This window comes from Ambystoma mexicanum, chromosome 6q (assembly GCF_040938575.1).
Source record: "Ambystoma mexicanum isolate Mex_15411 chromosome 6q, UKY_AmexF1_1, whole genome shotgun sequence".
Classification (NCBI taxonomy): Eukaryota; Metazoa; Chordata; class Amphibia; order Caudata; family Ambystomatidae; genus Ambystoma; species Ambystoma mexicanum.
In genome coordinates, this window is record NC_090937.1 from 964,645,987 (window position 1) to 964,718,075 (window position 72,089).

The following is a 72,089-nucleotide window of genomic DNA, read 5'->3' on the forward strand; positions in this document are numbered from 1 at the left end:
GTAATCTCATGCCCCAAGAAATTAACACGGGTTCTACACCACTGTGCTTTCTGAAAGGAAAGTTTTGCTCCAGCGGCCCTCAATTGGGTCAGAACATAACGGATCTCCGCTATGTGTTCCTCCACAGATGAACTTTTGATGAGGACATCATCTACATAAGCCAGGTTACCCCTTGCACCCAGGTCGGGCATGGCCTTGTGTAGGAAAATGTTGAATTCATTGCCGGAGTTGAGGTATCTGAAGGGAGTCCGGGTCCATGTGTACTGCTGGCCCCCAAAGGTAAAAGCCGGCTTGTATTGGTCCTCCCTACTGACAGGCACAGTCCAGTATCCATTGGTCAGGTCTATTGCAGTGAATACCTGTGACCCCTGGATCTGGGCCATCCCTTGTTCAATGTAGGGCAGAGGCCATCGGGAAGTATGGACCCGTTTGTTGAGCTCCCTGAGGTCGGCGCAGAGTCTCCACTGGCTGTTTGGCTTCAATATTCCCAGCACCGGGTTATTGAAGGTGCTGTGAACTGGACGGATTATTCCACGGGACTCCAGGTTCTTAATTATTTCAGTAAGGGACTCCATTGATGCGAGAGGCAAGCGATATTGCTTCACAAACACTGGAGTCATGCCAGGGTCCGTGGGGATTGTTGTGGTGTGGATGTCGGTGCGACCACAGTCATATGAGTCTACTGCAAAGAGATCTTGGAAATCCAAGAAAACTTGTTTCAACTTTTGCTTCTGTTCCAGAGTCACACAGGCATCAGCTAGGTTGACTCTCTCTTCCACCATCTGCCTGAAGCCTGGAAAGACTTCTGGTTTGGCTATCTCAGCGGCCTCCTCCAGCTGGGTGGAGAAGTCCCTGGTCAGACTGCTGATTTGGACTGGAGGCTTCAGGTGGGAAAGGCAACCCTCATGGACCTGGAAAATCACCTCATCCCTCCTGAAGTCACAAGTCACATCTTCCTTACCATAAGGGCAAGAAGTGTACCCCAGAAAGTTCCCCCCATGCCGGGTGAAAATCCTGTCTGGTGTTGTATTGTCATCACTGTCACTGTCAAAACAGTCCTTGGGGATTGGTCCTAACAGTTAATTTCCTAAATCGATGGAAAAATGTTGGTCATCAACTGCCATTCCAATAATGGTGCCTGCGGCTATAGTAATACTCTTTAAGTCGCTGTTATCCACCTCTATTGGAATGGTGTCATGTTCTATGTTGACTAATGGTGTTGGGTTTACCCCTAACCCTTGCTGTTGGAGAGAAGCATTTAGATGAATATAAGCATCAGGGTTTTGCAATTTTTGTCCTCTTTTAACTTTCAGTTCCAGGGAGAATTGTCGGGTCCTTTCTGGGATGGTGACTTCCTCTTTGATCTGAATTTCAACTGCATAAGGTAGCAATTGAGCTGACCTAAATGTTTTTTCTGGATCATCAAAACCCATGGGATTATCCGCTAATCGGGACCAAGCTTTGAAGTTTATTAGATCCAAACTAATGGCAAAGCGATTGAGAATGTCACTGCCTAAGTAAAAGGCGGCAGTGACGTCTCGCACGACCCAACAATTGTGGACTATGCTCTTGTTGCCAATGGAGATTTTGAGCATACACCTGCTTGGCAGGAGATGTTTGGAATTGGGTGCTTCCAGGTCCATTTCCCATTTGTCTATCAGTTTGAATGTGGGAATGGCTGGATCTTTTGGGAGTTGGCGGAACATGGCTTCGCTGATGAAGCTCTTACCGTTGTTCAAACACACTCGAGCGGGAACAGAGTCCTTCCCATCATTTAACTGAACAGTGATGAACAACTGCTCTCCAACTTGCTGAATATCAGCCAGGCTCTGAGCTGACTTCACATCTTTCTGGACTATAGGAGTGGGAGTTTCTGATTGTGGATTAGTAAAGAATTTCAGGGTGTTTCCTTCCAGTGTGGCATACCACCTTAAACTGGAAGGAAGGTTGATTTTCAGAAATAGAGAGGACCCCCATCACCAGTCTGTTGTCCTACTGCTATTACTGTCACGTCTGGAATCTGGTTGTTCTGGAAGTGAAATTCTACTTGGTCAGATTTTTGTTCAACCATGTGGCAGGTGCCGTTTAAACTAACATGGTTGACACTCTGTTTTAATTTTATTGGTCGGCTAGTCTGGGTCCAGAGGACATTGTTTACACAATCTATTAGGGGTGACAACCTTCTCAGGAGGTCATTCCCTAGTAAACAAGGGGTGCCCTCTGGAGTCACTACTATGACCGGGTGTTTCACCTTGTGTCGCCCAATTTTAATGTCCAAGTCTGCAGTCCCCTCAACGGGAATTTCCTTCCCGTCAAAGTTCTGCAGTTGTCCAGGAAGAGAGGTGAGAGGAATACGGTAATTCTCCCCCCTTCCGGCATTTAGTTCCTCAAAGGCCCTTTTGGACAGAATGGTAGCTTGGGATCCAGTGTCCACCAGTGCCAAAATTGTACCCTGCCCCTGTACTTGTACCGGGGCATAGTATCTTCCCTCCTTCTCCTCAAGGGGGCACAGATAATGCACATTTTTGGACAACTGGTGGGCTAACTTTCTGGTTTTGGACATTGCGAGAGAAGAGATTTGGGCAGAATTCTGTGGAGAGTCTTGGGAATCTGAAAGAAAAAGTTGGCAACTGGAGATCAGAGCCATTGTGGGTTCCCCTGGTTCCGGTTCTGGGCCGCCCCCCCCTTTTTGGAGGCAGTCACCAGGATGGGTTTGAACCAGGGGATTTTGGTATTGTCGGTTCTGGGATGAGATGATGGGCGGCGGTAGCTCAGTCTCCACATTTCCCCAGTCTGGATTGGAATCCCTTGGGATCCATTTTTCTTTGGGAGGAGTTCCCCCATCTCTGAAGGAGAAGATCCTTTTCCCAGGATCTTCTGAGGATCCCTCTCCCTCAAATTGGAAGACCTGTACCTCCTCCACAAAGTGGGTCTGTTTGGGTACTTTGTTTCTCCTACCTCCTCTCTGCTCCTTGGGTGGCAGACTTTCAGGGGTAGGAGATATTGTTTCCGGTTCCTGGTTTTCCAGGGGCTGTTTACAAGTTGGGAAGGAAGCTTCCTCCAAGGCTTTACACACCCCTTCCCCTTGTGCCTCCTCCCGGGGAACCGGTGTGTTATCGGGGTGCTGCCCCCGTCATTGTTCTGGAGCACCAGGTCCAGAGTTTGGGGCATTTGGCGGTGGCATGCTCATCTGAGGGTTATGTTGAGCCCTCAGTATGTGACCCAGATCTCGTGCCATATTTTGGACCTGGCGCTCAAGTTGTGAAACCCGCTCAGGCTGATACGGGGCTCTATTTTCTCCCCTGGGCTGATCCCGGGAAGGGAAGCTATCCCTTCTCTGGTAGTACCCCTGGTTGGGAAGATTTTGGTACCCCTCCACCCTTGGCCTCCCCTCTCCCGGATTAGGTTGTCTGGGCTCAGGGAATTGGGGAAAGAAGGATGGATGATTTTGGGGCTGGAAATTGGGTGGATACCTGGGGAAAAAGTTCTGCCCAGGATTTGGAGAATTTCTGCCCTCCTGTGGGAAGTTGGGAGGGAAGTTCCCTGGGTTAGGTGCTTGGCCGGATCCCCCCCCTTGGGCTGGAGGAGTCCACACATAACCCAGGATTGGTCGTTTTCCCTTGTAGCGGGGACCTACATAGTCAGGAGAGCGGGGGACCCTATTTGTGGGACTACCTCCTCGACTCCCTGTTGGTGACTGGCTCGAGGGCCTTCTGGGCTGTGAATTATTTGGTGCAGGCAGGTTTTGAGGCCCCCCCATCTCCAAATCTAAAACGGGGGCAACCTTTACCTCTGCCACCTTGGCAGCAGCAGGGGTGCTGTTGGTTTTGGTGTTTTTCGGCGCGTTATTTTTATTTTCGATAGGCTTCTGCACCTCATAGATCCGGGTAGCCTGTTCAATGACCCAGTCTAAAGATCTTTTCTCATGAAAATCTCTCACGAGCTGGGTCATTATATATTTAGGGAGAGCATGGAAAAATGTATTGACAAACTCTTTGCTGTCTGTGCGCACCCTTCTGGTGGTCTGTGCAAAAGCACACTTTAATTCTTGCACAAACTCTTGTGGGGCCTGCTCCTCCCCACATTGCAAATTGTAAGCTGCCTTGCGAGCCTCTTGAGGATTTCTGTGAACAGAAAAATGTTTCAAGATGGCCGCCTTATAGGTGGACCATCTTAAATGATTTTGGTCCTCCAGCCCCGCAAAGAAACTGGAGTATTCTGGGGAGAATGTCCATTTGACGTACTGGATGCAGCTACTGCTGTCCTTCAAATGGAAAGTCTCCATCATTTGCTCATAGAGCTCCAAGTGTTCCCAAACGGAATACTTGGCGTTTGTATGATAAGGCGTGATGACACTCCTTATTGCCTTTATTTGCTTCAATGGGTCCTTAAGCAAGGCCCTTTTTGCCTTATTGGCCTTTTTGGTTCGGGTAACCCTGGTCCATTCATCCTCTGACTCAGAGGCACTGATCCCAGAGGTTTCTGTCTGCTCTTCCAGGTTTTCCCGGATTCTGCGAGCCTGGGAATGGCTGGCAGAATGTGGGGACCTGGTCTCCTGTGTCCTGCGCCGTTCAGAGGAGTCTTCAGATTCCTCCTTGCTGCCAGGATTTGATGGGTACCCCCCCCACTGACCTAACTGGGCAGACATTTTCAGGATGCCCTTAATGGGCCTACTCTCCTGGGGTTCCCCACTAAATTGCACCGTGCTTCGGTGCCCATACCCGGATGCCCGCCCCTCCATTCCTGGGAGGTACTGGCCTATGAGCCCCATACTTCTGGTTGGATAGTAATCTGCTAACCCCGTGGCCCAGGGCTCATGTGCGCGAGGGGACATGGGGGTGGCAGAGTCCAGGGACTGAGAGATATGAAGGCCTCTGGTACTAAGGCTCCTGAGGTTATGCTCATGAGTCTCCCTCTCCCAGCGAACCTGGTCTCTATCCGTCCCTGCTCCCTGTTGCAATGCAAGAGCCTGCGCTTTCAGTTCCTCAGTTAAAGCCTTACTCGACTCTATCAGTCTCTCCTGCATCGCTACCTGTTGCTGGAGCCTATCATTGTGCTGACAGAGAGCCTCATTTTCTCTCTGTGCCTCCTGATTGGTCCTGGAGTACTGGGCCAGTCTCTGCTGCAGGAGGGTTACCTCCTGAGCTGTGTCCCTATTGGCCTGCTCCTTTCTTGCCAGAGCATCCTCCACCCTCCTGGTGTGCTCTAACAAGTTCTGGTGTTCTTTTTGGAGGTCACCCAGTCCCTGGAGGGCCAGGTGATTTTCTTCCATTTTCCTTTTTAAGTGGCAGACTTCCTGGCCTTAGGTGTCCGTTTCCTGACTAAGAGCCTGCATCTGTGCCGCCAGGTCGTCCCTTTGCCTTTGGAAGGCACCAGCTTTCTGGTGCTCCTGATCAAACTCTACCTGGGTATCCAGGTCTTTCAGAATCAATTTATTGCTTTCCTCTTTCCCTCTGTCTAATCGAATTTGCAGGGTGGCTACCTGTTCTGTGCATGCCCTGTTGAAGTCCAGTTGTTGCTCCAGCTTTTTCTGGCTCTGCAGAAGGGAGTCCAACCCTTCTTGGTACTCCTTCTGCAAGGCCAGAAATCTGGTATCCTGATCAGCCTTCTCCTGTTGCAGTCTATCCATGTCCTCTTTTATTTTAATGATATACTGCCTACTATCATTTTCTGACTCCTGGCTCCCCTGCAGCCTCTGCTCAGAAGAGACCAGGTCAGATTGGACCTTCTCTAACGCCATTGTCGCTTATTCGCCAGATCTTGGCTTTCAGTACATTTATCCTGCATGTCTCCCATATATAGGTACAGGTATGCCGCTATCCTGGCAATCTTATTGTGTTCATCTTTGGCTTTAGGAGCCATATATAGTTCACTCAGGGCCACATGTAATGGACCCTGATCTCTCCATATGTCTGACCCTGTTTCAGTGACCTGTTGCGCGATGGCCTGCAACCAGACCGTTTGGTCCTGGTGAGTCCACTCACCTCTCACAAATAGCTTATGTAAGAGGTGCTCCCTCGCTATTTTCATGTCTACCAAGGTCGTCATTCTAGAGATTGATCTCTGTCCTGACTTACAGAAATTAGTATTTTATTTTTGCAAAACAGACCTTTTCCTTAGAGTGTCCCTTTGAAGAGTGCTTTACAGCGTAAAACAGCGTGGTGATCCGACCGGATGTATGTATCCCGTCAGTTAGCACACTGTATTAAGCTGCACAAGTGATAGATCTAACCCAGACGTCCGGCTCGGGACCCCACTTTGTAAGAGGATTCAATTCAACACTACAGCTAAGTCAATGCCTAGTCTGGGATACTGAATGGAAACCCTTATTGATATATCTTTATGTCCAGTTCATGAGTTCTGGATGACTACCCCTATATAACACCCCTCTCTTGGATACCCCCTGACCCCCGTGAGCCAAGAAGTAGTTCTGTTTTGCAAGTTTAAAAGGTTTATTTGAGAATTTAAACAATATATATATATCACACTTTATAATAAATTAATATCTGATAGTACACTTAGACATATGATGTTGATCAACAATGGGTAATCTGGCACTAGCACACTTCTTTACAATCAATGAGGAGTTAGTATAGGATGGATCAAGTAGCAAAAATACTTTTATGATTTCAAATGGATGCAAGGTTGAATGAAAATGCAGTACAGAACTAACTAATATGGTTTCACAAGATATCATATGTTCACTTTTCTTTGACAATTCACCCCCCCCTTTATGCAATGTAAGGAGATGAAGAGAAGAGCACCCAGTTCTTAGAAATGCAATCAAATATAATTCAGTTCAATTCCCCCCCCCCCAGCAACTTAGAGAAATCAGGATGAGTTTTAAAACACAGGCCCAAGTGCTTTGAATGTGGTGGCAGGGAAGTGAAAAATATGCTGAAAATGCTTTTAATTCCCTTTAGGAGGTTCAGGGTTAGTGAGAGATACTTGGGATGAGTTCAGGCTCACTTTAGCAATGATTCAGAGATGGTGATTAAGAGGCAAACGAATTTTAGCAGTTCAGGCAAAAGCAGCTATCTTTTTACAGGTAAAGAAATCGGGCCAAATCGCAAATCGCAAATTCTTACAAAGCTGAGATTCTAAGCTTTCAGAGGAAAATTAAACCAAGTTCGTAGCCCAAACGGTTCCAGAGATACGGACGATTAAATAAAGGTAGTTTTTCGGATTTTAAGTAAACTCAAAATGACAGGTGACAGCTTGCAGTTTCAGAATTGACAAGTGACAACTTCTAGGAGGCAGTTCTGGTTAGATTAAAATAGTTTGGATTAGATTATTTTAATTAAGAGATTGGTTCTGCACTGTTCTGCTAGGTACTCACAATATATTTTTGAAATAGGCCTCGCCACGGATCTGGTCAGGTTTTGGACTGGACTCCGGTTCTGGTCTCGGCACTTCACAGTGATCTGGGTCAGCTCTCTGGTTCTGCTCACAGCGGTCTGGGTCACTCTGGATCTCTGGCCTCTGGTTCTGGATACTGCTCTGCTTTCTCTGGGCACAGCACTGCTTCTGGATCTTTCTGGCGCAGGGTTTCAGGCCAGAATCAACAGCTCAGCCCGGCTGTGAATAGTCTGCAAATGATTTTGAGGCCTGCTGACAAATACTTTTGCTTGCAGTGGGCCTTCTTGGTTCAAAGTTCTGTAGTCTCTGTTTAGCTTGGAAGTCTAAGTGTAGGATCTCTGGATGTGAAGTTGTCGGTCAGCATGCTCCGCAGCAAATGGAATTGAATGTCTCTACCTGTCCCAGCAGTCTCTTTTTATGTGTTTTGAAAATGGGTGTGTGCCTGGGCCTAGCTAAGCCTGCCCCTCTCTACTTGTCATTGGCCCAATCCTCCCCTCTCCCATAATTGGGGGAAGGAAATGTGAGTCAGAGTGATGCTGTAGATTGTCTAGACCGATTAGGTGTATTATGGACCAATGGGAAGGGGGAGGAGGCAGGCCAGGTATAAAAGACCCACACTCACAAGCATGGATGAAGGGTATTCAGGTGAGGTCAAGAGGACAGTTGGTCGGCCAAGAATTCCAGGTGGAGGAGGGAAGATGAAGCGGAGTACTGGGGAATTGCCAGAGATATTGGATGAAAGTGCAGGTAAGGCACTGTGTGTGTGAGAGAGTGGTACCAATCTTGAGAGAGTGATTGCTTGTTGTGAGAGTGGGTGTTCTACTGAGGGGTAGGAGAGAGGGGGTGGGAGATAGGAGAGAGTGAGAGCAGATGATGCAGCCAGATAGTGGAAGGTGAGTTTGGTACAAAGAGAGAGCAATTGTGAATGAAAGAGTGAGGTTTCAGGTGTAGAGTGGGAGGTTGACGAACATGAGGGAGCAGCAGGAGAGAAAGAGAGAACAAGGAGGGAGCAGTAGGAGAGAAAAAGAAAAAAGTGAGGAACATGAGAAAGACCAGAGAGAGAGAGAGGTGGGTTAAGTAGGAGGCAGAATACCGGCGGGGGGGAGAATAGGTGAGGGGGATAGCTCAGGGGCAACACGTTTGTCTTGGAAGCAAGACAACGTAGCGCAACAAAGGTTTGAATCCCGATCACGTGCTTAGAGACCAATCTCTGGTATTAAGCGCGTTATAAAAGAAGAATTATAATTCATTATAATTATAATAGGATGGAGAGAGGGGGAGGAAGGGCAAGAGTAGGTAGAGGAGAGAGAGCGCAGAGACACCATCTTGAACATAATTTGTTATACCATGAGACAGCATTAGAGAAGGCATTCCTTAGAAAACCTCAGAGGTAGAAAGATAGATAGGGCTACGCCTTTAGGCCCTTATCAGAAACCCAGGACAGAACCAGACAATGGGGCATATCCATCGCTAGCCTTGCATTATGACCGGCTGGGAAATAGGGAAGCTTGTGTTAGGGTCGAGGGAGCCCACAGGATGTTCAGGGGTAGACCAGGGAACCCCTAATCCTGGCCGTCCTGCAGTCCATCATTAGCCACATTGCAAAACCTAAAAATAAAATATCTAAACTCCATAACTAAATCCTTGAATTATTGAAGCCATCTGTGACACTAGACCTGGTTGGTGCTCACACAAAATAAGCATGAAGAAGGAGCATGCACAAAACAGACCAAGAAATCAATCTTCACTAGAGGAGCAGAACTGACATGTAAATCATTGCTTAGCAGGGTTCAGGGGTGCATTCAGATCAAGGTCCAAAGTGGAAACGTTAGGTTTGCACAATTTCTATGATCTTTTTTGGAACTGCGCTCATTACGTGGGGGACCCCCGCTCTGTGGTAAGGCACTTTCCACTGTGGGGTTGCAATAAGTGTGTTCACAAGCACTCAGTTTCCCATTACTATCATTGTACGCTGCCTTTTCATTTGACTTGTGCAGTTAAGGTAAGTAATACATTGGGAGAAAGAGTAGTGGCAGTAAATGTTTTGATAATACGGAGGGTGGGAGGTCCAACTCAATCAAGGTAGCCACTTTGTAAAACCCACACTGAAGACTGGCATCTCTAGCTTGGATGGAGGCTAAGAATAAAGGATGTTCGTGATTATTTCGTAGACGAAAATGTCGAATACGAAAATTACGAATTAGAAATGTCTGGCATGCAATAATCACGCCCCTCACCCCGCCCGCTATTCCCCCACTCTCCACTCCCCTATCCCTAAAAATTACCTCAGGCGGCACACTTGTCTTGGGAGGATAGCTCAAGGGCAACGTGCTTGCCTTGGATGCAAGATGACAACACGTGCAACACGGTTCGAACCCCGGGTCCGCCGTTAGAAACCTCTGGTTATTAAGTGCGTTATAAATAACCAATCACATCATACCTGTTGTCCTTCTCCGCTGCTCTTGCCCTGCGTTGTGAGTTCCGCCTCCCCGTTGAGGGGCACCATTTCCGAAGCAGAGTCTGTATTTTTTACAAACCTTTTTTGCCCCACGCTTTCCTTTTTATGGAAGCAGGGACACCCCTGCAGCCCCTGAATCCCCATAATGTCGATCAAGGGCTGCAGGGGACAACCCTGCTCCCATTGATCAACATTATCGGCTTTCTGTTTTTCTTTCATTGTCCAATTCGGCATTTTTGTCTTTTTCTGCATCTGGTTATGGAGGAGCCATTATTACATGTATGGCTTAAACAATGGTAATGCAGTGTAGAAGGCAGAGAGAGCTGCAAGTGAGGTGGGCTCTGTAAGTACCTGCTTTCGTTCCTTGAGTGTAATTGTGAGTGGCAAGAGCAGCAGACAGACAAAGCCAAGAGTGATGTCTAAGCGAGGTGTAATAGACTATTCATTGGAAATTAACATAAAATATTTTGGGGGGAAACTGAGGTTCTGGTAAAGTGTTTGAGACTCTACCAAGACCTGGCATTAGCCAGTAACACGTGTTCACCATTGATACAGAAAATCAAAGGAAAAGCCTGTCACGGAATCCCATAATCAAACCTTTATGATTTGAGGTTTAAGAGTATAGCCCTAGTCTGTACCTCCTTCTGACCCAAAATGCCATTCTTCCTTAGTATTAGCCAGTAAATGTCATGATTGGCAAGGTGCAGAGCTAATTTCTCTACTCTCTTAACCTATCTAATGTTCAAGCAATCAGGATGGCTGACCGGATGCGCCAGTCTGCAGTCAGACTTCTTGTGCACCTGAAACGTGTCCACCTAATCCACTTTGCCATGGATGTCATATCTGCAAATGCCCACTTCATGCCAACAGGCCATTTGAATGTCTCCACCTTATTTCAAGATGCCGGTATCTCTTTGTAACGGCCCATACAAGTATTGTATAATTGCATTTAGATATTCCTTATGCCTATTGTACCACTTTCGAAAAATGCAAAACACTTTCAGAGAAAAAAACCAAAAAGACATGTAAAGCAGGATATTTATCAGCAAGCAATCTTGAACTCATGTACAATTTCCTCTTCATGAACTTGGCAGTGTGGGCATTTGAATGGTTTCACTGGGAGGATAGAGATGAAATGGCCAAACTAGAGGATACTCTGTATGCAGCCTCTCGTACCAGCATCACAGTGTGGATGGTGGTACTGTGTCTTCTGTCACCCTGCTCCCACCTGTTAGTTTCCTGAATGCAATTTTATCACAGTCAATTGAACTTTGAGTGGAGGGTGGGCACAGGATTTCCTAGCCCCTGCCAAAATAAGAGGCGTACTGCTTTCAATTGTTGCAACATACAACATTTCTGTTGGATATTTAGAATAACTGTTGCTAACATGAAGTTATGATGGCCTAATAAAATAAATATTTAGCAGCCTAAGCAAGCACTCATGGATTGGCGTGTCTCGGATATTTCTGAGCAAGGCTTGTCCACTTAGCACCAAGAGACTGCCAAAATGACAGAAGTTGCATTATTCAATAATTATGTAATAATTACAATGGTTTACTTTGACTCCTTCGGAGAGAGTCATCCATGTTGCACGTTTCAGTGAGACGTTGGTACCGTTGTAAGGGTACAACTCTTTCTTTTGATGAAGAAGCCTCTACTATCAGACATATGGAGACCTGGAGCCCCTTTGGTCGCAGCCACCATTCATGCCTTGAACCACACGCTTCAGGAGCCTGTGCTCTGAGCGTTTTTATGTCATTTCATCGCCTGAAATTTCATCCCATGGCATTTTAACGTGTACATTCTAAAGAAAACGCTCATCTTTTTTTTTTTGGAGTGGGTTACCCCCAAACATCCTTCCCCCACTTATTTTAGCTATTCCCTACCCCCCCAACCCTTATCTGCCCTTTCCCACCCCACACAACCTAAAGATGTAATGAGCATATTCGTTGTAACATACAAGTTAAAATGTCTGGAGATGAAATTGCAGGCGATGAAAGGACGTCGTACCCTTGAGGTGAGGTGAACATTTGTTCATGCAAGCCATTATTTTCTGACATGAAATAGGGCCAGAGGTTTTATTTCAGAAGGGAATATTGGAAATCCTTGACCCTCCAGAGTACTAAAAGTTGGATGTGGTGAGCTTGCAGAGTATCATTGAATTTGAGAATGCACGGCAGTGAGGACACTCGCTATTGTGTCTGGAACTCCAAGTTCAAACTCTTTTTCCATCCGTGACTGGTCCATTTTGGAGCTTTTAAATGCTCTAAATGAATTAAAACTTGGCATCCTTTATGCTCTTTCTTGCACCTTAACATGAGGTGGTTCATCCTCCGCACACTTATTCTTCTTCAGAGTAGATAGCTGAACTCGATTTCTTGAATCTTGACTTTAGGCCATGCAGCATCGCCATGCAGCTCCATGAGCCTGCTATTCTGCTGAGACACAACTTTTCCATTCCCGCTTTATGGTTTCTGGCTTACTTAATTCATCATACCAATGTCCAGTTCCTGTACAATGGCGGCTTCACCTGCATTCTATTCACTACTCATAGCTAGCTTCTATGACGACTTAATCTACCTTGCATTTCAGTGTCTGTACATTTATTGAACGTTTGTTTTCTGTAGATCTTCATGCATGTGTAATCTTCTTCTTTTACACTTGAGAGTTCACTCGATCCTTACTTCGTCATTGGTGTTCAGGATCTATACATTATCTTCAGCTACTATATTGAGACATCATGCACACTTTCTTACTGCGTCATTAGCTCCTCTTCTTTGCTCTTTCTCATATTCCTTCAGGGAGTTCCTCCAGCTGGTTATCGTTACTTTGGGGGTACATTCAATAAGGTTCTATTAAAGGAAATCTTCTTCCAAACACTTGCTGCAGTATTTGCATGATGGCTGGTGCCAAACATGGCACAATCTCATGTCTCCAATACAGGGGAGGTAGGGGGGCGGGATCTCCTGCAGATGTATGCAGCTGCTCCTCTTCAGGTCGACTGTCCCCAAGTCCAGCAGGAGTCCAAGAGAGCCCTGGCAGGGTCACCATCCCTCCACGGACGGGAAAGCTGTAATGTGGCATGGCAAGAGCTCCAGGATGGCCTCGGTGCTGCCCCCAGCCTTGGGCGCCTGTCTCAAATGTGGGCCGACCATCCACAAGTCCAGCCACAGTCCCAGGGATCCCTGGTAGGGTCCCCATCCCTCCCTGGATGGAAAAGCTGTAACACAGCCTAGCCAGAGGTCTAGGACAGCCAGGGGTGCTGACCCTGGCCTTGGGCACCTGTCTCCCATGTGGGTTGATCGCCCCCAAGCCAAGCAGTGGGTCCAGGGAGCCTCGGCAAGGACCCCATCCCTCACCGGAGAGAAAAGCTGTAACACAGCAGAGCCAGAGCACTAAGACGGCCGGGATGCTGCCCCCAGACTTGGGCGCCCGTCTCCAATGTGGGTTAACCATCCATAAGTCTAACAGCAGTCCCCGAGAGCACCGGCAGGGACCAAATCCATCCCAGGAGGGAAAAGCTGTAAGGCAGCCCAGCCAGAGCTCCAGGATGACTGGGGGTGCTGTCCCCCACCTTAGGCACCTGTCTCCAATGTGGGTCGACCATCCCCAAGTCCAGCGGCAGTCCCAGGCCAGGCTGTGTTACAGAAAACCTGTAACGCAGCTGGGCCAGAGCTCCAGGATGGTCGGGGTGATGTCCCCGTCGTTGGGCGCCTGTCTCCCATTTGGGTCTATCATCCCCAAGTACAGCAGTGGCCCCAGGGAGCCCTGGCAGGGTCCCCATCCCTCCCTGGATGGAAAAGCTGTAACAAAGCCTAGCCAGAGATCCAGGACTGCCAGGGTGCTGACCCTGGCCTTGGGTGCCTGTCGCCCATGTGGGTTGACTGCCTCCAAGCCCAGCGGTGGTTCCAGGGAGCCAAGGCAAGGTCTCCATCCCTTCCCGGAGGGAAAAGCTGTAACACAGCGAAGCCAGAGCACTAGGACGGCCGGGGTGCTGCCCCGGACCTGGACGCCTGTCTCCAATGAGGGTTGGCCATCAATAAGTCCAGCAGCGGTCCCAGAGAGCACCGTCAGGGTCCCCAACCCTCCCAGGAGGGAAAAGCTGAAAGGCAGCACAGTCAGAGTTCCAGGATGGTCGGGGGGATGTCCCTGGCCTTGGGCGCCTGTCTCCCATGTGAGTTGACCATCCAAATGTCCAGCAGTGGTCCCAGGGAGACCCGGCAGGGTGCCCATACTTGCTAGGAAGGAAAAGCTTTAACGCAGCCCAGCCAGAGCTCCAGGACAGTTGGGGGCGTTGCCTCTGGTCTTGGGTGCCTGTCTCCCATGTGGGTCGATCATCCCCAAGTACAGCAGTGGTCCCAGGGAGCCCTGGTAGGGTCCCCATCCCTCCCTGGATGGAAAAGCTGTAACAGAGCCTAGCCAGAGGTCTAGGACAGCCATGGGTGCTGACCCTGGCATTGGGCACCTGTCTCCCATGTGGGTTGATCACCCCAAGCCGAGTAGTGGGTCCAGGGAGCCTCGGCAAGGACCCCATCCCTCACCGGTGGGAAAATCTGTAACACAGCGGAGCCAGAGCACTAAGACGGCCGGGGATGCTGCCCCCAGACTTGGGCGCCCGTCTCCAATGTGGGTTGAGCATCCATAAATCTAACAGTAGTCCCCGAGAGCACCGGCAGGGACCAAATCCCTCCCAGGAGGGAAAAGCTGTAAGGCAGCCCAGCCAGAGCTCCAGGATGACTGGGGGTGATGTCCCCCACCTTAGGCCCCTCTCTCCAATGTGGGTCGACCATCCTCAAGTCCAGCAGCAGTCCAAGGCCCGGCTGCGTCACAGAAAACCTGTAACACACCCGGGCCAGAGCTCCAGCATGGTCGGGGTTGATGTCCCCGTCCTTGGGCGCCTGTCTCCCATTTGGGTCTATCATCCCCAAGTACAGCAGCAGCCCCAGGGAGCCACGGCAGGGTCCCCATCCCTCCCTGGATGGAAAAGCTGTAATAAAGCCTAGCCAGAGATCCAGGACTGCCAGGGTGCTGACCCTGGCCTTGGGTGCCTGTCTCCCATGTGGGTTGACCGCCTCCAAGCCCAGCGGCGGTTCCAGGGAGCCACGGTAATGTCCCCATCCCTTCCTGGAGGGAAAAGCTGTAACACAGCGGAGCCAGAGCACTAGGACGGCCGGGGTGCTCCCCCGGACTTGGACGCCTGTCTCCAATGTGGGTTGACCGTCAATAAGTCCAGCAGCGGTCCCAGAGAGCACCGTCAGGGTCCCCACCCTCCCAGGAGGGAAAAGCTGCAAGGCAGCGCAGCCAGAGTTCCAGGATGGTCGGGGGATGTCCCTGGCTTGGATGCCTGTCTCCCATGTGAGTTGACCATCCAAATGTCCAGCACTGGTCCCAGGGAGCCCCTGCAGGGTGCCCATCCCTGCTAGGAAGAAAAGCTTTAAGGCAGCCCAGCCAGAGCTCCAGGATGGCCGGGGTGCTGCCCCGGCCTTGAAGGCCTGTCTCCAATGTGGGTTGACTGTCCCCAAGTCCAGCAATGGTCCCAGGGAGCGCCAGCATGGTCCCCATCCCTCGCTGGAGTGAAAACCTGTAGCACAGCTAGGCCAGAGGGCCAGGAAAGGTCAGGGGTGATGTCCCCAGCCTTGGGCGCCTGCCTCGCATGTGGGTAGACCACCCTCCAGCCCAGCGGTGGTCATCAGATGACCCAACAGGTTCCCTGTCCCTCCCTGGAGGGAAAAGCTGTAACGCAGCATGGCCAGAGCTCCAGGATAGCCGAGGGTACTTTCCCTGGCCTTGGGCGTCAGTCTCCCATGTTGCATTGCCTGTCCACAGGCCCAGAGGCAGTCGCAGGGAGCCCCCGCCTGGTCCTCATCCCTCCCGAGTGGGAAAAGCTGTAATGCAGCCCAGCCAGAGCTCTAGGACAACCGGGGGTGCTGCCCCCGGCCTTGAGTGTCTGCCTCAGACATAGGTCGACTGCCTCCTAGCTCAGTGGCAGTTGCAGGGAGCCCCAGCAGGGTCCACATCCCTCCTGTAGGGAAAAGCTGTAATGCAGTCCAGCCAGAGCACTAGGGTGGCTGGGAGTGCTGGCCCCAGACTTGGGCATCTGCCTCACATGTGGATCGACCACCCCCAGCCCAGCAGTGGTCATGGGACATCCCAGCATGTTTACGATCCATTTCCAGAGGGGAAAACTGTAACACAGCATGGCCAGAGCTCCAGGGTGGCCGGGGGTGCTGCCTCCAGACTTGGGCACCGGTCTGCCATTTGGATCATCCATACCAAAGCCCAGCAGCGGTTACAAGGGAGCCACGGCAAGGTCCCCATCCCTTCCCGGAGGGAAAAGCTGTAACACAGAGGAGCCAGAGCACTAGGACGGCCGGGGTGCTGCCCCGGACTTGGACGCCTGTCTACAATGTGGGTTGACCATCAATAAGTCCGGCAGCGGTCCCAGGGAGCACCGTCAGGGTCCCCAACCCTCCCACGAGGGAAAAGCTGCAAGGCAGCGCAGCCAGAGTTCCAGGATGGTCGGGGGGATGTCCCTGGCCTTGGGCGCCTGTCTCCCATGTGAGTTGACCATCCAAATGTCCAGCAGTGGTCCCAGAGAGCCCCGGCAGGGTGCCCATCCCTGCTAGGAAGGAAAAGCTTTAACGCAGCCCAGCCAGAGCTCCAGGACAGTTGGGGGGGTGCCTCCGGTCTTGGGCGCCTGTCTCCCATGTGGGTCGATCATCCCCAAGTAGAGCAGTATTCCCAGGGAGCCCTGGTAGGGTCCCCATCCCTCCCTGGATGGAAAAGCTGTAACACAGCCCAGCCAGAGGTCTAGGACAGCCAGGGGTGCTGACCCTGGCCTTGAGCACCTGTCTCCCATGTGGGTTGATTGCCACCAAGCCGAGAAGTGGGTCCAGGGAGCCTCGGCAAGGACCCCATCCCTCACCGGAGAGAAAAGCTGTAACACAGCAGAGCCAGAGCACTAAGACAGCCGGGGATGCTGCCCCCAGACTTGTGCGCCCGTCTCCAATGTGGGTTGACTATCCATAAGTCTAACAGCAGTCCCCGAGAGCACCGGCAGGAACCAAATCCCTCCCAGGAGGGAAAAGCTGTAAGACAGCCCAGCCAGAGCTCCAGCATGGCTGGGGTTGCTGTCCCCCACCTTAAGCGCCTGTCTCCAATGTGGGTCGACCACCCTCAAGTCCAGTGGCAGTCCCAGGCCCGGCTGCATTACAGAAAAGCTGTAACAAAGCCTAGCCAGAGATCCAGGACTGCCAGGGTGCTGACCCTGGCCTTGGGTGCCTGTCTCCCATGTGGGTTGACCGCCTCCAACCCCAGCGGCGGTTCCAGGGAGCCAGGGCAAGGTCCCCATCCCTTCCTGGAGGGAAAAGCTGTAACACAGCGGAGCCAGAGCACTAGGACGGCCGGGGTGCTGCCCCGGACTTGGACGCCTATCTCCAATGTGGGTTGACCATCAATAAGTCCAGCAGCGGTCCCAGAGAGCACCATCAGGGTCCCCAACCCTCCCAGGAGGGAAAAGCTGCAAGGCAGCGCAGCCAGAGTTCCAGGATGGTCGGTGGATGTCCCTGGCTTGGGCGCCTGTCTCCCATGTGAGTTGACCATCCAAATGACCAGCAGTGGTCCCAGGGAGCCCCGGCAGGGTGCCCATCCCTGCTAGGAAGGAAAAGCTTTAACGCAGCCCAGCCAGAGCAACAGGATGGCCGGGGTGCTGCCCCTGGCCTTGAAGGCCTGTCTCCAATGTGGGTTGACTGTCCCCAAGTCCAGCAACGGTCCCAGGGAGCGCCAGCATGGTCCCCATCCCTCGCTGGAGTGAAAACCTGTAGCACAGCCAGGCCAGAGGGCCAGGAAAGGTCAGGGGTGATGTCCCCGGCCTTGGGCGCCTGCCTCGCATGTGGGTAGACCACCCTCCAGCCCAGCGGTGGTCATCAGATGACCCAACAGGTTCCCTGTCCCTCCCTGGAGGGAAAAGCTGTAACGCAGCATGGCCAGAGCTCCAGGACAGCCGAGGGTACTTTCCCTAGCCTTGGGCGTCAGTCTGCCATGTTGCATTGCCTGTCCACAGGCCCAGGAGCAGTCGCAGGGAGCCCCTGCCTGGTCCTCATCCCTCCCCAGTGGGAAAAGCTGTAATGCAGCCCAGCCAGAGCTCTAGGACAACCGGGGTTGCTGCCCCTGGCCTTTTGTGTCTGCCTCAGACATGGGTCGACCACCCCCAGCTCAGTGGCAGGAAACCCCAGCAGGGTCCACATCCCTCCTGTAGGGAAAAGCTGTAATGCAGTCCAGCCAGAGCACTAGGGTGGCTGGGAGTGCTGGCCCCGGACTTGGGCATCTGCCTCACATGTGGATCGACCACCCCCAGCCCAGCAGCGGTCATGGGACATCCCAGCATGTTTACGATCCATTTCCAGAGGGGAAAACTGTAACACGGCATGGTCAGAACTCCAGGGTGGCCGGGGGTGCTGCCGCCAGACTTGGGCACCTGTCTCCAATGTGGATCATCCATCCCAAAGCCCAGCAGCGGTTACAAGGGAGCCCTGGCAGGGTCCCCATCCCTCCCCACAGGTAAAAGTTGTAACGCAGCCCAGGCCCAGTCAGAGCTCTAGGACGGCCTAAGGGGGCTCTCCCCGATCTTGGGCATCTGCTTCGCACATGGTGCGACCACCCCCCAGGTCAGCAGCAGTCATGGGTCGGCCTGGCAGGGTCCCCGTCCCTCCCTGGAGGGAAACGCTGTAGCGCGGCATGACTAGAGCTCCAGGACGGCTCGGGGAGCTGCCCCCAGCATTGGGTGCCTGTCTCCCATGTGGATCAACCATCCCCAAGCCCAGTGGTGCTCCTAGGGAGCCCCCCGGTAGGGTGCCCACCCCTCCTTGGCGGGAAAAGCTCTAACGAGGCCCGGCCAGAGATCCAGGACAGCCTGGGTTACTGCGATGGGCAACGGGTGAAACAGTCCCCCAACACCAAAATCTTTTACCTGGTGGCTTAGTGCTCCTTACTGCTTCCCAGGGTTGGCAAAATGGGACCAGGCCCTCGATGTTGCCCCCCCTCAGAGAAGTAGAAAGGATCTGCCCCTCCATGGGGGATTCCTGAGGGGGCTGGCCCTACAGGCATGTCTTCTGTTATTTCAGCGTTATGAGACCTATGAGTGTGTAGCGCTATATAAGAAATAAAATATTATTATTATAATCTTAGACGTAAATGTGAACATTTTAATGTACACCTTCCTTTTAGATGTTATAAAAGTGTTCCACCCTACACACCTCACTAGGACTTCCATCCCCTCTAGCATTGAATATACGCCTAACTGATCCACCCTTCAGTAGTTTTACCTTTTTATTTTCAAACTTTTAACTGAATTGCATTTTTTATTGTATGGATGTTTTGTATCTTTGATTTTTATTTGTATGTCTATTAATGTATTCCTCTCCCCATCTCGCCATCTACTGACATATTGCCAGTTGTGCTATATTAGCTAGTTATGCTGTTATGTCATGTTCTGTTGTGTCATTTCTGCAATGGTGTTGAACATTAATCTCATGTTGCTTTTGTACAAAGCCGACAAGTGCTTTGAAGCATCTAGAAGGTGGCATCTAGCATTCACAAAACACACACAAAATTCACAAAAAGCAGCACTGAGATCATTCAAAGGGCAGTATCGCACCAAAATGAATCTGCAAGCATAAACTGGTAGGCACACTCTTCACCCCTGTTAACCCCAATATCCACTGCTGCCCTCTTTTAGCAGGACGAGCTATCTACAGCCCAATGTGAAAACGATGGACAAGACTGGAATATACAGATTAACCCTCAGGATATCCTACCATTATCCCAGGAGGAATCCAGCGTCCAACACCACCATAACCATCTTCAGAAAGCTCATAGCAGGCTTCAAGACTTCCGGCCAGCCATTCCTGGAAGGCATTTCTCTCAGGGGATCCGCAGTTCAAAGCACATGCTCTTTTAAGAGTGCCCATAGTCGCTCCCAGTTTACCTGTTTATAGAACATGGCTGTTCATGGTGTAGGGATGAAGTAGAAGGGCATTGGGTCTCTTGTTCCCGTGAGCATTGTTTCAACAAACCCATGCTAACAGTGACAAACAGGTGTTGTGAAAAGCATTAAAGCATGGCTACCACAAAGCCAAAGAGACAGATTACATCACTAGATCATTTCCCACAAAAGGGTGCCAGACTTTTAGGCTCATCATATCCCACACAGCCTTAATTTTGCCGGGATAACGCCCAATGCAATTTGCGTTACTGCAACTCAGCCTGCCACAATTTGTTCCGGATCCAGAGTTGTGGGGGGTTGTAAGTCCCCATTCGGTAATTGCACTGGCAGCAATAGCGCTGAAAATGGCAAAAAACTGGCAAAAAGTGGAGACTCTTACCTCCAGCAAAACGCTGGAGGGAAAACTCGAAGCTTTCCTCCCAACTCATGATTTGGCCAGCCCTTAAATGCGGCGGTAATGGCGCTACCGCCACATTTAAGGGCTGAGGCCAAACTGGTGATGAGGCCCCTTGTCTGGTCTGTCTCACTTCTTAGCTTTATTAATTTTATTTTTATATTTATTCAATGTGTATGGATATTAAGCCTTTAGCATTTATATCGTCACGATAGATGCAAAACAACAAAATCAACTAAAAAAGATTCCACATATAATCAACACTTCTTACCTGGGATGTCTCCCTCCACATTCACCTCTCAAAAAGTCTATTTTTAACTTGGGCACTATGGGCATCAGAGTTTGGCAGTCCCAGAATTACAATTCTGGAGTGTTTGTGGGAACAGTTAAACGTACTCTTGGGCAATAACAGCCAACATGCTTCAAGGGTCCACTTGAGCACATCTCGAGCCCATCCCCAGCCACACCCTAACTTTAATACTTCCCACTTACCTCTCTGAACTGTCCTATCAGAATCCCCTTCCCCTTCAGATATCTCAGAACTGACCCTCCCAATTTCTGCAAAGGCCATAAACAATATCCTTCTTCCTTTAAACTGCCACCTGCCCCCTCATTTGAACCCCATGTTTGTTTCATCTGTACCCTCTTTGGTCCTCCACCTCACTGTTTCCTTCTTCCTTTCTTTCGCAGACTATGGTCTTGATATTCTGGGCATCGGCACAATGTGCCAACTTCTAGACACGCCTCAGTGCTTTGAAACCACCGCAGCAGCGCATTATAACACATTTCTAATGTGATCTTAGACTTGTGCAAGATGGTGGGATTTCTGTAAAATTACTTCATCTTACATAGTCTGAGTTTCCATATCTGCAAAGAGGCTAAATAACCGCATGATATGCAATGCTGATAACTGGACATGGAACTGGACTGCCTCAGATGAATGTGCTTTAAGCAAAAGATGAATGACTGAGTCACTATTCTACAGATTCTCACTACTCATCCGCTGTCCAGAGATGGGCTCACCAGTCAGATCCTTGGGAATTCACAGTGCCTCGCTACTCACCTTCTCTAAAAGCACAAAATGAAACCCTACAACACCCTTGAATTTTGAAATCAGTGAGACAATTCAAACTTGTGCCCCCGCTCCTAAATATCTTGAAAACAGCGATGCAGGTCCTAGCCCTCACTAGATCAAAAATGACAACTTGATGTTTTTTGTCATAGAAACGCTAGAAAAACACATCTTGCAACTAGTCTAAAATACTCACCTGCTCTGACCGTATCACATATGCAAACTAAAAACATTTATGTTACCTCTGCCAAAGTGGCCCGTTACACCACCAAGTCTACTGGCGATCCCTCAAGACAAGAGTTTCCCATGATACTTCCCCCTTCAGAGAGGCCTTTCCTCAAGTACTGACCTGTGACCCCATGCGCCTGCCAACATCTTCAGACGAATACCTCACCTGACGCTGTTGCGCTGTTGCTCTCCCTTAGGACTGTGCCCACATGTACGTCCCATCCCCGAAGCACACCTGACAAGTGATAGGGTGACCAGATTTCCAAAACGAAAAACTGGGACGATCAACAACATAAAAGAGGGACTACCGCATTGCAGCCCATCAATTACCACCCATCCCCCAACACGCCCCCACAACCACCACCTAATCATATTTTCAGCACTTCCACTTTCAATAAAGTGTATATGATCTAATGTGTGCAGTTTTGTCTGTGAATCTTGACATGTTAATTCAAAACAAGCTCTCATTGATATTACATGGCGTGCTGTACATTCATTTCCAAGCCAGATTCTGTGGCACATTCCGTAAGTGTTGTAACTTGTATTTGAAAGGTTGGGGTTTCGAGCCTATCCTCCAACTTCAAATTCTGAAAGTGTTGTGAAAAATAATTCCAATTTCAATTACCATCTCGGGAAAACCGGGACGTCTGGTCACCCTAACAAGTGACCTAGAACAAGCCAACATACTGTATGCATTTGCATTTAGCACACTGATTGCTCTCAGCTCTTCAGCCATAACCTGGCAGGCCCCAGGGGCAGCCAGTTCTGGATAGCCACCCATCCCCTTGTTCCTGTAACTCTCTCAAAATTCGGATCTGCCGTAATAATAATATTTTTTGCATAAAACCACAAAATGCCATTTTTGTTCAGTAAGGCCTTCAGCCCGCCACCTAACACCTAATGCCACGTGCCGTGACCAACTCCCCACACAGATTCCTAAATGTTAGTGTAACTAGGTCTTTGTACTCACTTTTTTTAAATTCTGTAAAGAAATCAGTCAGAAAGTGATATCTGTGTCCAGCCTGTAAGACGGAGGTGCGGTACTGACTCAGGCCTCCAACCTTCCAAGGTCGATACATGCAGTACCATGACATATTTAGTTATATAGTCACCAAATATTACAGACTTTGATCAGGTTCACTGGGGGCCCCTTGCCCCGCTAACCCTGGGGGGCTATCTAACCAGGAGATCCCCTCTTCCTGGCAGGGTACTGTGGAGCTGACAGATATGCACTCAGTTTTGCGTTCCGTCGACTCAGGATATCTTAATTATGGTATTACGTGTGTTGGATACCCAAGCTGTGCCGCGTCAACACTTTCAGACTAGGATACAGTGCTGGAAAATCATGCCGATGACAGCTGTGCACTATGCAAAACTCCAGATGAAATTCGCAAGCCAACTTTACAGAGCTGAAACAGGTCATGCTTGTGAATAGACTTGTCATTGTTCACATCATTACGCTGCAACAATGCAGGATATTCTGTGATGCTAAAAGGCAATTTCAGTAACCCAGCAACAGAATAAGGGGTAATGTCTCTTTTTGTTATGGAATCGCTGACATCCTTTTGAATATACTTTAGTTTTAAAAACGTGTGCATCATGAAAACAAGACATTTTGGGACATGTGTGTCTATTGTATGACTCCTATTAACAAACATTTTCAAAAATGGGCGCATTGTAAACTCTGATGAAAGGCTCCAGGGGCCAGATTACAGACACTTTGCACTGGTGCAAGTTTGCATTGTATTAGCACTAGGTCACAGATTGTCCTATTTTTAAAAATGATGGGACATATTAGAAAAACTTTGCACCATGGCAAGCAGGGTTGGGCGTGTTATAAGCACCATGGCAAAAATTGCCCTAGCTCAAAAAACATTCGTTTTCAATACATTGTTGCTCCAGGGCAAACTTTACCCTAGTGCTAATACCAATCCACATTAGCACTAGGGCAAACGTTTCCCCGGTGCAAAAAATGCACCTTTTTTGCAATAGGGCTTTTTTGCTCTGGTGCTTATAACATTCCTAACTGCACTTGTCAATATGAAAAGCTTTTCTAATGTGACAGAGTGTTTTTAGAAATAGGGCAAACTTTGCCCTAGTGCTAATACCGTGCAAACGTGCAATGGCACCGGTGCCCAGTTTCTGTAATCTGGCCCCCGAGGCACTACTCAGATGGCTTCCTCGCCATTTTAAAATCCACGCTGGATTAATCAGAAACAATGTCTGTGATCAGCATTGACCATATAGTAGAATGTTTGCAGAACGTCATGGCCTATATTACAGAAAACCTTCAGAGGTGCAAGTGCACTTGTGAAGAGTATTGTCACTAGGGCACAACTGTCCCTAGTGTGTAATCTGTCAATGCATATTTGTACCAGGCCAATGTTTGCCCTATTGCCAATAGCATCCCCCATGGATCATACATTGCCTTAGTGTTAAAATCTGATCAAACAATAGGCGTTTTGCCGTATGCTAATATTGTTCAACCATGCATTCGCACCTTGCACTTGCTTTTTGTAGCAAAACCGTGGGTTTTTCCAGTAAACGGTAAATTGCAAAGAGCCCCAAATGCACCGAACATTCTGAAATGGCAAGCGTTCATTTAAATGTCTATTCAGAAGTTGCAGTTAAAAGGCAATTAACGACCCAGTGTATCAAACGGTAATAACAGCCTACCGCTTTTCCCACAGAGCTTTCAGTCAGAGTGGAATCCTTTGCAGACTTCATTCATTAGTAATATGCTTTAATATTGCTGACAATCGCCTGGCCTTTGTATTGCCGTCCCACACAGCTCAAATCACTTCCTTTTTAAATTGTCTGCACTAAATGCAGCAGCACTCACATACAGCGAAGCAGGCTTGCGTCCAGTGTGTGTTTCCAGACTTAGGGAACTGACATTTGGCAAACATGGCGAGCGTGTTATTAGGTCGACTTCCTATTTTCAATCGTATTGCTTTAACCTTTTAAGAAAGTTTAAACCTAAGCACACACAAAGCTTATTGTTCTTGCTAGCAAACAACAAAAAAACTGAATTCAATAAATGTGTAACTGGGCTAACTAGTGGGAACGATTTTAACCAAAATGCAAAAGCAAGTCAGCGAGTGTATGCATTTTTGGGTCAGAGGTTTCGATACAAGCTTGTCAAATCCTGCTCAGTTTCTTACCCTTCAGCAAACTGCCTCACAGGAAGTAGTTGTTCATTTCACCATGCTGCCATGGAACACCACAAAATAGGTCAACGGAAACCCATCTGAAGGTCACGTTCAATTTCTAACCTCCATGTCTGAAAATGCTAACGAAAAGGCAAGTAGAATACCTGTCGGGCAAGTAGAATGCGAGCCGGGCAGGTAGAATGCGAGCAGGGCAAGTAGAACGCAAGCAGAGCAAGCTCCGCAGACATGATTGACATGCTGAGGGGAAGGAATCATGGCATTTTTTAAACATGTCCCAATCAAGGAAAGGTTGTTGCCTAAAGAGGCCTGGCCTTCGCCATCCCTTGTAGGCGATTTGGTCATTCCTAGCTAAATGGTCAGAACCCAAAATAATAGTAATTCCTCTTTGTGGCTCACATGTCTTGATTTTGCTAAAACCATATATTGCACTGAGTGCTAGACAAGACCCCTTTCCAAAAATATCCCTTCTCCACGTTTCCGGAAGTTGCTCTTTCCTCCAAATATTTTTTAACAGAAAACAGGGGGATGTCTTCAAATTTTGCAGTGCAAAACTATCCCTAACAAAGGGCTGAGGGAGAGTTGTGTGGGTGCAGGTTGCCTTGCAGAATATGTCCAGTATATTGTTGTGGATATTTCCCCCCTGTTATTTGAACGCTATATGACAGAAGTTGACTTGTCCGTCCTCTACCCTGAAAAAAGTGTAGGCCTGGAAATTATTTCCTCAGGAAATGAAGAAAGAGTAAACACCCACTGGTCTTGCAGCATGAGTGCAGTGATGTTCCAGATACTGGAAACATAGAAGAACCCTTTGAAGGATCCTTGTGGTACATCCTTCCACTGCTCTGCACCAGACAGCAACCTGCTGTCCCACTCACTCCAGCAATCTGTCAGCAGTGTCGATGATCGGACCCTCTTCCCCCCTTCCGCCATGCATAAATGTCACACATAACTCTGCTGCCACAGAACACAACCAAGAGTTAGCGAGGGCTTTATGCCCAGCTCCAATTTGGAGTGCCACGTCATAAGCTGCAGCAGTAGCAAATGATGCGGTCGTTTACAAACAAATACACACACCTCAATCAATAACCACAGCAATAACAGCAGCTTAATTGAAAATAATATTTCATATTCAAATTCCGCACTTTGTCTGCTACCGGAACAGCAAGCAGCGTAAGCAGCTGTGTGGCTGTTGCACGGCCCTGTGTTCAGTAAAGGTCAGCCCTATATCTCCTACTGCTTTCACGTAGTAGAATACAAGCCAGTGATGCAGGAAGGTATGACCCTGCTGAAAGGGCGATTTCTAGGATGTGCTTCACCTCTGAGAGCTCACCAAGGCATGCATGGCCAAACCCATTGTCTCACGACAACTGATTGATTAATTGATATTTTATTTCTATCGCGCTCGTACACAAGTGTTTCAGAGCGCGACAAGGCAAGGGAGGGGAACAGGGGAGAACAAAACAGCAATCTTACTAGGCCCAGTGACATTGAGAACGTGCAAGTGCATGGAAGGGGGGAGAGGTGGAAAGTGCGAAGCAGAGGAGAAACAGATAAATAACAATAAATAAATAATAAAGGCAACAAACAGTGGTAATGCAGCCAGCAATTTGCAAGTGCTAGGTTTAAGGCAGCAGACAGGGTAGGTCTGATAAGTGCAGGAAGAAAAAGGGGGGCTGTATGGGTACAGATACAGACCCCAGTGCAAGGGGTGGCCCGGAGGCAGTGCGGGAGGGTGACAGGATGAGCAGGTACCTGGGCCCAAAAGACAGAGGGTGGCCAGGTGCACGGTGCCAAGAGAGAACAGATCAGCAGGGGAGAGCGCTCTTTTCTCAGGGCAGGCAGACAGAAGCACTTAAAGTCTTGACAGTAAATGTATCACTTTAAATGCAGTCTTTCGTTCATGCAAAAGCCACAAATGTATCTATGAAATTCTTTCTTTGCCGCCGGGGATTTTGATAGTCAACCTCGTGCATTAAGTTGCTGTGAACAATTTGGAGTCGACGGGCCTGATTCACTGAAGTGCTTTATAATGGTGCAATCCCATTCAAAAACACTCTGTGAAATAGGCCCTAAGAGGCAACTGAAGTGAGTACGTATTTGGTGTGTGGTAGCCTTTAGCCCGCTGTTAATGACGTGCACAATAGAACTCACACTGGTGCATGGTTTCTATGATGAGGGTACCCTGGTCTCTATGTCGCACGTTTTTGGTGTTATGGGGGGATTTAACTCCATGAAAAGGTGGCAATGCTCTGCCAGAGACGCAAAAGCGGGAATTGTGCATGAAATGCAGCTCTTCATTCTTTAATGGTCGGTACATTGAATATGATTATATTGGCTAATAACAACACCTATTCTTACAGCGCCTAAAGAGCATTCCAGCGTGACGTGTGATATGCAACGTCATATTATTAATATCATTGGTACTATTATCAGTCAATATCCTTAAACATGGCTGCACCTTAGCAGAAGCGCATTGACACCCAATAGTCTACATTGCACTATGCAAATAAAGTCCATGTAGGTGTACGGATGGATAAATGGCCGGTGGATGGATTAATGGCCGGGGATGGTTACCAGAACCATTAATGACTAGAACGATGTGACCGTGTGACAACCTTTTATATTTTTGCCCGAAGATAAAGATGAGCAGTGACATCTCACACTAATTTTCCACGAGAACTAATCAGTTGGCTGCGGTCAGCCTGGGACTGGGCAATAGGCCCATGCCCTAACCAAAAATGGAAAATGCTGGTGAGGGCCAGTTTTTTTGGTCAAAAGTGGGCCCATTTTTGGGCAAATGTGGGCCAGTTTGATGTATTAATTCAGGGCTCAGGGCAACGCGTTGTTCTTGGAAGCAAGACAATGCGGCACAATCCAGGTTTGAATCCCGATCCCGCACTTAGAGACCACTCGCTGATATTAACTGTGTTATAAATGAACAATAAATAAATAAATAAATGAAATAAATATGCGGCTAATAGTTTTAACCAGTGTTGCTGAATGAATATTCTTTAAAATGCACAATTTGCATCACGTTATCGGAAAAATATCCCCCTAGGTTAGTATTCACACAGTGTCACAAAAGGAATGAATAGCCATTTACTAATGCAGGTCACTTTTGTATTGGTGCCCAAGACAATTGTATGGCCCAGTCCGACCCTGACGTCGGTTCAAAATAATGCCATGGTTCACGGGGGTAAATCAATTCTTTAAAATGATGCCAACCCCCGATGAACTCTTGTTTTATGAACTTTTCAGGTTGCTTCCTGGATGCAGAATTTGCCTAATGGAAAGCCATTCTGTGCTGCGATTTCAAGCAACAAGGCAGGGTGTTGCAAAGTACACACTCAGCAGCACAATTACAATTATACCCATTTGGCTGAACGAGACACGGCAACGTTCTCGTCTCCAATTTGTGAGAACACTTGTAAAAACAGTGAGGTACAATTACAGAGGGAAGGGGTCGTTCTTTAAGAGCCCTGGGGAAGCATAACACCGTGAAGACCTACGCGAATGCTCTGTCGCGGAGGAAAACATTCCCACTAGGACAGGGGAGACCCCGAACAGCGGTAGCCAAAAACCTCCGCGAGAAATTTAAGACTGTACGTTACGCACACACAAATCTCGGAAGCCATTAAATTAGCCCCATGAGATTTTGCCCATGGAGAAAATCGGGCAGGTAATTGTTTATAGAACAAACGCAGAGTGCAATTCCCAGGTTCTAGACCGTCGGAGAAAAGGGTGGAAATAGAAACAAGGCTGCCCTCTGTTGTGCTGCGCCGCCATCTGCAATGAAGAGCTCTTTAGCTCCGTCGTGAGCGGCTTCTCGTCTAATTGTATCAAACAGTTGCAAACCACAGCTAGATACTTACCCCAAAGTAAAAAAGTGCCGGTTCAGGGGCCATTTCCTCCGCCGCGAGCCGTGTTTAGGGGTCCCGGTCATAGCGCTGTATCTACAAACAGAGAGACTTCGACAGTGAGTAAAGGCTTTAAAGCCGTGCATGATGACTAAACACATACGTGGCTGTGTCCGGATTAACCTAGCGCACAGTGGGGCATGCTGCGGACCACTTTGAAGTCCTAATCGTGTCTCGGGTCTGGCCTGCATGCAATGCTTGCTTTTAGTTCAGCCTATCGAACTGAAATTTGAATTCTCTCTTGAAGGTCGACGAGGAGAATGTCTTCAAGCTAGCACGCCACAAACTGGCCCACGCGGTGGGCACAACCAGGAACAAAAGGGTGCCCCTACCGACACCCCCAGACCTCACCCCCCGCTCACTCCCCTCCAAACCAGTCAGTTTTGCTGCAGAACCGTTGATAACAGACAGTCTAGAGGTGGTGACATCGATTTGAACATTTTGCTGCAACAAACAGAACATTGTGCAGCTCAAAATTGGCAGCAATTAAAACATTAAGAAGTGACGTTCTGATTGGTTTAATTAAGATAATATACAGTGAATGGCTTCATCTAGATAATGTTTCTTTTTGTTATGTATGGGGATAGTGATGCTGAGGACACTGATATGTAAAATCGGCACAGGCATGACTGCATGCTGATTATTATGCAGTCACAACTATCACGCGGGGCATTTATATTGTAAGCTATGCCACAGCCTTGAAAAACCGTAGGAAGTGCCCCAAACATGTGTGGCAACGTAGCCATCATGGAAAATAGACCTAATGTACTCATTCTATTTTTTTTTATTTGTAAAAGAAGGAAAACAGTTCTAATGAATATCTTGATACATAACCTAATCCGATTGCATGGATTAGGTTATGTTACATTGACTTATACCGCGCATCACTACCACCCAGGGGCAGTCTCCAGGCGCTCAGACTTTCAGACTACCGAGGGTTAACACCACCCTCAAAGAATTTCAACATTGCGAGCGCCAATCAGTTGGGATTGGTTCACTAAACAAAACTGGCATTGTGTTGCCCCCTGGAGTAAATTAAATGGAGTCCTGGTGGGATGCAATTCTAAAGTCTGCCTATTTCTGTGGCATTTCTGAAATTCTGTCGTGCCATTATGCCAGTGCAAAATCACTGTAAGCTGGGGGGTCTGCAACAGTGCATTGCTTTGCTAGTGAAGGGGGTTCATGTGGTGAGCAGACAAGCCAAAGATACTGCAGCAGAACCCACTACAGGATTTCAACCCACATGCATCACTTTCTCAAAGTTCCCAAATGTATGACATATAAAAAGAACACAGCAAAGGTCAGTTGAATCATTTACGTTAACACATGAACGTGTAGAGGTCCCTGGGGCTCATTACGTCGACACCCTAACTGGTCTACAGTGTTTGATGACATTTTTTATCAGAAATACATGAAAAGAACTATATTTACCCTTTATATTTGAGCTAAGAAAATAACGTTCCTTCCTGCAATTAAGAGTCTACTTTTTAATGAAAACAACTTCATTTTATAATTCTTTATAGTAAAAAAAAAATGCAACAATAACTCATGGCACTTACATGAGGTACTGTAGAGACTTCTGCATGTGCACTGTAGAAGCTCCTGTTAAAAGCACGCGCATCGGCACTGTAGAAGCTCCTGTTGAAAGCACACGCATATGCACTGTAGAAGCTCCTGTTAAAAGCACGCGCATCTGCACTGTGGAAGCTCCTGTTAAAAGCACGCGCATCGGCACAGTAGAAGCTCCTGTTAAAAGCACGCACATCTGCACTGTAGAAGCTCCTGTTAAAAGCATGCGCATCGGCACTGTAGAAGCTCCTGTTAAAAACAGGCGTATATGCACTGTGGAAGCTCCTGTTAAAAGCACGTACATCTGCACTGTAGAAGCTCCTGTTAAAAGCACGCACATCTGCACTGTGGAAGCTCCTGTTAAAAGCATGCGCATCAGCGCTGTAGAAGCTCCTGTTAAAAACACGCGCATATGCACTGTAGAAGCTCCTGTTAAAAGCATGCGCATCGGCACTGTAGAAGCTCCAGTTAAAAGCATGCACATCTGCACTGTAGAAGCTCCTGTTAAAAACACGCGCATATACACTGTAGAAGCTCCTGTTAAAAGCACGCGCATCGGCACTGTAAAAGCTCCTGTTAAAAACACGCGCATATGCACTGTAGAAGCTCCTGTTAAAAGCACGCACATCTGCACTGTAGAAGCTCCTGTTAAAAGCACGCGCATATGCACTGTAGAAGCTCCTGTTAAAAGCACGAACATTGGCACTGAAGAATCTCCTGTTAAAAGCACGCGCATATGCACTGTAGAAGCTCCTGTTAAAAGCACGCGCATTGGCACTGTAGAAGCTCCTGTTAAAAGCACGCGCATATGCACTGTAGAAGCTCCTGTTAAAAGCACGTGCATCGGCACTGTAGAAGCTCCTGTTAAAAGCACGAACATCGGCACTGTAGAAGCTCCTGTTAAAAGCACGCTCATATGCACTGTAGAAGCTCCTGTTAAAAGCACGCGCATCAGCACTGTAGAAGCTCCTGTTGAAAGCACACGCATATGCACTGTAGAAGCTCCTGTTAAAAGCACGTGCATCTGCACTGTGGAAGCTCCTGTTAAAAGCACGCGCATCGGCACAGTAGAAGCTCCTGTTAAAAGCACGCACATCTGCACTGTAGAAGCTCCTGTTAAAAGCATGCACATCGGCACTGTAGAAGCTCCTGTTAAAAACAGGCGTATATGCACTGTGGAAGCTCCTGTTAAAAGCACGTACATCTGCACTGTAGAAGCTCCTGTTAAAAGCACGCACATCTGCACTGTGGAAGCTCCTGTTAAAAGCACGCGCATCGGCGCTGTAGAAGCTCCTGTTAAAAACACGCGCATATGCACTGTAGAAGCTCCTGTTAAAAGCACGCGCATCGGCACTGTAGAAGCTCCTGTTAAAAGCACGCGCATATGCACTGTAGAAGCTCCTGTTAAAAGCACGTGCATCGGCACTGTAGAAGCTCCTGTTAAAAGCACGCTCATATGCACTGTAGAAGCTCCTGTTAAAAGCACGCGCATCGGCACTGTAGAAGCTCCTGTTGAAAGCACACGCATATGCACTGTAGAAGCTCCTGTTAAAAGCACGTGCATCTGCACTGTGGAAGCTCCTGTTAAAAGCACGCGCATCGGCACAGTAGAAGTTCCTGTTAAAAGCACGCACATCTGCACTGTAGAAGCTCCTGTTAAAAGCATGCGCATCGGCACTGTAGAAGCTCCTGTTAAAAACAGGCGTATATGCACTGTGGAAGCTCCTGTTAAAAGCACGTACATCTGCACTGTAGAAGCTCCTGTTAAAAGCACGCACATCTGCACTGTGGAAGCTCCTGTTAAAAGCACGCGCATCGGCGCTGTAGAAGCTCCTGTTAAAAACACGCGCATATGCACTGTAGAAGCTCCTGTTAAAAGCACGCGCATCGGCACTGTAGAAGCTCCTGTTAAAAGCACGCGCATCTGCACTGTAGAAGCTCCTGTTAAAAGCACGCGCATCGGCACTGTAGAAGCTCCTGTTAAAAGCACGCGCATCTGCACTGTAGAAGATCCTGTTAAAAGCATGCGCATCGGCACTGTAGAAGCTCCAGTTAAAAGCATGCACATCTGCACTGTAGAAGCTCCTGTTAAAAACACGCGCATATACACTGTAGAAGCTCCTGTTAAAAGCACGCGCATCGGCACTGTAAAAGCTCCTATTAAAAACACGCGCATATGCACTGTAGAAGCTCCTGTTAAAAGCACGCACATCTGCACTGTAGAAGCTCCTGTTAAAAGCACGCGCATATGCACTGTAGAAGCTCCTGTTAAAAGCACGAACATTGGCACTGTAGAATCTCCTGTTAAAAGCACGCGCATATGCACTGTACAAGCTCCTGTTAAAAGCACGCGCATCGGCACTGTAGAAGCTCCTGTTAAAAGCACGCGCATATGCACTGTAGAAGCTCCTGTTAAAAGCATGCGCATCGGCACTGTAGAAGCTCCTGTTAAAAGCACGAACATCGGCACTGTAGAAGCTCCTGTTAAAAGCACGCGCATATGCACTGTAGAAGCTCCTGTTAAAAGCACGCACATCTGCACAGTAGAAGCTCCTATTAAAAGCACGCGCATCTGCACTGTAGAAGCTCCTGTTAAAAGCACGCACATCGGCACTGTAGAAGCTCCTGTTAAAAGCACGCGCATTTGCACTGTAGAAGCTCCTGTTAAAAGCACGCGCATCTGCACTGTAGAAGCTCCTGTTAAAAGCACGCACATTGGCAATGTAGACGCTCCTGTTAAAAGCATGCGCATATGCACTGTAGACGCTCCTCTTAAAAGCACGCACATCTGCACTGTAGAAGCTTCTGTTAAAAGCACGCACATCTGCACTGTAGAAGCTCCTGTTAAAAGCACGCACATCGGCACTGTAGAAGCTTCTGTTAAAAGCATGCACATCGGCACTGTAGAAGCTCCTGTTAAAAGCACCTACATCTGCACTGTAGAAGCTCCTGTTAAAAACACCCACATCTGCACTGTAGAAGCTCCTGTTAAAAGCATGCACATCTGTATGTCATTTGTTTATGCAGCTATTTTAATAACCGCATTTAGCGATGCTTAAGGCGTGGCAAGGCTGTACAGCATGTGTGGTTAAATTATACATATTATAGAATATACAGGGTTGGTGAGACACCTAATGGTGGCGTAATAGGTCAATTTAAGGATTATGGGGAGTTTTGTTTTTAGTGACTTCGACAATAATAGGGCAGGACTATACACAACACAGAAGAGGTGGGAACTCAGGAACATGCTGTGTGTACCTCGGAAAAAGATAACCGGGTGGCTAACAAACACACAGGTCAGTATTGTTTGTGTGTTCGGAAATGGGTCTGCCTATGCTTTTCCAAACTGCTAGACCTGACCACGTCCCAATATAGCCCCCGTGCTGTGTGTGTACATCTCCCCTGCATGTTTAGGGGGGGCTTACATGCTCATTATTATAGATCAACAGGTGAATGATTGCCATGGCAAGGTCATGGGGTGCAGTTGTTAAAGGTGGACATGATCTTTCTTGCAAAGGAAACATTTGCTGTTATGAGAGTCATCGCTCTCTGTCCCATTAACAAGTTTTTGCATTTTTGTATTTGCTTTAATTAAGAATTTCTTTTAGCACAAAGAAAACAGAGACTGTTCTCTGTGTTACATCAATGTAATCAATACAGAGTCCATTCCTAGTTATCCAAAAAGGGAAACATTACAAGAAGAAAGCACATGTCTACGTTCTTTCACATGGAAAATAAGGGTTCCATTAACAACAGTTCGAGCAAGCACTTGTCATCGCTGATACCATTGCATCGCGGGATATGCACACACGTAATACCCACACATGCTGTATCTAGAACACTGGAACATTTACACAGAGAAGTGGAAAGATAAACTTTACAACTGCTCATTGAAAATAAAACCCTCAGTCTTTTCTCCCCTCAACTTACACAATACATATGAACTAGGACACCAAACCCTGTTTTAAAAAATTTCTTTAAACAAAGATACAGATTATCAGGTTTAACGAATGCCTGGCAAGCCTGTGTTTGATTGGAAAAATAATTACGAAACAAAAACGTGACTGAAAGTTCTGAAATCAATTAATATTGCAATTATAAACTTTCTGATTTCCCCGCAGGGGAGAAGTGGACCAAATTGGTACAGATTATTTCCCTTGTGTTTTCTCCTCAATAGGGGAAGTTTATTGTCTTTCAAGACAGATGTTTTTTTCATACCTTCTACTTTTGGATCAATGCAATTTTGTGTTTCATACACAGACATTTTCTGGCACTGTACACTGCTAGTGCATACGAAGCTCTCAGGGTATGCAAAGAGAAGAAGTAAGGATAGGTAAACACCGGTAGAGGGCAGTAATTAGTGGATTTCTAAATTACATGCCCAGTGCTTGTCAGTAAGGTTTTACTGGCACAGAAATATCTGGATTACAAATAGGTTTATAAGTGTGTGTGTGTGTGTACCATTGAAGTTCAGTGGATGTGGGCAGTGATGATCATCTTAACTCACGGTCACCCTGTTGGTGACCCCAAGGATCTAATGATGTGTTACTTATGTAGCGCTTGCGCCTAAGCACTTTACATAGAACACATATACATATAATCTCACCTTACACGAGTTGGTACTCATTTATCGACCCCAGTAGGATGAAAGAGTGAGTTGACCGTGCCATGATTCGAACTTGCGACCTGCAGGTCATGCACAGATCACAGCAACGAGCACTCAACCCACCGGACTATCTTGCTGGGCTCTGCTTTTGTTTGTCATTGGGTAATCCCATCTATTCCGTATGTGCCCATGGGCGTTGCAACGGGGGGACACCGAGTTAAGACGATCCTCACTTCCCACATCTGCTGAATTTCAAGGGTTTTGTTGTGTTACATCTGATCACTGCCACCGTCCCATAACTAAAGATTCTTTCATGGAATTTCAAGGGTTTTGTTATACCATAGTTCATTCATGGGCCACAAGCCATGGTCTTCGGCCGTGGCCACTGTACATGTTCCATCTATAGGTTTCCTTGGTGCCCACTAGCTATGGCCTTTGACCCTGGCCAGTGAGCATGGCCTTTGGCGTGCCATTTTATATTTGAATACTCTAAGTTTCTTTCAAGCCCACTCATCATGTCCTCCGGTCATAGCCAGTGCCCACGGATTTTAGCCACGGTCGCTGCACATGTTGCACCAATAGGTTTCTTTGAGGCCCACTGACCAGGGCTCCTAGCACAAAGTCTCAGTTCTTCCTTCCTAGTTGATGTATTTGTATTGTATTGTATTGATTTATAAAGCGCCTTACGCCAAAGCGCTGTACAAAGAACAACATGATACATAAAACATGAAAGAAGATGATCACAACAGATGTCTCTTAGTTTCCATTGCCCCAATAATCCCCTGATAATGACTGTGGTAATCTAATGCCAATCACCACGATAATGCTCAAAAATGAAAAAGTCCTCTCAGGTGCCCCCCATGTGCACCTTCCTTTTCCATAGGTCCCCCTTCCACCTCAGGTGTTTTTTACCTTGCTGGTCCTCTCCCATTACCCCCTTTCTCTCTTTGCTTTCTTTGTGTGGCGCATTTTCATTTCCGGGTGCATTTTGCCCTGTTACCGTCGTAATCTCACGATTGTTCCCCTGATATTCCCCATATAATGCAAAAACATTTGACCTGTAACTGGCTCACCAGACCACCCCCATCTCCCCAACTTCACATGATGTCCTCTTTCCTCCTCCCCACCTCTAGACTGATGCGATTTCAACCTTTTCCTCTACCAAATAGCGGTGTTTCCACTTTTCGTTTTCCCATTCCCCCGCTTATTACCATGGTAATCGCTCAAATTGAGCCAAGCAAAAGTGTATTTTCATTTTAAAAAAGCCTCGCTGTTGCAAAGCACTATGGGAGACAAAGCTATATTTTTGGGACACGGGTGCACCCCCTTCCCTGTCAAATATTTTAAAAAGAATGAAATGAATAACCCCAAACCTGCCCGTAAATTAATTCAACGCTTTGTGCCCAAGTTGTTTCTTATTTGGTTCAATTCCCTGCACCAGATGTTGCGCTTCGACTTAATTACATTTTGACTTTTTCTCTGTGGGAAAATGAATTGGAGTAACCCAAAAACGTTTTTGTTGCGTTCTGTGACTAACTGGAGGGATTCCTCACTTCTTTTCCCCCAGTATCCTCTTCTCAGGTGGCCAGGCAAAGGCCATCGCTTCTGGATCCCAACCCTGGAGGTGGATATGCAAGGGAGGATCACCTGGGTGAAAGAGACATGGGGAGTGGGGAGAGGACATCCTTAGGTGAGACATGGTATCCCCATTTCCCTTTCACCACAAACCCTCCATCCCTCAAGGCCTTATAGACTTTTGTAAGCCTTTTCTTTACAACTCCCCCAAACATTTCCCCAAATTGCACCAGCATGGTACTGGGACGAAGAAGAAGATGACTAGACAAATACATCCTCATGTTGAACAAACAAACATTTATCAACCCCAGCTAAGTACTGGGAGGAGAGGGAGGACAACAGGAGCAAGGCAGGACTACCTCTTTGCGGGTGAAGGGTTTAGTCCTTTTTGTAATGGAAACAAAGGCAGGAACTTTAAAAGGTGGAAGTTGAAACCAAATGGAGTCAGCTGTGGAAGCACGATCACCTGTGGAGGCAGAGTCAGCCATGTACAGGTGAAACTCTCCAGTGGGGCGGGCTAGCAGGAGAAGCACTCAGGACCCATGAAACAGTGAAGAATGTATGCAACGGGAAGCAAAGGAATATGGAGCTGGAGGCCAGTGACAAGCCGCTAGAAGGAGGCCGGCGGGACTGAAAGGAGTGGTCGGGAGTATCTGGCTTCGCTGAGGAAGCTCTGATGGATATGTGTGAGTCACAAGAAGACCGGCAGAAGAAGACACGAGTGACTGCACAGAGAAACAGGAACCGTGGCGGTGGAAGACCTCGCGAGGATCCTGTAGAGGAAGTCCCAAATAAAGCCTGCACTCCAACCGCCCATTTTGACGTACCAGAAACATTCACACCAAAATACGTGACGTATGATGAACAAATTAACCAGCAGAGAGCTGCAGTAGGGCTCTGCCCAGTACCTATTAGAAGAACAGCAACTATTGACATAGCAGTACCAAGGAAACCATGGACATTAAGATAACCTTTGAGAAAACCATACCAACAATTAAAACGAAATGAAGATCATCTGAGTACAGTCCCTGAAGGAACCAAAAAGGTCTTAATGGAAGACGAATGGTGACATCACAAGAACCCGAACTGACTCACAGATAGAAGGAATGACGACCAGAGAATGATGCAAAGAGACCAAACACCATGAGCAAGGATATCGTGAACCTAAAGTGAAAGGACGATGTCAAATTGTAAGAAGCTTAAACTGTAAGCAAGATAAAGATATATTTTACACCTGTACATATGCTTGGAACCGCAAGAAAGCTAAGAAAACAGTGCGCTTGCTATGCTTAGTAGAAAAATAGTGTGGCAAGCGCAAATATACATAATATACCTCAAATGAAACACATTATTATAAGTGTATTTCCACTTTGCACAAGAAGCATAATCAACCCAGTTTACTAAAGGCCACATGAGAAAAGCTTCATATTTAGCAAAAACAAGAAGAGACGGTTGAACCAAAACTCAGCAGAGGCAACTTGTGCCAGGAGAGCCAAGGTCATACCAATAGAAGAGATGAACAGTAACTACATTTAATTGAAACTAAGAACAGAATATCCTGCCTCTGAAAGGTCGAGATAAGGAAGCAAAGGCAGGTGGTGGGTGAAACGAAAATCAAGTACATAAATTGACGGAAAGGAGATAAATTCACAGTGTCCGAATCATGTGACCAGCTGAGCAAGAAGAAGCGAGAGTTCACACCTACGCATGGCACCAGGCCAGATGAAGATATCAGAACCTTATCCAGACAGAAGATTCAGTCTCGAGGCCAACCACAATGAAATAATTGACACATAGCTACTAAAGTGATGATTGATTATAATAATAATTGGAGGAAGGCTGAATAACTTAGGGGCACCCCGCAGCTGGCCGACCATTCTGCGTGCTGCTAAGCAAAGTGGAAAAGTATGCATGGGGTTGGTGCCAACCCAATCACAGTGGACCAAATAATCTAGGGTCCTATAGTTAGTAGAACCAATGGGACGTCATACTTTTAATGATGTCTGCAGTGGCCATTTTTGAAGGAAGGGCTTAGATGCCCACCTAACAGTGTTTTCCCAATACCCTCACTCCGTTACCATATACAGATATAGTACCTATATTAAAATGACCTTTTCCTACCCAACAGAATTGCATGCTAACTTTTGAGTGTTACACTTCAATGATGACTAGTTTTTAGTATAAATGTTACAAATTTTATAAAGTTCATTGGAGTTGAAGCGAGAAGGAAGATCTCACCATTGCTGATAATCATGAACTCCCTGTTTTTTGTACTTGTCATTAAATGGACTCCCTTTGCCAAACCGTTTGAGTTGTCCTTATTGAATGGTGTTGGAGTATAAAATCTGCACTATCATCCATCTCACGGGTGCTGCTATCTTGTCTTTAATTGCTTCCGAGCAAACCCCGACTCTATGGGCTGGTTGGAGGTCTCGGAGCACACTTGGTAGCAGAGATTGATGGGTATCGATTATCGATTATAATAAGACACCCATTGATCGTCGACATAAAGTAACTCTAGGTCCTTGGCAATATCACAAGTCCTTTGCCATTCAGCTGAGTAGACCGTGAAGCTCCCTGTAGACAGTTGTAGATCAAAGATAAAAAATCTGCAGAATGAGGTCTGAAAGGACCTGTGTTTCACCACGTAACCCCTTCCCACTCCTACGGGCAGCTGAGCGGGAGAAAAGCCAGAGAAGGTGGTGACGAAGGCGGTGATCCCGAGGGTCCAGAGAGGAAACATGCAAACAGTGAGTGAAAAAGACTAATACTTTGGCAAAAGTGCATGCCTTAGAACAAGTGGGGGAAAGGTAACAGAGGGAGGAGGAAAACAAAATATAGTCAGAAGTAGAGAAGAATGTATATATATATATATATGGGGAAGGGAATAATGACTCAAGAATAATTAAGTAGATTGAGAGAAGATACCGGGGAGGACACCCGAGAAGAGAGAGGATTCCCCTAATTCCTATGCTTAATATAAGCGGCTAGAAGAAACCTGCATCCAGAGTCCCAAATAAAGGGGAACGAATAGGCCACCACAGCGTTTAAAGACGCTTTGTGACAGGGATGGGTTTAAACTTCATGTCGCGGTAAAAATATTAGAGGCAGAGATACATGTGACCAGGAAGTTTGTCTAATCTGTTAACGTCTGTCCTATGTGTTAAGTGTTGTGACGTCATAAAACAGAAAGTTTTCCTTTGAGGAATTACCATAAAAACTGTGCGATTAGATATTTGAAAGGTTGTAGAAGGTAACCTGATGTTTATTGAGTAAAATAGAAGAGATAACATTTTGAGGAAAAAACGGGATTGGAGCTTGCAGTGTTTGGTGCTCGCTCATATTGTTGGAAGAGTTTAAGTGACAAAAGCATTAAAAGGTGTTACATTAAAGTGAAATTGAACAAAGTTTAATATGGAAAGCATAACCCCCTTAGCACACTTGTCCGAACAGTTGCCGAAACATGCACATAAGCTGAAAAAATACAGTACAGAATGGGTTAAAGGAGCCGCCCACAAAATGTTTATCCCTTGGCCACAGGGCGCGTCCTTATCTAAAGCTGTTTTGCAACACATGACCATATATTTGCACGCCACATACACAGGCAAAAAGTTAGACAAACGCCTAGCTATTCTAGAGCTTTGGAAAATGTATGAACAGGAAAAGGAAGAGTAGCTGCCATCAGATTGGATAGTTAACGTATGCACAGAGGGAGGTGAGATGCCCACCACGCCACCCGCCCCATCTGAAACTAAGATTGAAGGCAATAAAAACGAAGGGTTATACCCACTGAGAGAACTTAAAGCAGCCACGGGGTATAGTAACCCAACGTATGACTCATCTGTGCAAAGTAGTGATGAAAATCTAGACAAAGATTGAGATAGAGATATCACCTCCAAAGTCCCAAGGGACAAGGTGCGACGCGAGAATGAGGGAAAAGTCCAGGCACAAGCAAGTGCATCTCTCGACACAGAGAGAGAAGGTAAAAGATGGAAAGGAAGCGAGGATAGAACTGATGAGATAGCACTCGCAAAGAACAAATGGATGGGAGGGCAGATTTTATTGATACTCAATGGCAAAGGCATTAATGACGCGAAACAAAAGGAGAGATTAGACGACATACAGAGAAGGGAGAAGGAGAAAGAAAAAGGATTGAGACACGAAAGAATAAGGAAAAAAGACAGACAGACAAGAACAGTTATATCGTGAAGAGCAAGAAAGGCAGCACAATCGCAAACAGAGTAGCCAATGATCAAGACAGACAGGAGCAGCATAAGTTAGAGGAAGAGCAAAGGATATGAGAAAAAAGAATAAAGAGACAAAGAGATGAGGAAGTCCGAAGGGCAAATGAACGTAGAGACACAAAGAGAGAGAGGAAGAAAATAGGATCAGAAAAGAAGCAAGGAAGCGCAGAGAATTCAATGACGATGTAGATTGTAAGCGAAGACAGAGAGCATGTAATCTTGAATATCTGGAAAGAGAGTTTAAAAACCTGAGCCAGTAGTAGATTGGGAAGACATGGAAGAATTATTTCCTGAATACGATTCAGTACCAGGCACGTCTAGGGTGAATATTGAGGATGACTTCGATACTAGAAGCATCAGAGAAACGATCGATAGAATATATGACAAAATGGGACTAGAACAAGTACCCCAAGGAGAGGGGGAAGACGAGAGCCTAGAAAGCGCTCAGCTTTATGACACTGAGGATGTCTCCCGAAGTAGTGGGAATAGGGACCTATCCCTAGACAGATTAGAAATAAGCAGAAACAAAGAAGATGCAAGAAGGTGCATGAGCTGGGGACAGATAATGTCTGACACTGAAAGAGAGGAGCATGAAGAAAAGGAGACAGAGAGGAGATGCGAAAGACGAGGTCCGAGAGACAAAGGAATAAGATGGTCAGACACTAGTGAGTCTGCACCAAGGACATCAGACTCAGTCACACAGGCTGACCGACGCAAAGAAATATCTCACGGTCAGAGGGAGGTGTCACCACCACCCTATGTGAGACGGCTAAGGACATTGCCAGGTAGGCGGCCTTGCAGGAACGTTACCCCTGCAATAGACAGGAGAACAATGAGGGAAGAGAGAGAGGGCTAAGCATCCTAATTTCCCTTGCTCGAGAAAGGGGGAGCAAGACCACAATATATTCCATGGCCACACATGGATCGAGAAAATTTGAAAAACAAGCTTCCAATGTTGACATCGGAAGCCGGAAAATTGATACACGAGCTAGAAAAAATGACAGGAGGGAACACATTAACTATACGGGATATCAAGTGTCTCTTAATTGCCATACTTGGTGAGAGAGTAGATGATGTGTGGACATGGGCAGGTTACCCCGGTGTGACCACAGTCAATATCGCACACGACGAGGCTCCATTTAATAATTGCAAAGCCGCAGTATGGAAAGCACTACGATTGCTATATCCAGATACTTCTGACATGGGAGCTATCATGACACGCAAAATGAAGGAGTTGGAAGATCTGTTACTTTACATACAGAATTTTCAAGACACTGGGTACTCGAGACTCATTAATCTTGGGGGAAATCTATACCAGTGTTCTACCATATATTGTGCCAAGGGCTGCCAGAGCCAGTACAGAAACAGCTCAAGAAATTGGTAGGAATTGAGGCCAAGCCATGGTCAGAAATACAGCTGACCATCGCACATTATTGCAGGCTACTGAAAGAAAAGAATCGCAAAAAAGAAGCTTCACGAAAAGACGAAGAGGCAAAATTAGTACAGAAAAAAGGATCAAAGTATGCTCTCGAAGGAGCAATGATAACTATCACAGACGGTGAGCACAGGGCAGACCGTGAACCCTGAAATGAGGGGTAACACTGGTAATGGGGGGAAGTCTATCAGCACAAGGTGGGGCAAAACTATATATATGGACTACAACAGCTCACTGGGAGTCCTGATGTGTTCTATCCTATCAGTGACACCTGACCCTCATCGGGAACCAAGGGTGGATGTCATTATAGGGGATAAAGAATATTCCTTCCTCTTTGACACGGGTGCAACACATTCGTGTATACACAAAGGCAGGTTTTCCTTGTCTGGCGATGCCATAAATACTCAGAGTTTCACAGGAGCTACAAGTTGTGTTCCCTTTACAAATGCACTTCCAGTTTCTATAGGAGAATGTGAAATGACTGTGCCTCTATTATATTCACGACAAACCCCAGTAAACATCTTTGGTCAAGATCTAATGACGAAGTTAAATATGACAATCTCGTTCACGGAGGAGGGCATAGTATGTTCAACTCCAGGAATGCACTATTCGAATGTATGCAAAATGATTGGAGCATACGCAGGACACACAGCTATGAGAGCTATACCATTAGAGCCCGAAGTATTCGCTAATGGAATACGTGTGCTAATGGCAGGGCTTCCAGGCCTTGCGTAGAAAACCATGAGGACCCCAGATGAATTTCTGTTTAGTTCAAGAATACCTAGGCATGAGGAAAAGGGACAAGTATTTCCCTTAGTGATACACACAGCCCGATATGAGGGAAAATGGCTTTAATCGATGGTTGTGATGATGAAGGCCGACAATGGTGCACAGTAATTGCTATTGAAGAGGGATACCGATTGACTGTCGTCACTGATGACGATGTGTTTGATGAACAAGCAGATATGGGGGAAATAGCAGTTAAGGTGTGCTTCACCTTTTGTTTGAGAATGATCAAAAGAGAAGTGCCTTAGAGAAAGATGTTAGCATGACATCGTTCTGAGTATTTGGATGACGACATGGCCCAGGTGCCTTTCTCAGTATGGACCACAGGCTCCTATGACTTAGGCTTACTGAAAGGGGTCGGAGAAGTGAGAATCAAACTGAAGCCAGGAGCAATTCTTCCAAAAGTACGACAATACCCCATGTCCAGGGAGGCAGATGAAGGAATTTTTAAGACAATTTCGGCTATGATGGAACAGGGCATCTTAGTGACGTCAGAATCGTCATGCAATACTGCAGTTTATCCACTCAAGAAATGAAAGGGAGGTTCTTGGAGGCTAATTCAGGATTTACACCCAATAAATGATATTGTTGAGGCCGAGTTCCCTTTAGTCCCGAACCCGGCTAAAATTCCATGTAATATACCCGTTGATGCAAAATATTTCACGGTGATTGATCTGAAAAATGCATTTTTCTCAATCCTGTTACATCGTGACTCACAAGATCTGACGTCATTCACGTTCAGAAAGATGCATCTGAAAAGCACGAGGCTACACCTTGGGTACTGTGAGTCTCCTATCTATAACAGAATCCTGCAGATGGACCTAAGCAATATTGCATTAGAAAGTGTTGTCTTGCAATATGTGGATGACATTTTAATTTGCAGCACGACAGAGGAGCAATGCACACACAATTCTGTTCAGCTATTGACTATACTGGCTGAGAAAGGATATAAGCTTGACAAGGAAAAGTTACAATATTGTCAACAAGAAGTGCTGTACATAGGCCAGCTGATCTCGCATGAGAGGAAAAGAGTTACCCCAGAAAGAGCTGAAGCCATACTAAACACAGCCAAGCCACACACAGTAAAACAGATGCAGAGCTTCTTAGGCCTGTGCAACTATGTCAGGGCATGGGTCTTCGACTACAGCTCTTACACCAAGCCTTTGCTTCAGGCCTTAAAGTACCCCGAAGTGACGAAAGAAAAGATTGAATGATCTAAGGCCATGGAGGAAGGGTTTAATGAACTCAAAGAAGCTATTTGCACAGCACAAGTTTTAGGAATCCCCAATTATGCAGAGGAATTTTTCCTGTTCTCACACACGAATGGCAGCGTTATGATGGCAGTGCTCACGCAGAGAACCACATTGGGGTACAATCCCCTGGCATATTATAGTGGAAATATGGACCCAGTGATGAGAGGTCATTTCCTCTGCAAACAAAGTTTAGCTGCTGCAGCCCTCGCCATTGAAAAAGCCACTACCATTGTAATGGGATGCTCCATGACGTTGTACGTCAAGCACTCGCTATTTGCTATCCTAGAGAAAACAAAGGGCACTCTAACATCTCAAAGAGCTTCTGCTTATGAAGTTATCATATTGAACCCATCGATCAAAATAGTCCGATGCAAGATAGTGAACCCAGCTATGTTTATAGCCAAGCCAGTCACTGAAGGAGAGCCAATACATGAGTGTGCAAATTATGGAGAATTCTATGATGAGATTCCCAGAGTGAAGGAAAATGCATTAGCAGGAGGAAAAAGTGTTTTCATTGATGCTTCTTCGAGAATCGATCAAAACGATGGGCAGAGATATACAGGTGTCGCTGCAATGAAACATACAGCAAATGGAGAATTTACTCCTTAGTGCACGAATACCACCTCACTATTCAGCACAGGCTGCAGAATTATTGGAGTTGATACTCGCCATTGAGAATCACGCAGACCAGGAAGTAACAGTGTACAGTGACTCCTCCTATGTGACGTCAACAGTGCATGCAGGCCTAGCACGTTGGAAAAGGAGGGGCTACCTCAGAGCAGATGGCACGGCAGTGCAGCACGCCACCTTGTTGGACAGGCTGATCAAGGCACTACAGCTCCCAGTGGACATAGCGGTCATGAAATGCGCCACCCACACAAAAGGGACAGATTTGATCTCACATGGAGACACAGAAGCCAAGCGTATGGCATCCAAGAGTGCGACAATCATGGAAGTGGAAGTCAGCCACACAAATGAGAAAATTATGGTTGCACGGATTGGACCTCAACGTTATAATAATCTGGGACAAAAACAGTTTATGGAACTCCAAGGCGAGGCGCCACATGAAGAAAAAACCCTGTGGAAGCAGCAAGGGTGTTCTTTAAACCCCCCTGACAGTTTGTGGCAACAGGACAGCACTGGTAAACCAGTAATGCCTCTAGCCCTGTTAAAGCTAGCGCTGGAACAGCTACACTACCCAGCACACATGACAAAAGTGAATCTAGCGGCAACACTCGCAGAAGACTGGTTTATACTGAACTTAACCGAGCACGTTGCATTTTTTATGCCAACAATTAACAGCTGGGCACACATTAAAAGTAATGCAAGGAGTCATCCAAAGGCCAAATGGGCCTTTTCAGCACTTCCATGTCGACATGATTCAAGTATGTAACGGGTACAGATACGTAATTGTTGAGGTGTGTCCATTCTCTCGATGGATGGAGGCAGGTCCACGTACACACCCAGACGCTACCTGTGCGGCCACATTTTTAGTAAGGGAGGTATTTCCCAGGTGCGGGGTATGTGAAGTCATGAGATCAGATAATGGGACCCATTTTGAAATGAGGTTTTTGAGCAGATCAGCTTTCTGCTTGGTATAAAGCACAAGTTCTCATCGGCGTATCACCCACAAGGTAACGGAATATGTGAGAAGCTCAAGGCTTATTAATATTAAAGGAAAGGATAGCCAAATTGAAGCTTACTCTAAGAAAGGGATGGTTGCACTGCCTTCCTTTGGCACTGTATGCACTCAGGAACCAATCCGGTTCCGACCATCATCTTACGCTGCATGAAATAGCCACAGGAAGAAGAATGCGCGCTCCCCTGACACCCGAGATAGAGCTAGATGTGATGCCCAGTCAACAGGAGAAATCGTAGGGTCTGAAATGGAAAATTACTTGAATTGCATGACATCTTGCCTTACTGTAATTTCAGACCAGCTTCAGTGACGACGAAAAGGGTGCAGGGCAGCACAGAACACAGAAGGAGATACTATTAAAGACACAGCTCAAGGACTTTGTGTTCCATCCATTTTTCCTGGAGACTCTGTCTTGGTGAAGAACTATACGAGAAGAAGGTGGGACGAACCAAGATTTAACGGCCCCTTTACATTGGAGGACGGCACTCCCTCTGCAGTGAAGCTGCAAGGAAGGAGAGCTTGGATCTTCCTGGGTGACATCAAACCATATATCGGAGAAGGCCCCCTGCCTGCACCCCAGCGCGAGGAGACTACAAGCGACAGGAAAGAACCACAGCACGTGCGGACGAGATACATGACAAAGAAGAAGGATGCATGAGCAAGCAGCAAAAGCAAAGACAAAAACATTTGTGAGATAGTTGTGGTTTCACTTTGGATATTCCTCTGAGCAAAAAAGAGGATAAGGACACGTAAAACGGACACTCTGTGCATCCTAGTTGCAGGGTGAAGAAGAAAAGCTGCATATGTAAACCACAACATAGTCTGTTGACTTTGAACTTTGGACTGAGGCACACTAAAGCTGTGACTAGAAAATAATATGCCAAATTTTGACCGAGGACACATAAATTGGAAGAAAATACAGTATCCAGACTCCTTTCACACAGAGACATTGTTCGGAATCACTTATGACGTCCCACAGTAGTGACATCACTAAAGACGTGGTGACATACTAAGATCATACCCGTCACTGGTGGGGAGGCTCACCAGTGTCACTGACTTCCTTCAAGATCCTGAAAATAATTAAAATTATAAAGGGATTGCTTACTGTGATTGCTGAGCAGTTCCTCCTACTTCCTGAGCACAGCGAGAAGAAGACAAATGTCCCAAACAAAGAGGTGAGTAAATGAGCTTATCAACATATTATTCTTTCGCATAATCGAAGACTGTCCAAATCCTGTCGGAAGAACGACAGACGTACTCACGTTTCTCCGAGATCCAGCAAATACAGAACGTCTGAGCATACTCCTAAATAATATTGTGATCTTAGTTGCACTCCACGCAAAAGGAGAGTGCAGGCATTGTTCATAGTGAAGTGAAAGCATACAGTCCTGAACCTTGGCAAGACAGGACAAATGTCCCTGTCACCAGAAGACAGTAGGTTGGCTAGCAACGTCTTCTTCCGTCTAATCACAGATTTCCCAGAGCTAGTGTGGAGACCCTTAGATGTTGATGTCCGCGCATTCATCAGAGACCTAGCTAATTCTACACAGATGGGCTTGCTTTTGCATGGAATAGTGATGTAAGTGGAACTCTCCAACCATCAGCAGAACAATTTGAGAAGATTGTAGACTTTCCGCCGAGGGACAGATCGAGAGAGCATTGCCAGAGATTTTATTTTTAATTTTTGTATGGACCAGATCACAACATGTCTTCGGGAATGAAACAATCATAGGCGTAGACTGGGAGCTGATATACTTTGAACATGCACAGTAAAGAGACTTGCTGAATTATTGCCTGATTTTGACACTTCCCATAGCCTAGTAAGAGAACTGTATCCCAAGACAATAGACAATTCATTATTCAAACAAGGGGGGACAATTGTGTAACACCTGCAACTCAATCACACAGAATCTGAAAGACAATATTGGTTAAAGGATTGTATTAAAAGTTCACATTTTGGCGGATGATCAAGATGGGGGATCCAGAGTAGCAACCTCGTCCTCCCGCTGGAGGAAAGGCGTCTGCGCTTTTCTGGAAGTAAATGCTGCCGCCTGACCTACAGGGGCATAATGTATTTATGTATGATATTTATCATTATTATATTATCCTTGACAATCAGAACTGCATTCTTCATTGATGCACAAAGTGTTCTTATCCCAGTGCACCCACCTAATGATACACACATAAAGTCTTCAAAGGCACCTAGACCTTACATAGTCATTCCAGTCCCTAGAAGATCCGATGGTGGAATTAATGAACTTGAGATGGATGTGATTAGCAATGACACACACACTCTTGTGGTGACAAGCGAATCGAAATCCGGAAACAGGGTCGGCAAAGTATGAGTGTGAAAAGGTTATTGACACCCACACACATGCAAACATTGAATGCACATACACCAGGCTTAGTGTCAATGACTACAGAACCACAATCCAAAGCATGGGAGAAGAAAAGACTGCCTACTATGAGAAATCTCACTACAGGCAAAGTGAAAAGACAAATGAAAGAAGTTGAACCCCTGAAGAGACAAGAGGAGTTAGAAAATCGACCAGCAGAGACAGCATGGACACACCCATATGTTCCAGTGAAAGGGACAAGTACAAGCTCCACAATACAACCATATACAGGACCAATGCCAGAGTGGATATGGGCATTTCTAACCAGAAAGCAAAAGATAAACAAGGACAAGGAAAGAGCTGCCAGACTTTTGTCTATTCAAATGGCGCAGATGAGAAGGCCTGCACCATGGATCGGGATACCTGAGAGTTCTCCAGCAAGAAGGAGCCATACAGATGCATTCAAGGATGTAGTCATATCAAACTACATGAAAACGTTAAGAATCAAGAGAAGCATGTATAAAGATGACAGTGAACTAAACAATTACCTGGACAGCACAGCACATTTAGGAAACAACATTTGGTACCAGCATATGAAAGAAGTTGGAAGATGAAGTTCAGAAGGGGAAATCTGGAAGTTATGAAAAACTTGTGTAGGAGCGCGATAGAAATAAAATTTCAATATCAATGCTTTGTTTGTGCACTCCTACCATACAGTATGGGGAAATCCAAGATCTTTGTAGCTGTAGAAATTGATGTTCAGACAGCACACTGTCTTTCTCATGTAGCAATGTGCAAGACCAGAGGCCAGTTCATGGGTAGTGATGCCTCACTAAAATGGGCAACTGAAGCAACCGATCCAAATGAAGACGATTATTTCCAGTACATAAAGACAAGAAACAAATGGAAAGACGAAACACATTGTGATCAGAAACGAGAAGCCTGGAGTTAAAGGAGCAGAAATCAGAAGAGAAGCAAACCAAAAGCTAAACTTTCAAGAAAAAACTCCAGAAGAAGCTCGGAGATGGAAGAACAGAGGCCAAATGCAGATTTGGGGAACAGTGCTTTCACCAGACGGATGGGAGAAAGGAGTAGTGATATGTAGAACATGGATGGCCTTCGGTCACTACGAGCCTACCATCAACATAGTGCAAAATGGATGCAAGCCATTATGGCCAAAGCTTGCAAAACTGCTGACATGGGTCGAAGACAGAGAAGGACCCTTGCAGATTTTGCCACTGGACAGCCCAAAATTCTGCTTCAGGAATAATGGCACCAGGTAAATGGGAGAAAATCAGAACTGTGGATGAGTTTTTGACGGTCCAGGAATGGTGCATACAACTGCAATGATTATGGATCATTACTGTGCATGTGGATCCAAAGCATACATCAGATTGCCAAGAAACTGGGGAAGTATATGCACAATAGTGAATGTCCACGTTCCAGCGTTGGTGATCCCAAAAAGCGACTTGAATATTGACAGTTTCCCTAAAGCAGATGCTAACCTGCGGAAGAAGAGATCTGTGGAACTGATGACTCGACTGAAGAGGGAAAATATTATTTCTCTGCCAAATCTGAAGAAGCCTTGCATGCAATCCCATATGAACATAGGCTATTTAGCCTTACTTCATCAGTGTTCACAATGGATTTCATGCCAAGATTCCAAGTTGGAGCAAATACTAAATGGTTGCAGATAACCATATGAAAGAGTTACTGCAAACCATCAACACAACCACAAAGGGATTCAACGCAATCAAAGAAGAGTTAAGAGCCATCCGACGGATGACTCTCCAGAACAGATATGTACTTGGCATGATCACAGCTATGGATGGAGGTGTTTGTGCAAAAATCGGAGAATCCTGCTGCACATTCATATCTTCTCACGATGAGGAAAATGGAACTCTAACAGAAGCCATACAAGTATGCTAACGAAACTACAGAATCAGATGGTTGATGAAACTGACGAAGTTGATGATGACAGTTGGTTTGGATCACTGTTCCCATGGGTTCCACAATGGATGGCAGATGCATTCAAGTTCCTGGGAGCCATACTAGTGATGATATTGCTAAGATTCTGTGTTATTAAGATAATAATTTCCCAGTGCCAGAAAACTGTGAAGAAAGCCATAGGGATGAAGATCATGATTGACGTCAAGCCAGGATGGAAGCCCAAATACCTGACTGATGAAGAAATAGGAGACTTTGTGAAGACCAGTTTACTCCAGAGACCCCCGGCAGTCCCATAGAGCCGAGGTTTGCTCAGAAGTACTTTAAGACGAGATAACTGCACCCTTGAGATGGATGGGGGTGCAGATTTATTACTTAAACACCAATCAATAAGGAAAACTCAATGGTTTGGCAAAGGGAGTCCGTTTAATGACAAGTACAAAAAATGGGGAGTTATGGATTTCAGCAGTGATGCGATCGCCCTTCTCACTTCAACTCCAATGAACTTCATACAAGATTTAATATTTATACTCAAAATTCGTCATAATTGACGTGTAACACTCAAAAGTTAACATGCAATTCTATGGGTTAGGAAAAGGTAACTTTACTATAGGTACTATATCTGTATATGGTAACAGAGTAAGGGGATTGGGTAAACATTGACAGGTGGGCGTCTAAGCCCTTCCTTAAAAAATGGCTACTGCACACATCATTAAAAGTACTACGTCCCATTGGTTCTACTAACTATAGGACCCTAGATTATTTGGTCCACTGTGATTGGGTTGGCACCAACCCCATGCATACTTTTCCACTTCGCTTAGCAGCATGCAGAATGGTCGGCCAGGTGCAGAGGGCCTCAGAGGGGACAAAAAAGACATGAAAGAACAGACAACAAGCAGGGAACTGGAGGTTCAGTGGGAGATCAAGGGTAATCAGAACACTGGACACATATTAGACAGAGTTGAGGTTAAAAAGATACTTTTTTATAGCCTTCTTGAAGGATACAGATTGATAGCCAGGTGGGTGGAAGGAGGCAAAAGATTCCACTGGAAGGGAGCCTGAACATCAAAAGAGGTCCTCCCAAAGCGTACCAGTCTATATATGGGCTGAATGAAGGTAGGAGCAATGAAGGAATGAAGATTCCTGGTGTTACCATGGGGCTTGACCCGGTCAGTGATATATGCCGGGCAGGTTTTAGAATGGCATTTGAAGACCACGGTCAAGATTTTATATTTGATCCTGTGCTTAATCGGTAGCCAATGGAGAGCCCTCCTGGCATCCAAAATATATGCACACCTTGATAGGTACTGGATGGGCCGAACTGCATTGTTCTGGGCTACCTGAAGGCCCAAACGTTGAGGTCTGTGGTGCCTGCCAGCAAGCCGTTGCAGTAATCTAGTCTTGACTTAACAAGAGCTGTAGCAAGCAGAGCACAGTTCTTGGTGGTGAGTGAGGAAAGGGCGAATATAATTTATTCATTTGGTAATGAGACCACACGTGAACCGACTGTAGGACACATGTGGTCTCATGGATAGTTCTTTGTTGAGAACCACCCCTAAGGTCTTAACTTTCTTAGAGACGGCCATGATATTGCCAGCAATACAGAAATTAGCATATTCAGGGGCTAATTTACTCAGGTGTGCTCTAGGAGCAACAATCAAGAGTTCAGTTTTATTGCAATTAAGTACCAATGAATTGCTTGCAATCCAAGCCTGGACGGCACTATAGATTTTATTAATGGCAATCAGATCTTGCTCATACAGTCCACTTAGCTCGAGAACAACCTGGATGTCATCGGTATAATTTGTATACCGGACACCCAGAGCATCTAAGTGATCCAGCAAAGGCTGAATGTAAATGTTGAACAAGATGGGGGAAAGGCAGGAGCCCTGGGGAACGCCGCATGTTTGGATAACTGGTTTAGAATGATCCTCTCCAACAGATACCCGGACAGTCCAGGGGCACAGAAAAGAGGAAATCCAACTAGTGGCTTGAGTGGAGCAATGGCCAACCTTCCCAAGCCTTGTCACTAGTAGAGAGTGGTCAACTAGATCGAAGGCCGCAGATAGTTCCAAAAGCATCAACAGGGCAGGGTGTATGCAGGATATGATAAATCCAACATTGGCTACACCCAGGTAAGTAAAGAGAACTGTATATCATAAGGAAACAAGCATAGACAAGACCCAAGGAAACATAAAAGGTATAACAAGTGCAAGGTGGCTAAACAAGCTACGGTACAGTGTCAGGAGAGTGTGACACATGTGACTGAGGTAAACCTCGCTGCTGAGGAGAAGCAGTGGACTGGTGTTAAATGAAAATATGTCAAGAAAGGGTCCTGGTTGCATGACCTGTAATGGGTGGACTGTGTGGTCTGACAACTGCGCCTAGACCGGGTGGCCCTGACTGGAAAAGCCACTGAAAACACCTTAAAAGAAGCTTGTGTTGTACAAAGACATTGTTGTGATATTGAACTCTTTTTCTTTGAAAGCTGGAAGATTTGAACTCTAGGGGAAGGGAACCCCTGTGTTTGATGAACTACTTTGAACTTGGGGAGGGGGAGCTGAGTACAAGACAAAGATCTAGAAGAAGCTCTGAACTTTGCTTTGGACACTTACCTTTTGATTCTGACATCCCTACACACTGTATGCAGTTAGTTGTGAGAGTGAGTATAGGTGTTGGGCACAGATACATGTTTTACTGTGGACTTCCTGAAATAGACTATCCTTAATTTTATTTAGGTAGGATAATCCCACTTGAGCATAGGGCAAGTTAGCCATTACTCCACCTTGCCTTTTTATTTAAACAAAGTTTGTTTAGAAAATGTGAACCTGTTGTCTGTGACTCATGATGCCTTCACAGTCAGTGTCGGAGGTGGGATGCAGCTCAACTGATGCAAGTTGGGGAATCCTAAAGATTGAGAATCTAAGTCCTAGAGCATCAGACCCTTTAGTATCCACAAAAGGCTCTATTGGGTTTCATATCTGCAGCAGTAGGCAAGCTATCATTCCCCAGGTGAAAGAAGACTAATACCCACTGATCTGATTCTGATACCACTCCCAAATACTTACATCAGATTAGCCCCAAAATCAGGACTTGCATAGGGGTTTGGGATTGATGTACTAGCACAAGTTGTAGATCCAGACTTCCTGAGTGACATTAAAGCGTTGCTATAAAATCATGGAAAGGGTCCCTTCCAAATTATCCAGAGGGATCAAATCGTACAAGGGGTGCTCAGGAGAGCAGTGTGACCTAGAGTAAAGGAAGAGGCCAGGAAGGAGTTAACAGATCGAGGTACCCGAGGCTTTGGGGAGGCTGATAAAACTCTTAACACCCCTCCCGACCCGAGCCAAGTAGGCTCAAACAATAGAAAACATGATCTCTTCCTGGCCTACCCTTTACCCAAAGGAACGATACATTGTTGGCTGAAGCCTTTTTGCAGGTTGTACCTGAGCAAGCGGGCTGTGAAAGAGGCGGACCTTTTTTCTTTTTGATACATGGGTTACTATACAGGGGAGACACCACCTCAGAGGGCATAGTAAAAACTTAGTAAGTTATCCCTAAAAGTCATAAGCATATGATTCTGGAAATAGCCCATTCCCATCTGACAGGATGTCATCTCAGCCAGACAAAAACCCAAGCCCAAATCTTGAATAAGTTTTACTGGACTGCAAAATCTGTTAAAAGACCAATACACATATACCACCCCAGTCCCTTTACAGCACCTTCCAATCATTGGAGTTCCATTCTCAAGGATCGGTATGGATATTGTGGGCCCCTTGGAAACATCAAAGTTAGGCCACAAGTGCATCTTGGTTATAATTGATTATGCAACCCGGTATCCTGAGGCCTTTCCCTTTAGAGCTAACACCACCCAAAATATGTTTAAACCTTTATTTTCACAAGTAGGGTTTCCCAAAGAAATCTTACAAGATCAGAGCTCTATATTTATGAGCAAACTCATGGGGGAAGTGAAAGAACTGTTACGCACCACTACTCTTAGAACCTCAGTCTATCACCCACAGATAGATGGCCTTGCCGAAAGGTTTAACAAGACCCTGAAAACCATGCTACAAAAACTAGTAGAACAGGATGGCAGAAAATGGGATCAAATGATACCTTGGGTTCTCTTTGCTTTAAGAAAGACTCCCCAGGCTTCTACAGGATTCTCCCCATTCGAGTTACTTTATGGGTGGGTAAGTGGAGATATCTTAGATATGTTGAGAGAAACCTAGGAAAAGGTTGAAGAAGCCCAAATTCCATTCTCCCAAAGTGCAAACCGACTGAAAGAACACATGCAGGTAGTTGGGTCATTAGTTCAAACCCGCATGGCCCAGGAACAGCAGAAAACCTCATATGACAAAAAGGTTACCATAAGATCCTTTTCAATAGGCCAAAAGGTCTTGGTATTGTTACCCACTTCTGAAAACAAATCAATATCAAAGTGGCATGATCCATATGAGGTATTGGAACCAACAGGCCCTTGTAACTCTACATTTCCCAACCTGATCGACGATTAAAAACCAGGTATATCACATGAATCTGTTAAAATAATGGATGGAAAATCCCACAGAATCTACTGCCACTGTTCTATCCTGTCTATTGCCTGAAGAGTCTGATAACAAAGTCCTGATTCCACCCGAACTCTGTAATAATTGAAAGCAAGACCTCTTTGACCTCATACTATACAGTTGTGTGATGTGTTTGGAGAGGAACCAGGGGGAGGAAAGGATATTTTCCATTGTATCCGCACTCCTGAAGGCAAAGTGGTACATTTACAACCATATAGATTACCCGAATCTAGAAAGGCAACCATTATCCAAGAACAAGAAGTGAATCAAATGCTGGAGGCCAACATTATTTAACCCTCTATTAGTCCCTGGTCTTCCCCCATCGTGTTGGTGGCAAAACCTGATGGGAGCTGGAGGTTTTTTATTGACTTTAGAAAAGTTAATTAAATCACTGCTTTGGATGCATACCCGATGCCTTGCATTGATGACTTAATTGATATACTGGGTAACACTGTCTATCTCTCTACCATAGACCTTACGAAAGGCTATTGGCAGGTTCCGTTATACGGTCCTGACAAGGAAAAAACTGCCTTTACAACACCCACAGGTCTATTTAAGTTTAAAGTCCTCCCGTTAGGGCCACATGGGCCCCCACCACTTTGCAATAGTTGATGGACAAAATATTACAACCATACTCTGATTTTTGTGGAGCATATATAGACGACATTGTAATATATAGCAAAACTTCGGAAGATGACATCTATCATCTCTACACAGTCATGAGAACACTCAGAAAGGCAGACTTAACAGCGATTCTAAAAACATGTATATTGATGCAGTCAGCAGTTAGATATTTAGGATTCTTTGTGGGTAATGGGTCTGTACAACCCCAGCTGGAAAACGTTAAGGCAGTACTTGACACCCCCACACCACAACAAAGAAATACCTTAGAGCCTTTATAGGTTTGATCGGTTACTATCGCTGATTCATCCCAAATTTCTCAAGCAAGACTGCCAAACGTACAGCTGAATTGAAGAATGCTGAGCCCCAAAAGATCAAGTGGGATAAGGAAGATCAGCTTTGTCATACCATCTTAAAGGAAACTTTTTGCCAAAGCCCCATTTTAAAAGTAGCAGATTTCTCAAAAGAGTTCATCCTACAAACGGATGCCTCTTTAATGGGATTAGGCGCTGTCCTCTTTCAAAATCCTAATGGGCTGGAGCACCCTGTACTCTTCATCAGTAGGAAGTTGTTTCTCCGACAAAAGAACTACTCAGTCTTAAAACACTCCCCTTCTCTCTCACCTAAAGAGCTGGAGGTAGTGGACTGGCCTGATCGTCGTGCCTTTGGGTCGGATAGTCATGTCTTGGAAGCTCCCTTCTTCTCGAAGAGATAGGGTCTGTTTCAGGAAGTCACCACTGTGTCCAAAGTAGGTTTAACAAAAAGGAAAAATGGTGCTCCTTCAGGTAACAGCTGGTTCACGGGAGAAAAGCCCACTGGTATAAAAAAAACACAGGTAGCGTCGAGCAGCACGGGCATAGATAGTCTTGGTCCATGGAACAGGATCGATGTAGTAATGCAGCACAGTAGGTGAAAAGGAAAGGAGAGCGGAAAACAGCATCTGGCCCAAAGTAGAGACTAGGGTTGCAATGAGAGGAGTGGGTGGTTAGAGTGGTGTTTGAGGAAACGACAGGCAGCCATGTTGAAAAATACTAGAATGCTGAGGGCACGTTGCGGGATAACATGTTGGAACATCTTAATGGAGATGTCCCCTGGTGTCCCATAGTCTCCAAGAGGGAGAGTTTATGACAGTATGCCCCCTTCTACGGGTGGTGTTTAGGGGTTTACCTGGATATCACTGATGAAAGTGTCAGATCAACCTAGGCACCTTGAAAGTGATGTAGGTTCCCAAGAATCTTCAGAGGAGGAATATCCTTTTCATCCAACAAGATACTGTAATTTGCCTTTCCGAAACCTGGAATTACATATTCTTTCGACTTTGTATTCAACATATGAGAAATCTTCAGCTTGGTCCTGTCAGTTCTTTTTTCTTTGAATTGTGTCTGGTACATAATAGCGTAATAATGAAGAATGAAAAACAGAATGAATGTATTGGAGGTACTTTGGTAACTTCAATCTGAAAGCAACTGGTTTTATTTGTGCTGAGATAGTAATGGGACCAAGATATCTGGGGGATAATTCGGATGGATGGACCCAGCATGGTAGGTATTTAGTAGACAGCCAGACTTGTGATCCCACACTCCAACCCGGTACTTCTCTCCAATGTAAATCGGCTTGTCACTGGTAACAATACTTACTTATTTCCAGGTTTTTATATGCTTCCTTGTGGGAAATAGTGATGTTGTCCAGTGAGGAATCAATTGAAGGCAGATTAGAGGATGGGAGGGATTGAAAGGGAATACTTGTGAATGTCTACCATAGAGGAGATAAAAGGGACTCATCCTTATAGCAGATTGAATTGCGTTGTTATAGGCAAATTCAACTGTGGGTAAAAGGCTTACCCAGTTGTGTTGTTCTGAGTTAGTGAAACATATGAGGTATTGCTCCATGGTATAGTTGAGACGTTCCGTTTGCCCATTCGATTGAGGATGGTATTCCGAAGTGAGGGCACGTTCAATCCCAAGTAATTTACATAGGGGTTTCCAGAACAAAGAAGTGTACTGTGACCCCCAGTCCAATAGAATGGAATTGGGAAGACCATGTAGGCGGAATATGTCTTTAAGAAATACTTGAGTAATCTCAGATGGAGTGGATACCCCTTTAAGGGGGGTCACATGCGCTACCTTGGTGAAACAGTCCACAGTTACCATTATAGTGGAAAACCCCAGAAGGGGGGGGATCAACTACAAAGCATGTGGATATGTGACTCCATGGTTCATTGGAAAAGTGGATTGTTCCAGGAATACAATGGGTTTTGCAATTGAATATTTTCTTCTGGCACATACTGGACACGCTAAATCATAATGTTTTATGTCTTGTTTGATGGAACGCCACTAAAGATACCGGGTAATGAGATCGGTGGTTGCAGCAGAACCCTTGTGTCCAGCAAAGCGAGAATCATGACCCCATAGAAAGAATCTGGAGCTGAAGGGTATGACTAAGTATGAACAAACGATCTCCAAAGAAAATAATTCCCTCTTTCCTTTTAAGCCTGGACTGATGTTGCAAAGGAAAGGAAGAGGTCTTTGGGGGGGAGGGGCTTCCTTGACCTCTTGTAAGAAAGAGGTAACTGCAAGGACAAATGTATCTTCAGTAAGCATACGCTCCGTAGGCGGAGTAACTTTAGGGCATACCAATGTACATCGAGAAAGACAGTCAGCAACTGTGTTTTCACTGGCTGGAATACACGTGATGCAGAAATCATACTGTGCAGAAAAAAGGCCCACCTTACTTGCCTGGCATTGTGACAATCTATTTGTTGTAATACGGGAAGGTTGCAGTGGTCTGTACGGATTTCAAATGGGTGGACTAAACCTTGAAGCAGGTGTCATCATTCAGAACAGGCCTGTTGAATGGCAAGTAGCTCCTTTTCAATTACAGAATAATTTATTTTGCTGGGATTTAAGTTCTTGGAATAATACGCAATTGGATGTTCCATGCCATTCTCAGATTGTTTCAAAACTGCTCCCACAGCTCCTGCTGATGAGTCTGTTTCATCAGTAAAGGGTTGATCCTGGTTGAGTTGTCTAAGGATGGTAGCAGAGCAGAATCTGGTCTTTAGCTATTGAAAGGATTGTTCGGTTTTCTTGTCCCAAACAAACAGCACCACTTTCTTTAGTAATGCAGTAAGGGGAAGGACCATCTGGGAAAACCTTTTATTTTTGCCTGGAATATAGCAGAACAAGGCAATTTTGAATAACGAACTAAATGAAAACAAGTTGGAAAAACTCTGTCATATTAAAAGGAGTGAAAGAAAGATTGTGAACCGTAATCAGAGTAAAGTTTCGAATTGCATTAACTGAAACCAGTGCTAGTATAGCCAAGAGAGCACAGAGAGTTGTATGCAGGATATGATAAATCCAACATTGGCCACAGTCAAGACAGTACATAACTGTATATTGTAAGGAAACAAGCATTGGCAAGAGCCAAGGAAACATAAGAAGGTGTAACAAGCACATGGTGGCTAAACAAGCTACAATACAGTGTCAGGAGAGTGTAACACCTGTTACTGAGGCAAACCTCATTGCTGAGGAGAAGCAGTGGACTGGTGTTAAAGGAAAAGCAGTCAAGCAAGGGTACTGGATGCGTGACCTGTAATGGGTGTACCATATGATCCAACAACTGTGCCTAGACCGGGTGGCCCTGAATAGAAAATCCACTGAAAAATACCTAAGAAGAAACTTGTGTTGTACAAAGACATTGTGACATTTAACTATTTTTGTTTGAAAGCTGGAAGATTTGAGCTCTAGGGGAAGTGAACCCTGTGTTTGATGAACCACTTTGAACTCGTGAGGGGGAGCTGAGTACAAGACAAAGGACTAGAAGAAGCTCTGAACTTTAACACTATTACTTTTTTGACTCTGACATCCCTACACATTGTATGCAGTTAGTTGTGAGGGCAAGTTAGGTAGGGAAATCCTACCTTAGCAGATGGCAAGTATTACTCCAACCTGCCTTTTAAGTTAAATAAAGTTTGTTGAGAAAACTTGAACCTGTTGGTTGTATCTGACTCCTGATGCCTTCACATTTCTTAATAACTTTTTTTATTTTTTAATGAATCTTTCCCATAATTTCCCATTTGGGGGGTAGTCCAGTCTGGGGGTATAGCGGGTGTTGAAGGGGGCCGGGCGGTGACAAACAATTTGTTTGGAAAATATCAGCCAAATCCGTCATGCAAGTCGGAAGTTATTAGCAATAGAATTTTCAGATTTCCTATGGCTCATGTCACTCACCTGAACTATAGTGCGGCAACCGCTGCATTATATATAAATATATGATATATTACATGGACGCGGTAGCGTCCATGTAGTTATGGTTAAATTGGTGTTTCCATAGGAAGAGCACTTTTTGGGTGGCTTATAACTTCGCTCCCTCTGGACGAATCCTCACCAAACTTTGCAAAAAAAATATATGGCCCACTCTGAAATTTTCTGCATAGTTTGGAGAGGTTTGGTCCAGGGGGGGCAAAGTTATAGGGGGGGTCGCAAAACTTTTGTTTTTTCCTATAGACATAATGGGAAAAAACTTTGCGCACGGCTACAGCCCGAAACGCTGGACGGATTTACACCAAATTTGCGGCAGGAGCGGCGGCTTGGTCCAGAAAGCGTGCTTTTGCAAATTTGATGTAAATCTGTCCAGTAGTTGTTTTAAAAATGACCAAAATGTAAGGCAAAAAAATTTTTGATATCTGTGTTCGCTTCGCGGACGGACTTCCTTGTTTGCTCCGCGGACAGCACCCCGATTGGCCCATGGGCTTGAGTCATGTCTGCGGACATGCGACGTGTTCGCTGATTGGACGGTGTGGTGCGTGATGCGCGTCAGATTTTCTGTCGCGCCAGCCATCTTGCATTCGCCGACGACCATGGACAGCGCGGTGAAACTTGAATTAAAAATTGTATTTAGTGTCGTGTGTTGGTGTGTAAGAGTGTTTGGGGAGGGTGGGGGAGTATGAGATAGGTTCAATGTTGTATTTTTTTATGTGCAAGACGCTTTTGTTGTGTTCGATTTGTCTGCGGACAACACGGCTGTTCTGAAATGTTTGTAAATAAACAGAATGGATTCGGTGTGAAGTTGAAAGTGTTCCAAGAACACTTGTGGGGTCTTGGAATGTTAGCAGGGGGTGTCCTGGAGACATTGTGTGTATTGTTCGTTGGCAAGCTGAAAGTGTTCTAAGAACACTCGCGGTGTCCTGAAATGTTCGTACACAAAAAAAATGGGGGTGTCTTGAGGACGCTGTCTGTATTGTCCTCTGGCAAGTTGAATGTGTTCTAGGACCTTCCTTGTGTCCGCGGACATTAAAATGGTTGCAATGCTTGAATCTATGGGTGTGACATAGTCATATGCCATGCACCCAAGAGTGTATGCCCTGGCCAGAAGCACCGCAGCATATCACGCTCAGAGTGGCTTATAACTTTGGGTCAAAAACAAATTTATAAGGAACAATGTTATAAGCCAGTATGGGTGTGATATGCTGCGATGGTTGTATTTATGATGTTATACTTACTACTTGGTTTAGTAACAGGAGTCCATGCTTTTCTTGTTCATTTCTGTGATAAAAGAAAATAGCATGTTAGTATTAGTTTTTTATAAAGAGTTATTACATTGTACAATCAACATTTTTTCTTTTTTTTTACCCTCATATTTAGTCGATGACAAACGAGAGTACTGTGCAATTTGCTCAGTTTCTGTGTTTGTTGCTAAAATCATTGGGTCTGTGGGAGAAAAAAAATCCATGTTGGATTAAAAAAAAACCTTTTTCTGTTATGCTACAGTTTATTTGTTTGTTTGTTTTCAGTGTTTACTTGTTGTTTCTGGCTAATGCTTTATACATTGGATTGCTCCAGTTTTTGGGAGCAGTAAGATATTAGGTATTTGTTTGCATATTGTACAGTTTTGGAGCAGTTAGATACCAGTAGGTGTATTCTAACTGTTTATTTTTTGATATAATTTCGTGGTATTGATTTATCTGTTTGAATATTTCTAAATTTTGGGACAGTTAGATACCAATTGGCGTATTCTAACTGTCTATTTTTTGATTTATTTGAGTAGTCCTAATTTATCTGTTTAGTTGTTGTAGCATCTTTGGGCAGTTAGATAGCTTTTGGAATATTGTGACAGTTTATATTTTTTTTACTACAAGTGTACTTAAGGTTTAAGTACAGTTTAGTTATCAAATTTTGGTTTTAAGAACATTAAATAAGCATTTGTAAGATTTGCTGGTAATCTCTGCTTTAGAGTAATGGTACTATCATTACATTCAAACCATCCACATTTCTTTTTTATGTATGCAGTGTACTGTCCTGAGTTGGTTGTGGCTCCTGAGTGGTAGATGATACCTATTGTTGTGAAGGTTTTCCTACCAAGTGATATTTGAACATGTGTGAATCCAGTCAGCTTGCAGTTGTTTTTGGTACCATCTGCATTGTAAGTAGAAGCATTAGTATTACGTATTTACTATGTGTTTGTATTACTAACGTGGAGCGATTATCTGAATTGCAGGTGGAACATAATCTACCGTGGTTTGCATTTTGTACAAGTTGCTGAAATGGAACGGATTCACAATTAGGTATTGATATATACACAAAGTGCTCATTGAGGATTTGTTCTTGTGTCACATTGTTGCAGAGAGTGCATGTATGTTTCCACATGTATGAAATCTGGAAGATTTCATTTATAGGTATGTTTTTGTTTTCCAGTACATTAGAAATTCTTGTGGATCTTCCTGTGAGTTTATAGTGAATTTCACCATTCCAGCACAGTAGTCCAATTGTTGTCTTATTCCAAAAACACTATACGTGTTGTCAGGATTGTTTGCTGCATTTCTGTGAAGTACTAACATTTGCAAACACAATGGGTCTGCACTGTGTAAGTAAATGTTCTCAACAATTGGTGGTAATTGAAATAGAATATTCATTGCTACATTTGCGTAGCAACTTACACCAACTATATTTGAGAGTTTAAATGGACCATGTAGTTCTGTATCTGACTGCTTTTTTTGGAGTTTGTCTTCCTTCTTTGAAGAAGTACCTGGTTTACTTTCCCTAATTGATTCTTTTTTGATTGTGGTACTTGATGAAGTTTTAGTTTCTTTTACTCTTTTTGGAGGATTTGCAGTGACATCCTGTTGCATTTCTGTTTGATTTAGTTTTCTTTTAAAACATTTTCCTTTTTGTGGAACAGGATATGTTTGTAGATGGGGGGTGTGTAGTGAACGAAGTCTATTGTATTCTAAAATGCAAGGAATATCAGCGTTTATTTTACTTGCATCAAAGTTGATTAGAAATAGACTGTCAAGTGTACGTAAGCGTGATAGTGCTACGTAGCTCATGCCTTCTTTAAAGACTGTGTTACCAATGTCTATCATTGCTTTGTCTAAGGTAAGACCTTGTGATTTATGAATGGTGACTGTGTAAGCAAGAGTTAGAGAAAATTGTTCTCTGCGTACATACATGTCTTTGAAGAGAAGGAATCGAGCTGTTGAGCATCCTATTCTTTTAACTTCTGAAAGTTTGTCAAAGAGAATATTGACAAACTGAATTTTGTTGTCACATGGGTATGTTTGAAAGCCAACAACTGTACCCAGTGCTCCATTAACTAGTCCTTGGTCTACGTCAAGGTTACGTTTCAGCATTACTCTGCAGTTTAAGGATAATTTTAATATCTTTTCCAAGCCTGCTGTGTTTGAGATTGATTTTTCTAAACTGTTTAGTCTTGCTGTGGCTTGGTCACACATGGGTAGTGTCATTCCATGTACATCTAGTTTGTCTTTGGCGCTAATTTCCATTATTGGTTGCATTTCTTTACTTATCATGATTTCATTGAATTTGAAACAGCTTGCAAGAGTTGGCATTAAGGCCATACAATTGACATTGTTGTGGGCTAATTGTTCCATAACATCTGTAGCACATGTATTATCACCATAAAGTGCATGAATGTGCCGGGTTTTCAATATTGCTTCTGCTTCTATAGAAAGTATACCAACTCTGATACTTTTTAAGATGTTGGCATAAGTGAGATCTGCAGATTGGCGCATGTTTTGTGTTAATTCTCTGTATTCGAAATGTTGCCAAAGGATGACATTTTCAATGCTGCCAACAGTTTTACGACAGAGTTTGTGTCCTAATGTTTTAAAAATAGGCTCACCTTTTACAGGTGTCAATTGAAGAAGATCTCCGAAAACAATTATGTGTTTTCCTGCAAAGAACTCTTCATAGTTTGTGTTGAGTACTTCCTGTAACCTGAGGTGAATCAAAGCCAACATTAGGTTGGACACCATGCTCACTTCATCTATTAGTAGCATTTTCATTTGTTTTAATACTCTGCGTAGTTCCAATGCAAATTCTGCAGAAAGTTTGTAATAATCTAATTTGTTTTGGTGTTCTACTGGCAGGAGTAGTAATCCGTGTAAAGTGACACCACCTATGTTGTAGGCAGCGAAACCTGTGGGGGCAGTGACAATAGCTGACAGTTTGTTCTTTGTGAATTGTTGAAGGAACTTACTGATGATTTTGATTAGGAATGTTTTGCCAGAACCAGCTTCACCACTGACATACAATAGTATAGGTTTGTAATTTTGACAGGTGCATTCTTTGTTTTCATGTTATACACCATGTGCAATTTCTTTTGTTACTTCTTGAAAAATGCTATGTTGCTCATTGTTTAGCTTTGATTCTAGTATAGTTAAGTCTTCTTTATCTTCATACTGACACATAGGGCCTCATTAGGACCCAGGCGGAGTGGGTTTCCGCCAGCGCTAATCGCGGCGGACCCGTCCGCCGTACTACGAGTTCCCTTAGCGCCATGGAGGTTTTCTCCGCCTGGTTTTACCAGGCGGAGAAAACCATGGCGCTACGGGACCTCGTTGTTAATTACGCCACCGTATTTTACGGTGGCGTAATTAACTCCTTCCCCACTCCCATTATACCCTATGGGGCAAGAATGGGAATGGGGAAGGGCAGAATGGGGATTGGGGATTTACCGCTCCGCCGAGGTCGGAATGGGGCGGTAAATCCGCCAACCCCCATGGCGCTATCGACGGCTTTCCGCCGTGCTTCGCGGTGCATTTAGCACCGCGAAATCCGCCTGGGTCCTAATGAGGCCCATAGTGTTTTGTACTTCTATCATAGCTAATTATGCCTCATTTGTTATTAGTGGGTCTCCCAGTGGTTCTTGGCTTCCTGTGACAGATGGTTGACTACTGCCAGGAGTGTCCTTATCTAGTTGGGCCTGGAGTTCTTCTTTGTTTTGCTGTTCATTGTGCAACATTGTTTTGTACTGTGCAAAGTTTACATCAGTTATACTGCTTTCATTTGCTTTGAAAGCGTCTTCATATGAGTCATAGTTATCTAGTATTTCTTCTTCATTTCTCCATGGTTTAAAGAGTTGTAGCAGGGATATGTAATATACTTCTTTATGTTGAGGAGTCTTTAATGACAATTTGATATGATTAATTAAATTTGGTTTGGTGAGTTTTACTAAGCTGCCTTCACAGTTTGTCACTTTATATTTACGGTTTTGTTCATCAGGTTTTAAATTATTTTTGTATGTGTAGTTTTGGGCTATGTGGTATAGACTCATGGTTTCCAAAGTGGTACTCCTGTTTGGGTAGTATGTGTCCAATAAATAGTTTTTTAAAATGTCTTGGCTGTTGGGATCATGTTTAGCTATTGTTTCTATATCTTCGTATGATTTTAGAACTCTTTTTCTAGATTTAGCTGGACCAAGACTTAGCCATACTATATTTGCAGATTTACCATACAATGCAGTACCAGTTAATCGATCAGCTGCTTCATAGGATCCACATTCTCTATGGGACAGCTAGCATTTTTATGCCCAAGCTGTATAATTTCTGAGACACTGTTTTATCTGATGATAGGTCATTCCAGAGGTCTTGGAGCTCTGTCTTTTCTGATTTGGTTAAGTATGCTGTGACATATCGTGCAACTGCAGTAGAATTGTCTGCAATGTACTGCACGTCTATGTTTGCATTCCATAAGTAGGCAATGATTGCATTGTAATCATTGATATATTTTTCTTCTTCTTTTCTTTTTATGCAATATGTATTTTTAGGTGACTTACCTTTAACACTATGTCCATCTGAAGACATGAGGTTGTTCACTTGACCTGTATTTGTGACTGGTCTAGGGAAACCAAATCGGCATTTGGTGTAGTATTTCCCTTTGTTTTTGTTTTTGTATTTGCGACGACAATATTTGCCACATTTGTGTCTTTGGAATTGTAAAATTTGTGCATGAAGATCACTATTTGTGGATTCTGATGGAATTTCACAAGTGACATATGTTTCAATAAACGGTAAAACAGTGGCATCACAGTCTTGACCAAATTTAGGAGCATCTTTAATCCATAAAAGCATGTGGATATGTGGTGCTCCTCTGGCTTGGTATTCTTTTCTCCAAAAGAAGTGTTGCACTTCTCCAAGGGGAGGAACAGTTTTGTTACAAATAAAATGTAGCATAGCAATGAAGCGATGGTGAAAATATCGTGAAACATTAACAGGATCCTGTGAACAAAGTTCTCCAGGTGTTAGTATATCTATGTTTGTTTTGTTTTCGTTTTATATGCGTAGGAAAGCATGTAAATCTTCCCAGGCATATTCTGCGCAACTTAACGTAACAAACCAAGTGGGTGGGCCAAGGTTTCTTATCATACAACGTACATCTCCATGACGTCGAAACCAGTACTCTTTAGTACCATGCATATTTGCTAATAGATTTGTAAGATTTGCTTGTAAAACCTCATCTTTTTGTTGAACTTTTTGTAATAATTGTGTAGCTGTCATATTTTGAAAGTGTGATCCTGATTTTAATATGTGTGCAACTCCGTAACATAAAGTTGCTAGTTCACTTCCAAAGAGTAGGTGGAATATGTATTCCACATTTTGTCGAAATCTGGGATCTTCAGAATACATTCGTAATGTGCGATATTCTGATGCTGATATTTGAATAGGTCTACCATCGTATCTTCCTCCTTTGCCAGTAGGAAAGAATAGAGAAAAAGCATGTGCTTTTATACTTTTTTCCCATATGCTGATTGGTGATCCTTTTGTTTGACGCATTTGGTACGTTTCCAGTGCATCTTCTATGGTGTCCTTAGAGTGCAATGGATGAATTGTATAATGGTCTAAAGTGTTTGATATAGTAGCAGGATCTAGGAGCTCAAATTGACCAGCTGCTTGTGTCTGTTCAATTATTTCACTTGTATCTTGCAAGTTTTCTTCAATATTAACTTCTTTGTAATATTCATTGTTCTCTTTAAGATATTGTAGGGCTTCTCTAACTTTATGTAAATCTACCAGTTGTTGTCTTTTGTAGGTACTCCATTTACCAAGATAATTAAAGATTGCTGCATTGGACGTTGCACTCCGAGAGTGTGCACATTTTCTTTTAGATCTAATGGTAAATACACTACTTTTCCACGAATACCTTTCACTAATTCAGAGGGAGGTAATTTTGCAGTTTTTGGTTGAAGGCTCATTATTGCTTGAAATGGGTGCACTGTTTGAATTATGATGCTCTCATATAAATTAAGTTGTTGAAGGGGTTTTGGTAGTGGATACAATTCCAAGTTATTTGTGATAGCACGTGAAGGAGTTTGGTTGTTGTCAAGTTTTGTAGTGCAGTGACTGCAAAGTATTATGGGGTCAGTTATTTCGTATTTGTTTTCTGCTATAAGGTAGAGAGCTAATTCAAACCATTTAGAATCTTCATTGTCTTCTATTTTGTATGATAGGTCTATAGTTTTTGTGCTACTTTTATATAAAGTTCTGCGGCAACATACACACACGTGGTTTGGTACTTCAGCTGAAGTACTTTCAAATTTTAGTATTTCTTTTTTGTATGTCTGTAGTGAAAGGTTGCCATGTGCAGAATTGTTACAAAGTTGGTTGACAGCTAATTCATCTTGTAAGTGGGTTTCACTTCCAAAATATTTTGTCTGGATATAGTCGATTTCTTCTAGGAGGTCTTTTGCTGTACCATGTAGAAGAATGTTATTTAAATTGGCTAGTACTAAAGCAGGACTTTTAGCATAGTACAGTTTATAAACTAGATTTCTTATACTGGCATGATGTTTTGATATCCTTTTGATATCATGGAAGGGTGTTTTGCAAGTAGGTCCTGTAATGCAGGCCAATGAATGTCCTTGTAGTCCTGTGTACTTGCGTATTGGACAAGCATCCATATTTTGCAGTAGTTTAATTTTGATTTTGTCTTTGCTTTTCACATATTGATTGAGGAATTGGCGTAAAGACTTGAACATTTTTTTGGGAATGTTACACATTGACGTGCATGGCCATTTGTACACTAGATGTTCTGATTCAGTTGAATGGAGGCGTAAATCTACGTTTTCAGGGCATATTTTTGTAAGGAGTTCTTCTTGTTCCATTATGGTATTATTCACTTTTTCATAACCTCGACCACTGCTATGTATAGCAATTGTATTTGTTTGCTTTTGTTTGTAGGCTTCTTCATTAAAGTATGGTTCTGTGGTTGAAGTGTGACTCCATTCACCTCCACAGATATTTAAGAAGTTATTTCTGTTGACATTTCGTTTATTGAGAAGTCTTTTTTGTAATTTAGTTATTAGTTTTGTTAATGGTTTCATTCTGTTTAACACTAAAATAAATAACTTTGTTTTGAGAAGAAGTGCACTGTCTATCAACGCTTCTAAGATTACTTTCCTACGATAGGTTTGAAGTCTTGAACCTGGTTTCTCTCCTGTTTTCATAAGATTTTGAAGGACTTTGTGACGGGACATTTTGGCTAAAATACTTTTCTTGGTATGCTTACTTTGTACTATATCAAGATTTATAGAAGAAGTTTTATTTGTAGTGATAGTTGATTTTCTGTAAATTGTTTTTTGGGTTGTTTTACTTTTTGATAGAGGAGGGAAAGTTTTTGTACTAGAAACTTCTTCTGTTTCACTACATGACTGTATTAGCTGATGTGTTTCAACTTTTTTTTTACAAATTCTGCTATAGATGGATGTTTATGTTGGAGACTTTTCTTTTCATTTGCTCTACTTCTGCGTCCCTTTCTATGGAGTTGCTTTTTGGTAGGCATCCTTTAGGGTCTGTTGAAAAAAATACAGAAGGTATGGGTTGGGGTGTTCTGCAATGCATGTGTGGTGTGTGCATGAGTGTTTGAGTAAGGTGATAAAGATGTATGTAATGGTGTGTGATTGTGCATTGGGAAGTACAACTTGTAGGGATGGCTATTCTTGAATTAATGTGTTACTAAACTGGGGTTCAGATGACAGAAAAAGGTAAGCTAGTGGTGTAGAGAAGTATAAATAGTATATCTAAAGCTATACAATTGAAACAGTTGTTTTTTCTACAACATCTAAATTCTAGCGGCTGAGTTGGGTAATTTGTGTGTCGAAAAATAGGAATTTGTGGGCCATTCTGCCAGTAAATCACTGTTTAAGACGGGGGAATTTTTGGTCAGAATGGTGCAGAATCTCTATTTTTAGGCACAGAAATAGCATGAATTAAGCTTACAGTGTGAGTAATAATTCAAATATTATGGTAACATTCTACTTACTTTTTTTCTAAAAAGAGCAGTTTGCTTCTTAGTTGTTCTTTGTAGTTTCAATTCGGCTGCTTCCTTTCAGGAGAATGGTCTTCACTGCAATTGTAAAAGAAAGAAATTAGTAATTTGGTTTGTATATAGCACTCTTTTTAATTTAGACATAGATTTTTTAAATTGAAATGCTCAACGCCTTCCTTAAAACCATTAAAACTATTTTATGACTAACTGTAGGAAAGAAAATATCTTCACTATGGCTTGTTAAATTCATATTGTACCACTGTATACCACTATTCCTGCAACTAAGCTTTTCCACGTAATAGTGAGTGAATGTCATAGCCTGCTTTTCCACGTAATAGTGAGTGAATGTCATAGCCTGCTTGTCCTATATAAATGTAAGTAATTATATAAACTAAAAAAAGTAATACCAAATATGTTTGTACAAATATTATTCTTTGAGATTTGATCATAGAGTGTGCATGTAATTTTGTTTGATTATATGTAGTCTATACATTTTATTTGAAAAAGATTAGTTTAACATTATTTGCGTGTGTATGAAGAAATTAAACGGTATAAAGGTTTGTAAGTCACAGTTCATTTTAGGATAATGGAAAAATGATTGTAGATTCATTTTACAGATTATACAAGGTAAAAGTCGGTTAGAAAATGTGTTCATGTACTGTATAGAAAATATGCATACCTGTAGTTTGTGTTTATGGATATGGAGAAAGCTGCAAGTAGAAATCTTGGAGATTTGTCTAGTATTTCTCGTAGATCGTGCTTGCCGATGGTATGAGACTTGTAGTCCGAGAGATTCACCGTACATTTGCAGTGCTGATCTATGATGATGCAGTTACATGTAGAGGTTGTGGATTTGATTGGTGGATGGTCATGTGATTTCTTAGCTACATCCAATGAGGGAATGGCACAGAGAGTGAAGTGGAAATGGTAGAAGGGCTGTCCATGTTACGATACGTTTACGGACATGGCGGTAGTTCCAGGACACCGCGTATTACTTCCGGGGAATTTGGGGTGGGGAGGCATGCAAATGAGATTGAATGTAGCAAGGGATTGGTCAGTAAAGTTTAGTGAGTGTGTTGTGCTAGGAGAGGTTTTCTCTGATATTCTTTTTGGTGAGAGAAGAACAGATAGCTATGGCTGAGTGTTTCAAAAAACAGATTGTGTGGATTTTGGGAGACTCGTGGATACATTGGTTGAAGTTGCATGCAGAAAGCTGTGGAGTATCTATAGATCTTGGATTCCCACACGTGGAAGTACACTGGCATGCAGTGCGTGGAATGAAGTGGCTGGACTTACTACCTCTCTGTGCAACTTTGAAGATAGAGGAACACCCAGACATAATTGTAATTCATTGTGGAGGGAACAGTTTAGGACATGTGTCTGGAATTTCTTTGCAATTTGCAATGAAAGAAGGACTTCAGAAGATCATGGATATGTTTCCAAACTCCAAAGTAATTTTTTCACGGATTGCACAGAGACAAATGTGGCTTTGTTCTTTCTCATGTGGTCCACAAATGGACAAAGCAAGGCGTAATGTCAATAAGGCTGTTTGTGCTTTCCTAAAGGATTTTGGCATGTTCTCTTTTCACAATGAAAATATTATGTTTCGTAGTACATACATTTTTCGCAGAGATGGAGTCCATCTTACTTATGCTGGCAATCAGATTTTTCTGAGAAATGTACAAAATGCATTGCGACCGTTTTTAGAAATGCAGCATCTATCTTGAAGTAGGTCTTAAGTATTTATAATTTTTGACATACAAACACCTCCTAAGGGCTCTTTTCAGAGCAACCACTTCCTCCCAGAGAAAAAAGCAATGGTTACAATAGGGCAGCACCCCAATTTTATTTATTTTCGCGAACTGTCCGCGGACTTTCAAGAATTAGAAAGGGCCCTGCATTCTTTATCGTTACTTCTATTTTTTAACTATGAAATGCGGCTCTGAAAAGAGCCTTATTTTTTTTTGATTTTTGTTATTTTGTGTTTTTTTGGTTTTTTACACACGACACACTAGGAGAGGAGGGGAAAGGAGGGTAAAGGGGGACATACCAACCAAATGGATAAGAAAGGGCGAGCTGAGAGAGGAAGATGTAGAGTGGGTTTTATTTGGGTAGTGAGCAGGTCTTCTCGTGCTCTGAGATGATAGTCTCAAAAGCACTCCGAAGTTGCTCCCCCCTACAGAGTACTGTGTCACAGTACATACATACAACTGTGACCCTCGAAAGGTAAGGGTCATCAAAATTCTGTATGGCCTGTGAGGCAGCTTGAGGAAGACGCTGTCCCACAGAGGTGTTCCTTGTGGTGACAGGATCAGAAACGGAGGATGAAGTAGAGGCAATCAACCTACTACGCTCTTCGCAAGGTACCAGTGTGGAATGAGTTCAGGTGTCGCTTCATGGTCGTAGTCCCAAAGCTATACGAACCATGCCTCTCGCGACTGAGTACCATTTTGCACTCGTTGCAGGTGACACGGTTCGCACAAGCCTTAGGACCATTCCCATGAACAGTAAACAACCGCCACACCCAAGAATCACGCCACGGGCGGCTAGTAGGGATTTCCTCTACCGCATTCTCGTCATCCTCGTCTTCCTCCTCTGTATCCTCACTCCTGTTCCCCTCTTCAGGCGCTTGGGGAAATGGTGATGGTGGAGGGGGTGGTGCTGAGGCAGATGTAGCACCATGTGTTAATAGTCCAGCCATGGATGTCATAGGCTTGGAGATGGAAATCTCAAAATCTGCAAAGTATGCAGCAAAATGCAGTGTGCTCTGTGGAATAGTCAGAAACACAATGAGAATGCGCTCTAGGGCGTGGTCTTATATAGGGGTGCTTGTGTGCGGGGCGCGGACATGCGCGCCGTCCGCAAGACAGATCGAACATCAAAAAAGGTTCAAAAAGTCACAAAAACTATTTGGAAAGTTAGGATTAATAGGTGGAATTTGTGGTATGGTGATTTTTTAATGAGAAATATTGTGGATTACTTGGAAATGTACTTTTAAACTGTTCGGGGAAACGAACAGTGTCCGCATTTAGAGCGCGAGATGAGCGTGGGCGCGGTCACATGATTGTTTTGTGAGCATGTTCGCTAAGGTAGCAGCCGTCCGCAGGACACCCAATGTACGGACATTGTTTTGCACATGCGTGTTGATGTTCTACGGACAGTGTTCGGGTCCTGAACTAATTAAAAGTGCGTCACATGTAAAACGAACAGTTACGGACAGCCGTTTGTTCTTAGCACAGTTTAATTTATTTGCTAACAATACGGACAGACATAGCGTTTCAAGCACACCTCCATTTTCGTTTATTTACGAACAATTCAGGACACCACGAGTGTTCTTAGAA